General features: G+C 32.8%; 5 protein-coding genes across 8 annotated transcripts in view; 3 read left to right on the top strand and 2 right to left on the bottom strand.

Moving 5' to 3' along the window:
• Nucleotides 1-13,091: 13,091 nt before the first annotated feature.
• On the top strand, nucleotides 13,092-14,788 carry LOC105764638 (transcription factor TCP14). The gene is made up of 2 exons (XM_052624783.1): nucleotides 13,092-14,593; nucleotides 14,698-14,788. The coding sequence occupies exon 1, from the start codon at nucleotides 13,312-13,314 to the stop codon at nucleotides 14,515-14,517; it is 1,206 nt and encodes a 401-aa protein (XP_052480743.1). The 5' UTR covers nucleotides 13,092-13,311; the 3' UTR covers nucleotides 14,518-14,593; nucleotides 14,698-14,788.
• Nucleotides 14,789-29,118: 14,330 nt separating this feature from the next.
• LOC105764637 (hypothetical protein) lies at nucleotides 29,119-34,602 on the top strand. 4 transcript variants are annotated; one of them, XR_008191934.1, is made up of 11 exons: nucleotides 29,120-29,352; nucleotides 29,894-30,134; nucleotides 30,211-30,275; nucleotides 30,602-30,642; nucleotides 30,841-30,929; nucleotides 31,020-31,133; nucleotides 31,241-31,318; nucleotides 31,599-31,664; nucleotides 32,233-32,313; nucleotides 32,817-32,912; nucleotides 34,273-34,602. XR_008191934.1 is itself a non-coding variant. In XM_012583295.2 (10 exons), the coding sequence occupies exons 1-10, from the start codon at nucleotides 29,211-29,213 to the stop codon at nucleotides 34,378-34,380; spliced, it is 951 nt and encodes a 316-aa protein (XP_012438749.1). In that variant the 5' UTR covers nucleotides 29,119-29,210; the 3' UTR covers nucleotides 34,381-34,602. The 4 variants fall into 4 exon arrangements, 3 of the variants coding, with proteins under 3 accessions (XP_012438749.1, XP_012438748.1, XP_052481306.1); XM_012583295.2 differs by lacking the exon at nucleotides 32,817-32,912 and having other exon boundaries at nucleotides 29,119-29,352; nucleotides 29,968-30,134; XM_012583294.2 differs by lacking the exon at nucleotides 32,817-32,912 and having other exon boundaries at nucleotides 29,122-29,352.
• Nucleotides 34,603-36,750: 2,148 nt separating this feature from the next.
• Nucleotides 36,751-38,819, top strand: LOC105764636 (HVA22-like protein a). The gene is made up of 5 exons (XM_012583289.2): nucleotides 36,751-37,016; nucleotides 37,243-37,269; nucleotides 37,400-37,522; nucleotides 38,128-38,374; nucleotides 38,571-38,819. The coding sequence occupies exons 1-5, from the start codon at nucleotides 36,955-36,957 to the stop codon at nucleotides 38,625-38,627; spliced, it is 516 nt and encodes a 171-aa protein (XP_012438743.1). The 5' UTR covers nucleotides 36,751-36,954; the 3' UTR covers nucleotides 38,628-38,819.
• Nucleotides 38,820-40,629: 1,810 nt separating this feature from the next.
• On the bottom strand, nucleotides 40,630-41,400 carry LOC105762505 (transcription factor ILI3). Its single transcript, XM_012580278.2, has 2 exons — nucleotides 41,242-41,400; nucleotides 40,630-40,977 (listed from the first exon to the last, which is right to left on the bottom strand). The coding sequence occupies exons 1-2, from the start codon at nucleotides 41,341-41,343 to the stop codon at nucleotides 40,816-40,818; spliced, it is 264 nt and encodes an 87-aa protein (XP_012435732.1). The 5' UTR covers nucleotides 41,344-41,400; the 3' UTR covers nucleotides 40,630-40,815.
• Nucleotides 41,401-67,714: 26,314 nt separating this feature from the next.
• LOC105764630 (RINT1-like protein MAG2) overlaps nucleotides 67,715-72,089 on the bottom strand; it is a 4,378-nt gene continuing 3 nt past the window's right edge. The window contains exons 1-4 of the mRNA XM_012583280.2: nucleotides 71,590-72,089; nucleotides 71,371-71,448; nucleotides 69,889-69,992; nucleotides 67,715-69,802 (exon numbers count right to left, since the gene is read on the bottom strand). The exon at nucleotides 71,590-72,089 is cut by the window's right edge and continues 3 nt beyond it. Of these exons, the coding sequence (XP_012438734.1) occupies nucleotides 67,889-69,802; nucleotides 69,889-69,992; nucleotides 71,371-71,448; nucleotides 71,590-71,884 (2,391 nt within the window). The 5' untranslated portion in view covers nucleotides 71,885-72,089 and the 3' untranslated portion in view covers nucleotides 67,715-67,888. The remainder of the gene's footprint in view (nucleotides 69,803-69,888; nucleotides 69,993-71,370; nucleotides 71,449-71,589) is intronic.

Below are 72,089 nucleotides of genomic sequence, written 5' to 3'. Positions count from 1 at the left end.
ATATCCTGACCATAATAGAGATTGCAGGAGTAAAGCGGGCGCAATGCAGGATCTACGTTTTTGGACCTTCAATCTGCTCACAAAAGTACAAGACCTTGCATTTTAGCTCGTTTATTAAAAAAAATAATTATATTAATTTCAGTACAACGGACGAATAAGTAAAATAATTTTTTGTTAAATTTATACCGTTAAATATTTATTTTAGTCTATAACTTTTACACATTTATTTAATATGATCGGATGTAAATTAAAAATTTTTGAAACTAATAAGGCTAAAGGGTTAAAAAGTCCTAAAATCAATTAAATCATTTTAAAATTATTTTTAAAAATCATAAATAAAATTTATTAAAAATAACCAACCCGTTAAAATTAAATTTTTTGTGTTGTCGAAATGTAACTTGATAACAATTTTAAACTAAAATTGTAAAAAAAATTATAATTTATTCATTGTGTTATAAAATAAAGAGAGATAGAGAGAATAAAGAGCAAAGAAAATATGAAAACAATAGAGAATGTACTTTATTGTTAAAAAGAGATAATTAAAATGTTTAATCAGAATATCTATTTATAGATTTAATTCTAATAACTAAATAAAAAAAAAATCATACAATTAAAGCATTTAGTAAAACCAGCCGACAGAGTTGGAAGGTAAAGCGTGTTGTTGTTTTTCAGAAAAAGGCGTGGTGTTGAGAAGCAAAGGCATGTGGGTAACATCGGTCTCACTCCCTTATCCAAAACACTCACACCACCACTGCTCACTGCACACAACCATCTTCATTTTATTTTAGATACCGGTTAGTAACCAAATATTATACTAGTTATTTTATGATATATTTGATGACCTACACTACACATTTGAAACCTCGAAATTTCCCTCAAATTCAGCACTAGATTACAAAGAGACAGCTATTTACTATTTTCCTTTTATCTTTTTTGTGGTTGTCATGTCTTATGGGCCAGCATTTTCTTTTACTACTGTTTTTATTTCTTTTCCTTTATTGTTTCTTTATTTTCTTTTCCTCTCTAATTCCCCTCTTACGAAAAGCATAGAAATTAATCAAATCACATGTTGATGTTGGGTATCTATAAGAGTAGACATGAAGGAGGATGTGGTCGTATTGATGAAGGTCGATTTACCCGTATAGAGTGGAGATCCAGGGGATGTTGAGGGCAATAAGGTGGTTATGTATGCTTGAGAGTCGATCTCTTATTCATCGTGCGAAGGGGTATATACCAAAGAAATTCCGTGTTTGGTGGTACTAACGTGGTGAACTTGCTATCATGCCATCATTGTGAAATGCATGGGAAGGATATCTATGATGGGATCAAATAAGTTAAAAATAAGTTAAAAATAGAAAAATGGGCCTAAATTTTTTCTCAATCCCAACTCGGATAAAAATGTTAAAACTTGGACCCAGTCCGCTTGTATTGAAATTTTTATTTTTTATTTTTATATAAAAATTAAAAAAATAAAAAAACACTAAAAATATTAAAATAAATATTTTCTAACAAATTGAAAATAAATTAAAAAAATTATACTGAAATAATACTAAGATATGTGCAACTTAACAAGCAAATGTCTTTAAAATAGTAGCAAAATTAACAATAAAATAAGAGTTATATAATATTCAAATAATAACAACAAAATATATTTTTGTAGGAAAACGACAGCAAAACAATAGCTTTTTTTTTTTTTGCAAATTCAGGTCGAGCTTGGGCAAAAAAAAAACCTTACTTGAGGCCCAACCCATTTTTCTAACTGGGCCTTATTTTTTGCCCAAACCCTCTCATTTTTCGAACTAGCCAGATGGCTCAGTCCATGGACAAGTCTAAGAGCGAGTGGCCAACTTGCAAGGATGGTTGATCCTCCCATCTTCTCTAGGAGATTGACTGGAATTACACCTTTCGAGTTATTGGTCATTTGGTGACTGGCCAATTAGTAGTGCGCAAGATGTCTAGTAAAGAGGTGTTTGCGGGTGCTCCTCAAATGACTTGCTATGTTGCCACGTGTCCAAAGCTAGACGAGGTATAACACCATGCTTCGCCATACGTTAATTATTTGTTTAGATCAAATTATATAAAAATAAATAAATTGAAAGTTAAAATAGGTTTTGAATTCCTATACATTTTTGTAAATTTAAAATTCCATCTCTCTACTTTTATTTTCAAGAAGTTTGTCTATTTACTTTTCGGATTTAAAACTTAGGTTTAGCTGTTATTTACCGTCGTAAAATTCTTTCATTAATTCATTTGTGTGACATTTTAATTTTTTTCTTTTTGAAAATTGGTGTCAACATTTTAACCAACTATTTAGATTTATAGACACAAAATTGTGTTAAAAATAAAAATTTTAAGCATTACGGTAAAAAAGGTTTTATTTATTGTTTGGCCCTAAATTATACATCTAAAAATTTGGACGCATTTTTAGTATCATTGTTCCGTTAACACTTTTAACTCCTACCGATAATAGTGTTAAAAGAAAACCAATCAAACCACTTTTAATCTACACATTTCAATAGAAAATTTAACATCTCTGACCCAACTTTTTCTCACAAATCGGGTAATATTTGAAATTATATAATTGCTTAATAATACCATCTATTATCTATGTGAATTTATCAATTTCATTTATTTCAAGCTTAGTTCCTAAAAGATAATTCAATCCAGTCTTTAAATCGTCAAATTTCGTGTATGTTTACGTGGTAAATGATGTGGCAAATTGCTAGCATGATTGATGACGTGGGAAAAATGCTAACCTGACCAACTTTTTTGATTTTTAATTATTTAACTCTAAAAATATTATATAATAAAAGAATTCATTATTTTGAAAGTTTGAAGTTTTTGTTTAAATAATATTTTATATACTTTTATATATTTTTAAGCTCAAAACATTAAAAAAATTAATTAAACCATTCATTTCAGTATTTTTCCACATCACTAAAAGTTGTCAGAGGCTTACACAAAACTTAGTAATTTGAGGGTTAGATTAATCGCTTATATTTAATTAGATATTCAAGTGGATGTGATATTTGATTGAAAGCTTAATTGATTCTTGGATTAGTTTCTGTTAAATTAAACTTTTAATTTACTAATTTGTACATGCAAGTGAATAATGAGACATTTTAATCCACTAGATTCAGTCTTTTGTTTATACAAATAATTATTTAATTATTAAAAGTTTTATTATAGCTACTCAAATAAATACAAAATTTACAATTTAAATATTTATATTACATTTATTAAAATTACAAATGGTAAATTGACCTTAAAGAATTGGTATAACAATAAACCTAGTCATCAATTTTTGCATGTTATATCAATTTATTTATAATTTTAAAAAATTAATCCTCAATATTGTAAATAGTCTCAATTTGATTCTAATTTTAAAAATTTCAAAAATATATATAAAAATGCATGAATATATTAAAAATTTAAAATTTATATTAATATTAATATTAAATAAATATAACTATAATAATAATGTTAAATGCTGCTGCTGAAAATATGACGAAAATTACTAGTGACGGCAGAGCCGCTTGATATCGAATAGCATAAGACGAAAATTAGGCAGCCAGGACACATGCGACTTAACTCTTTGGCTTTTGCATTTGCAACAGCAGTAGTAGGGGATGGCATCAATGGAGAAGAACCCTAGTGAACAAGCGAAAAGTGGTGATGAAGAGAAGCATGTGACCAGGGAATTGTGTGGTCTTAACACCGTGCCTTTTGTTATATGTAAGGCTTGAATTGATTTTTTTTTCTTGGGTTTTTTAATATATGAAGAAATTTGTGTATTGTATGATGATTCAATTGTTTTTGTTTTGCGCTGCAAATGAGACGTTTGAGAAAGTTGCTGAAAATTCAACAGCAAACAGGGAGAATTAGGATCAAATTGAGATTATTTGTAAATTTTGAGGGTTAATTTTTATAACTAAATTGATATAATATATAAAACTTAAGGGCTAAGTTTGTTATTATACCAATTTTATCTGTCACTTCAACTTATGTGGGTGATTAAATTAATAAACTTTTATTTTGAGTACTTAAAATAAATTTTTATATAATTGAGTGAATATTTATATAATTTATCTTAATATAAATTAAAAAATTGATATATGAAAATCAATATTTATATTCACTCGAAATTTAATAAGCAAATAAACGTGGAATCTTCCATTATCAATTGTTAATTTGGAGAAAATTACCAATAAAAGCCTATTTATTTTTAAAATTATCGAAATGGGCCAGGTCCTAAATTAATTATCGGAATGGGCCAATTTCCCCCAAAATGCGTCCACATCAGCGTGTTGTTAGGGGATAAAGCAGGAAAACGCTTCTTCAAGGCGCTTTGTCCACGATGAATGACGCATCCTTGAGGGCGCGTTTTGTGTCCACGTGGACAAAGCGCTTCCTTGAGGAAGCGTTTTCCCCGTGTCTGCTACAGTACCAACGACTATTTTTTTTACCGTTGGTAACCCCCCAACGGTCAAAAAAAAAAACTATAAAACCCCCCCTTTCATTTTTTTCACACTTAAATCCTTTCCATCTTCAATCTTTCAATATCCTCTCAAATTTCTCTCAAATTTCTCTCAGAGCTCTCTTTAATTTTTTTTGAAAAATCTCTAGTTTTATTTTTTTGAATTTATTTTTTTAAATCAAAAAAATTTGATCGTGTTAGCAATGGCTGGAGAATTAATTCGTCTCAATGATAAACACATATCCGTCGAACAAATAAAAATGGTAAGTGTTAAATTTAATTTTTAAATATTATTTAAGATTTTTTTATTTATGCAATTTTAAATAAATTTTATTTTATTATTTCTTATAAAAGTCTGTAGATCGGATATTGCAATGCTATATCCGTAATATGTCTGGTCCTCCATCACCTTTGATAGAGAATTACTTGTGGGAAGCAGGTTTTTGACACGTGGCGACGATAGGCCGGGGGTGTAAATTGGACCCGAAACTTATTAGTGCGTTGATAGAGAGGTGGAGACCCAAGACACACACATTCCATCTTCCATGTGGAGAGTGTACTATTACTTTGGAAGATGTGAATTTGCAATTGGGATTGCCGGTGGACGGGTACGCAGTCACCGGGTCCGTTCAATCTGGTGATTGGGGAGCGGTATGCTACGAGCTTTTGGGTGCTATTCCAGATAATATTAACAATGGTTGGATTGAGATGGGCTGGTTACGAGACATTCCCGGAGCTGAATGATGATTCTACCGAACACGACAGACCCCCAACTAAATTCACCAGCTGCTCTAAAATCAACAAGTTTCAGCAACCATCTCAGATGTACAAGGTTTTGTGACAAGTCCGGTATCAGATAACCTCCAAAAACCCGCTTCTCGTAGGTAATTCTCTATCAACAGTGATGGAGGACCAGGCATATTACGGATATAGCATTGCAATATCCGATCTACAGAATTTTATAAGAAATAATAAAATAAAAATTATTTAAAATTGCATAAATGAAAAAAAATCTTAAATAATATTTAAAAATTAAATTTAACACTTACCATTTTTATTTGTTCGACGGATATGTATTTATCATCGAGACGAATTAATTCTCCGGCCATTGCTAACACGATCAATTTTTTTATTTAAAAAAATAAATTCAAAAAGAATAAAATTAGAGTTTTTTCGAAAAAAAATTAAAGAGAGCTTTGAGAGGAATTTAAGAGAAATTTGAGAGAAATTTGAAAGGATATTGAAAGATTGAAGATGGAAAGGATTTAAGTGTGAAAAAAATGAAAGGGGGGTTTTATAGTTTTTTTTTTTTTTGACCGTTGGGGGGTTACCAACGGTAAAAACAATAGTCGTTGGTATTGTAGCAGACATGGGGAAAACGCTTCCTCAAGGAAGCGCTTTGTCCACGTGGACACAAAGCGCGCCCTCAAGGACGCATTTTCTATCTACGTGGACAAAATGCTTCCTTGAGGAAGCGTTTTCCTGCTTTATCCCTTGACAACGCGCTGACGTAGACGCGTTTTGGGGGAAATTGGCCCATTCCAGTAATTAATTTAAGACCTAGCCCATTTCGATAATTTTAAAAATAAAAGAGCTTTTATTGGTAATTTACCCTTTAATTTGTTATCCCTATGATTTATGAGAGAGCCTTCAAAAGATTTAGAAGATCCAACTAATTAAAAATGATTCAGCCCAGAAAGGCCACAGACTAGGATCATCTTTGCAAATTTTAATTTAGACATAGGTTTTCAGGTAAATAAAAACATCGGAATTAATATCAATTAGATAATTCTATCACACATTAATGTATAAATTACGTATTTAAAATATATGTAAAATTATAGACAATAAACAATAAAGCGTAATATTTAAAATTAATAATAACAACAATAATAATATATATAATATGTACACAATTAAATAAAATATATAATTTAAATTGTGAGTAAAAAGAAATTTAAATAGGTAAATATACCATATTAAGAATATTAAATGCAGTCTAATTGTTTATTATGGTATTGTCATTTTTCTTAAGTTGGTATTAAGTTGATTGGTACACCAATTCAGTCAACAACATTATCAATACTAAGAATTTTATCATTCACATATTCGAGGAAATTATGCACTTTATGTACTTAGAACACATAGGGTATTTAAAATAACATATGATATAATAAAACGTATGGTTTGAAATTAATTAATAATAACATATGAAGTATGTATGATATTAAAATGAAAAATAAATAAATTGTGAGTAAAACAAAATTTAAATACGTAAATACTTCAAATTAAGAATCTTGAATGTACAAAATTGTTTATCATGAATCTTGAGTTAATATTGACTTAGTTTGTGACACCAACTCAATCAACCACATTATCAATGCTAAAATTCTATCATTCGTGTATGCACGTGGAAACTACGTATTTAGAACACATAGGGTATTTAAAAATAACATATGATATAATGAAACTTATGGTTTGAAATTGATTAATAATAACACATTAAATATATATGATATTAAAATGAAAAAGTAGATTAAATTGTGAGCAAAATAAAATTTAAATACATCAAATTAAGAATATTAAATGAACAAAATTGTTTATCATGAATCTTGAGTTCTTGTTGAGTTAGCTTATGACACCAACTCAACCAACAATATTATCAATATACTAGATTATGACACCCACAATGTGGGTGAAATAATTTACGTAACTAATTTATAAAAATCAATATAGCAACCAAATGTGAATTTGGGTGGAATGGTAAAATTAAGATGATAATAATTATAATATTTTGGGTTCGAATCTCATTATATGCATTTTCTAGATTTTATATGAATATTTTGTAGCTTTGTAAAATAATGAGTTTTTGGTAACTTCATAACTAAGTTGGAACTCAGCAGATGGGTGACACCAACTTAGTCAAACACATTATTAATTGCATAGGTTGTATAAATATACAATTAATGAGGTAATAAAAATGCATAATACAAATAAAATGTAAATATTATATTAAATTATCTTTTTGGTTTAATGGTAAAGTTAATATTTTATTTATGTAAACAACATGAGTTCAAATTGGGGTTTTTCAAAATAAAAAGACTAAAATATCCTAAAATAATATAATTTATTTTAATTAATACAAAAAAGCATTTTTGTAATTTTCTTAATCGAGTTGGTGCTCGATTGACTTGTGACACCATCTGAATCAGTAGTGAAAGGTGTTCAAGGAACCATTGCAATCGCCTTGGTATTCTTTGTGGCTGATAATAAACAGAAGCAACCAGTTTCTAATGATAAGTCTAGATACCCATTTCCAGAGATTGCTTCTTTAGGTCGCTTAGAGGTATATAAATCATGTTAATAGTTTTAACCTTTTTTGAACTTTTGACATTTTAGCCTGCATTTTCCCTGAAATTATAGGATGGGATATACTAGTACTAGCTAGTTTTGTTGGTTTCAAACTATCAGTGCTCATTTGATTTGAAGTTTATTATGTTTAATTGATTTATTCTCAAATGCTACCATCCAAATGCAGAGAGCGGAGCTAATATAAGAACACAGCGACTTAACCACCAAAAAAATGTAAATTATTTTTCACCAACTGCAAATACACCAGACCAAATGAGTACCCACCACAGCAGCCCATTTAAGGAATGATTGCTACCAAGTATACTCGTTTCTCTTTCATATTTTTTAACATCATTATTTTAGGTAATTTAGACAAGAAACACACGCTACATATCATTCTTTTAGCACATCTATATATCAAATTTCTTTTATAAAATATATATATTTCTAAATTATCAAAAATCAATTTTAAAACATTATAAAAATAAATAAATATAAATAATTAAGATACATTTTAAAAGTTTATAAAATAGGAATAAATATATAAAATCTATAAAATATATGTAAAATATCTAAAACTAATTATCAAATATGCATAAATTTTTTAAAAATTTAAAAATAGAAAAATATATAAAATCTTTAAAAATGTATATAAATCCATAAAATATATAAATTCCTAAATTATATAAATTTAAATTTAAATAAAAACAGAATGAAATATATAGTGATATAGAAAAAAATATATAATCTAAAAACATTCATAATTTTTTTAAATATATATATATATATATATATATATATATATTTGATAAGAGAAATAAGGGGTGTTGCAACCACGAGGCAAAGCAAACCAATGACGTTTAGATGACGGCTTGAGATTAGGGAGTCGTGCGAATGATTGAATAGGTGGGACAAATTATGTGGCTTTCGGCGATTCATTTGCTTCTAATTCACCTAAGTTAGTTTATTTCTCGAAAATGCGAGAATTTTTTAGGAAAGTAATTCTCTAAGGCACCAAAATGAAGCAAAAACAAACTCTCAAACGAAGAAGCAAACAGAAAAGTCATGAGAAAACTAAGCACACAAGTGTTTGAGTAAATGCTCTCAAAGTATTCTATAGCTTTGAAGAATTAAAACCGAGTGATTATAAATGAGGAGGAATACCTCCATTTACAGTTAAGCTCCCCCAAATTTGATGGTACAATTTAAATTACATCAACGACCGAGATCAAAGTCTATCTACAATATGAGAGTCCTAAGAGATTTAAACTCTATATAATCTTATTTATTAAGATTTACAATATTCACCATAGTAACTCTAGTTTTACCTGAGTGTTTCACTAGGCCACCAAGGCTTCAAGTAGATGGGTTTCTCCATATGTTCAATGAACCGGGCCAATTCAAGTGGGTCAAATGAGCCCCATTTAATCAGTTGACCTCCATGAGGCGTTTTATGTGCATTTATCACGGGCTTTGATACGCGGCCCATGACATTTTCCCCCACCCATTCTCGCGACGCCTTCGTGGCATCCTTAGAATGACACTAGTCTAACTCATCTTAAAACTGCCTCAATGGCTCGATTGTTTCCCAACTAGTCTCTCTATTGGGTAGTTTCACCCCTTAAAACATTTACCTTAGCTTATGTCTCTAGCGTCGTCCAACGAAAATTGTTTCTCTCTTCTGGACATCTCGATTATAAGAGCTCACCAGTCTTACTTGCCCCCATTGTGACTTGCCTTGATCTGAATTCCCTTAACCTGCACAAATAGACTTAGGCGTGCCCACATTGAACATTAGGTTAACCTTGAGCATTGCCGCCAACTCTGGTTTGTAAGCCTTTTGACTTACCCGTTTTAGAACTCTAAAAAAGCCCTTGTGCCTTTACCAAGCCAATGGTAAGTCATAATGAAAAACACTAGGAATGTGTTTTTGATGTACCTCGATCATAGCATTTACTCTATTTAACTATCCAGTTTGCATCACCACTTTTCCCACAATTTGATACACAACCCACTTCTCTCACAAGTGGTAGCCCCACTAATAACTCAACAGGCTTCATATTAGTTTGTCGCACCTCTAGCATTTTCAAGGGGGTTTCCTTAACACTCCTTAACACTCTGATCTACCAAGTCAATGTTCTTATGACAATGAACATTCTCGACTAGTTGGACTACCAACAATACTTTGGTTCTACCTTTCTCATCACAACTCATCGACACAACGTATTGTCATTGACGAGTACCCAAGATATATATGCAATCGAAAAAAGGAACCAATAGAATATTAATCTTGTCAAGAAAATTCAAGCCGAGAAAAAAATCATAATTATCTAAATGAATTACCTCAAAGTCTTCATTGCCTTTCCAATCCCCACTATGTAGCTCAACTCTTTGTTTTACTCCTACAATTGGGACCTTTTTAAAAATTAACAGTCTTAATCTTCTCAGTCAATTTGCCAATTGAGAGACCAAGTTTACCTGCGACTTTTTCCGGAATGAATAAGTCTATTGCCCTCATATCAACAAAAGCACTCATCATTTGACCTACGATGTTGATGTCTACAAACATGAACCATCTCTACTTGTGATCCCTCTTCTCTTTAGCAAATTTGAGTATTATTGACCTAAGCTTTAACAGTCTACCTTCTTCAGGCTCCTCTTCTTTTTATATATTGATCGCGACAAACTTGAACCGCTATGGGTAGTCCTGCATCATATGCAGTCTACAACAGAAGAAGTACTGTATTAGCTTCTTTTTGTTTTCTTTACCCTTTTGATGGTTGTTGGGTTTCGTCTTCTCATTTTGTGGTTTCCCATTACTACCATTACTACCATTCTTACCATTGTCATTATTTCCATTTTTATGTTGTTATTCCTTATAGTCTCCTCCACTATTGCCTTTCTTTTTGGGCTTAGAAGACTTGAACTTGTCTTTGCTCGAAATAAGTCCGATTAAGAACTTTTCATGATCATAGCTTTGGTCAATTATTGGATCCATCGACATTTCAATTCCTATTTGGCTCATGGTTTCAAACCACAATGAAAAAGAAGAATGTCTCTTTCTCACTCAGATCCTTAATTTGGAGCATTAGTTCACTAAACTCTTTTACATATTCTTAATTGTGCCTTGTTGCTATAACCAACACAACTTAGCTCAAGCCTTCTTCTTGGCATATTCTGGATAAAATTGCTCTTTAAACTTCTTTTAGAACTCCTCCAAAGTCCCAATTATGGCTTGACCAAGTTTTTCATTTGTGGACCTACGACGCCACCATATAAGAGCGAAATTAGTAAAATATCTATACTATTATTTAAGTTCTTAACTGAGTTAATCTCACGAGTCAATTAGGCACCAATTTAGTTAGTGCAATTACAAAAATATTCTTTCGTAATTAAATTAAGTTATTTTATTCAAAGGTATTTTAGTCTTTTACTTTAAAAACAAACAAAAAAATATTGACATGTGGATGGATTTGTTCTCATGCTATTAGCATCAATAAAAATATTAATTTTACCGCTAAATCAAAACTTTATTTTAATATAATATTTACATTAATACATGTATTATGCAAACTTTATCACCTCCATCAATTATATATTGATAATGTTGTTAATTGAGATGATGTCACAAGCCAACTCGACATTAACTCACGAATAATGACAACACTATGATAAACAAATGTAATGCATTTAGTATTCTTAATATGATGTATTTATGTATTTAAATTTTGTTTAACTCAAAATTTAATCTAATTTTTAATTTTAATGTCGTAAATATTTCATTTGTTATTATAATTAATTAGTTTCAAACTATACATTTCATTATTTATTGTATGTTATTTTTAAACTAATATTTGTGTTCTAAGTACTTAGTTTTCACTTGCACAAGCGTGTGATAGGATTTTTAATATTGATAATATTGTTGTTGATTGAGTTAGTGCCACAAGTGAGCTAGACACTAACTCAAGATAAAGGGAGAAGCTAAAAAATTGCTTTAGGAGGGGCGAGAGATGAATCATTATTTCTTGAGCCAAAGTACAAATTTACCATTATACTAATAACTTTTAAAATTTTGAAGGGGCTATAAGGCAATTTTACCATTTTGAGGGTGGGGGCAATTTTACCATTTATTGTAAATTATTTCTAAACTAACATTGGTGTTCTAACTGCGTAATTTATGTATGTATACGCATGTGATAAAAATTGCTTGTGTATATATATTTTTTGAGAAGAATAAAGCTTGTATTAGTTTTTTTTAATTGCTTTTAAATCTCATAAAGTTGGACAGAGAGGAGGAGTAATAAGGAAAAACTGGTTAGTATAAAAAGGAACAAGAGTTTTTTCACCATCAAAAACAGCTGATCAGGTAAGTCCAAGGCAAAAGGATTTGGGAATAATATAATTATATTGATTCTGATCAAATTAATTATGAAGTTATCCCCAAAAAAACCTAATTTGCTCAGACGTATCATATAATCCAAGGGTATAAAGTATGGAAACAAAGTCTTAATCCGAAGTGATTGCTTTTGAATTGTCCTTAATGAGGAAAAGGGGGCCAAAGAATTGATCAAAGATATGATGTGTTTTGGAAACCCTAAAACACACACACAATGGAGAAGGCAAAGTAAAGAAACAAGAGGAATCCCAAAGTGCTCCCCCTCCAAAACAAAGGCAAAATGAAATGATTACTTGAATGGAGAGTAGGGGTCCCATTTCAGAAATCTTTTCCTTTTTAAAAAAATCTTTCAAACAAATTTTTTTGACTTGGGATGGTGTCCTACACTCCCCACCATTGTCTTTATGGATTCAATCATAAAAAAGGCCACCTCACGTGGAATCTGAACAATAGGCCTCTGTCACTCCAACCACAATATCATTTCTCACCTCATTCCCAGTTATTTATTTTCTAATTTAATTATAAGGACAAAATTCTATTTTTTCACTGTTTTTTCTTTTTTACACTTTTGGTTTTCAAAGGTTCCTGTTTTTGAGTATAAAAAATAAACATTATGCGTTCAAAATTTATATTATACATGATTGGTAGGCTATTAAAATACCCTTATAATTAATATGATTTATTTCAAATAAAATAATTAAAAGACGTCAACATAAGATTAGAAATTTTAAATTATTTTATCACTCTATCCATAATTATTTTTATAAATATATAAATATTTTCATTCGGAATATAATGTTATGGCTTAGGTTTCGATAATATGGATTAATCAAATATTAAAAGCTCGGGCGTAAGTGCATAAAGCTTGCCCTCACTTCCCTCTCCTGGAGCACATGAATTCTGAAAGGGAATTACAAACCCTTGAAAAGAGATATTTTGATGAAAGAACCGCAAATTAAATTAATCAAAAACATAGACTCATCTCCCCCCATTAATCTATCTGTCATCGCCATCACAAGCTGTCTCTCATAAAGAAAAAGAAAGGCATTACATTAGCGAAACAACCTGTACTACTTTTAATGGTATCATGGAAGGAGGAGGTAGTGATGATCATCAACTCCACCACCACCGCCACAACCACCACCATCGCCCTACTTTTCCATTCCAATTGCTAGAGAAGAAAGAAGAAGACAACCAGCCTTGTTCGTCCTCTTCCTCCCCCACTTTCCCTTCTATGGCCCTCTCCTCTTCCTCTGCCGATCAAACTAACACCCCCACTTCCATTTCTGCCCTCCAAATCTCCCCCGACCCTTCCAAAAAACCTCCCCCTAAACGTACTTCTACCAAGGACCGACACACCAAGGTCGACGGACGTGGTCGTAGGATCCGCATGCCAGCTCTTTGTGCAGCTAGGGTTTTTCAACTCACCCGTGAGCTCGGCCACAAATCCGATGGTGAAACAATCGAGTGGCTGCTCCAACAAGCTGAACCAGCAGTGATCGCCGCCACGGGCACCGGCACAATCCCTGCAAACTTCACTTCCCTCAACATCTCCCTCCGTAGCTCCGGCCCAAGCATGTCAGTTCCTTCTCAGCTACGCTCCTCGGGTTTCAACTCCAACTTCTCTATGCAACAACGTCGGAGTTTGTTCCCCGGAATCGGACTCGAAACAACCCCGACATTCCTTAATTTCCAATCGAATACTAGTAGTAACTTGAACTTCATGTTCCAAACTAAGCAAGAGTTGCGTGACAATGATGGTACGTCGTTGGAAATATCAGAAACTGAAGAAGGTGTTCTAGGAAGGAAAAGAAGACCCGACCAAGATTTATCTTCACAACATCAAATGGGGAGCTACTTGTTGCAGTCAAGCACTGGGGAAATCCCGGCGGCAAGTCACGGTCAGATTCCGGCGAATTTTTGGATGGTTACTAATTCTAATAATCAAGTTATGAGCGCCGATCGTGATCCTGTATGGACGTTTCCATCGGTTACTAACAGTGCTTTGTATAAGGGTCCTATGTCTAGTGGATTGCATTTCATGAATTTTCCAACGCCGATGGCCTTATTGTCAGGTCAACAATTGGGCTCAAGCAGCGTTTCCAGTGGTGGCGTTGGTGATGGAAGTAGTGGCTTAAGTGAAGGGCATTTCAATATGTTAGCGGGATTGGATCCTTATCGTCAAGTGTCGGGCACTGTCGTATCGGGGTCACAAGTGAGCAGGTCACATTCGCACCACGACGGAGCTGGTGGCGGCGATGATCGACATGATACAACTAGTCATCACTCATAGAAATGATCATCATCACCAAGCATCCTCCTTTACTTCTTTTGATTGGTTGTGTAATTTGATGTGTAACACACGTGAGGTCTGATTTCTCTTTGAAAAAAAAAGTTTTATTTTATTTATTATTCACAAAAAAAAAAGAAATTATCTTTTCGGTGTGATTAAAATGGGTTATTTTGCTTTTAGGGTTTGATGGAGAGTAAGAGACTGACAGACAGAGGTGAAGACACTATTTTATATTATTTATTACACTCAATTTTATTTTATCTTTATTTCATCTTTAGTTTCTTTTTGGATAATGAAAGGACAAATTTTTTCTTGAATTCATTAAATTTATTGTGTTAAATATATTTAAAAGAAATAAAATTTACCATTCTCCTACCTAACCAATAATTGAATATTTATATTATTTTAGTTTCATTTATTCATATTTTGTGGTAAAGGCCGCAAAGTTTGTGCAATAATAGTAGAATAGAGACACTGAAAGATACGACAAAAGTAAAGGTAGTTTGAATCCCGAATCGGATATTTATTATTTGAAGTTCAAATCGGATTAATTGTATTATTAATAGGATTATGTTAATCTCTTGTAATTTAAAAAAAAAAAAAACCTAGCCTTCGATGGGAAGAATAAGGGTGAGTTTGGATGGGCGATTAGGTGTGGTGCGGTGCGTTTAGTTTACTTTTTGTCTCACGCTACAGTATCGCTACAGTGTCTAATCTCACCGCCACCGCTGTTTTTACACTAACCGCAGGTAAACGCACTGCCCATCCAAACTCACCCTAAGTTTTGGATTGGTTAATTTGACTAAATTTATTGATCAATTTAATTTAATATAAAATTTTCTCTTGGAAAAAAAATATTTGAGTTGAGAATTAATAAATTAAATTAAATTAAATTAAAAGAATTATAAAATTTTTCATGATTTGAAAGTTTATTTTAAAAAAATATTGATGGAATCATAGTTTGGTTGGCATCGGTAATATTACAATATAGGTGGGTGTAGATTCAAATGTATTGAAGTGTATTTATCTTCCTTAACAAAACTAATGTTTTTTTTTAAATACAAATGCCTAAAACTACTCATAATCCTTCCCAACTTTTAGGAAGATAAATACATTTCAACGACTCAAATCCGGTAAATAAAATTCGTGTTTGTTGGGCTCTTATGGTAGTAAAATTTACCAACTTTCTTTCTCTTCACTGCAGCAAAACAGGCTTTTAGCAGCCTTTTTTTAGGCCTATAGCGGCGCTTTTTATACTTTTAGTGAAAGCGCCGCAAAAAATGCCACTATAGACCATGTCGCTAATTTTGGTGGCTTTTTTTCACATAAACGCCGCTAAAGATCATGACCTTTAGCGGCATTTAAAAAGAAGCACCGCTAAAGGCCATGTTCTTTACCGGCGCTTTTATCACAAATGCCGCTAAAAAGCATGACTTTTATCGACGCTTTTACCACAAACGCCGCTAAAGAACATGACCTTTAGCAGCGCTTCTATCACAATCACTATTAAAGAAGATGACCTTTAACGGCGCTTTTATCACAAACGCCGCTAAAGAACATGACGTTTCTCTCCGAGGATAATCATAGATAAAATAAAGGAAGATTGCTTCATGCAAATCCATGGAGGCAAATTATATAGAACAAGCACTACAGGTCAAGTACTGTATGAAGTGCTCATGATTTTATAAGAATTAAATCCATCAGATGCTAGCCCAAGCCTCACACTCCGAGGATCGCTTGCAAAGTTTGGAAATTGACTGTAAAATGATTTCCAAGCTAAAGAATCCACAGGATATCTTAATAATCCATCATCGGTTCATCCATCATGGTGCTATGTCATAGACTCGGCTGTCTTCGACGACATGAAAAGCCTTTGAAGCCTTGGTATTAGCGGAAAATATCGCAAAATCTTAATTGGCTTCTCCCTTGACTGTGCATCATTTTCATCATCATTCCTATCTGCTGTATTTCTATTCATCCAACGAGATTGACCGCATACATGACAATACTGTTGGTTTTTCCGGTCGCCCTAATACAACATGCAGTCATTTGGGCAACTATGAATTTTGTTGTACCAAAGGCCTATATCTTTTATCAATTTCTTCATATCTTTGCATGAATGAGGGATTTTTGCAAACGGAAACATATCTCTCAAAAACTCTAACAGCATTGTCAAAGAGTTTCCGGTCCACCCTCCCAAACACTTTAACTGAAAAAGACGAGTACAGAAAGACATTTTTGAAAATTTTGATCCGTTATAAAGTTCGTCATTCATTTCATTAAGTAACGTGTAGACCTTCGCCGCTTCTTTATTCGGCCCTTCATCCAGTACACTTCTTCCTGTTTCGGTAAAAGCATTTTCACTAAGATTACAATCATCTGATGCAACAAAGTCGGGTGGAAATGATTGCAAACCATAACTGCGCATGTTAAATGCATCCCGCAACATACCTTCCATGTCATCTTCTCTAACAGACTGATGGTAAGCACTATGAGGATAAGCTAGATTAATCGTTGAAGAGGTTCTACTAGATGTTCACTCTCTATTGAAAATCCATTTTTTATACCCTCAAATAAACCTATCAACAATTAGATATTCGTAGACAACTTCACGAAAATGCCAACTGATGTTGCCACACTTTTTACACAGGCAAAGATTCATATTCTCTTGGCTTGCATTTTGAAATGCAAAATTTAGAAAAGTTTGTATTCCATTTCGATAGTCGTTGCTTACCCTTGACAAATTCATCCAAGACCGGTCCATTTCTTAATTCTTGAAGTCTAAAGTTGACAATAAATTACACGGGCAAGTTGTTTATTTATAAGTATAAATAAGTTATGTAAGTTATGATATGATATATATTTATGTATTATGTAAGTTATGTAAGTTATGTGAGTTATGTAAATTATGTAAGTTTTGATATGATATATATTTATGTAACTTATGTAAGTTATATTTATGTATTATATAAGTTATGTAAGTTATGTAGATTATGTAAGTTACGTATTATGTAAGTATAAATAAGTTATGTAAGTTATGATATGATATATATATTTATGTATTATGTAAGTTATGTAAATTATGTAAGTTATGTAAGTTTTTTATTTCTTTAAAGTTATGTAAATTATGTAAGTTATGTAAGTTTTGATATGATATATATTTATGTAAATTATGTAAGTTTGAAATGTAATAATTATAATTATTTTTAAAATTTAAAAATTATTAGTAATGAATTTGAAATGTAGGTTATATATCCATACTAATATAGGTTATATATTAAAATATAGGTTTTAAGTTATTTAAAATATAATAATTATAATTATTTTTAAATTTTAAAACTTATTAGTGATGAATTTGAAATATATGTTACTTATCCTTACTAATATAGGTTACATATTAATTCTTCAAAGCATGAGTAAAAAGGAAGAAAGCATTGAACTTGAATTGTTAAGTGTTACACTACTTTTGATTAAATAAAACAAAAAGAAAAATTGCATTTACTTAACACCAATAATATTGGTAAAAGAATTATATAAAATATACTAAAAAGTGAATGAATATTTAGTTAAATTAATGATAAAATTAAATATTTAAAATTTTAGTATTTTGAATTTAAATCTCATTATCGTAGAATTTTTTATTTTACATAAAAATATCAAAAGATAAAAACACTCTTATAATAATATAATTTACTTTGTAATAAAAATTCCTTTTAGTTATTTTCTAATTGAGGCTACATAATTTACTTTGTTATAAGACTGTCATTTTAGTGCATGTCTTAATAAACTACCTATGTTTTTTTTCCCTTCTTTTTCTAGAACATTTTCAGATATTTTTTTCTTCCACCAACATAACACAAGCAAACAGTTCATAACTGCAGAAATTTGTTAGATATGATATAAGTGCAGAAAGATGTTTCATCCTGCAATTTAAATGGAAGAAAATAGTTCATAAGTGCAGAAATTTCGCTTTGCTCAATTTTTTTGTGACGTTTTCCAAAAGGCGCCGCTAATGCTTGATCTATAGCTGCGTTTTTTAGAAAGCGTCGCTAATTCTCGATCTATTGCGGCGTTTGTTAAAAAGCGCCGCTAATACTACTAAAGCTCAAAATAGAGAGCGATGTCATTTTCTCAACTTTTTTGCGGCGTTTTCTGTAATGCGCCGCTAATGTTTGACCTTTAGCGGCGTTTTACAAGAGGCGCCGCTAATGCTCGATCTTTAGCGGCATTTTAAAAAAGCACCGCTAATTCTAATTTTTTTGTGGCGTTTGTTAAAAAGTGCCGCTAATGGCACCAAAGCTCAAAAAAGAAAATGGCGTCGTTTTGCCCAACTTTTTTGCGGCGTTTTTCTATAAGCGCCCCTAATGCTTGATCTTTTGCGGCGTTTGTTAAAATGAGCCGCTAATGCTCAATTTCTAAAAACCTGTAGTGCCTCCTCCTTTCTTTTAGCTTTTCTTTTGTTTGATACAATATGATTCTATAATTTGTGGCATTGGATAGTGAAGTCGAAAAGTGGATTAGATTAGAAATGAAATATGAATTTTAAATATATCTGTATTCGGAGCTCGTTTAGTACATAAAAAAAAAATGAAAATAATATATATTATAAAATTGAAAAACCAAAGTTGAACCGACCAATAACTTTTTCCAACTCATTCTTTTAAGTCTATACTAAATCCTTTAAAATGTCAAATATATCAACTGAAACTTTACTCAGGAAAAATGGAGAATCGAATTACTATAAATAATTTTAAAAATCCAAAAATCCTGATTCATCCAATTTAAACTGATTTGGTTTTGGATAATTATTCAATATTATTTTATTTTAATTATAATATCTTAATAATTTCATTCTCTCTTTAAATAATGAAATTGCTTATTGCATTGGATCACTAGTTAACTAAGAAACGTCAATCTCTGAACATTTTTCTTTTTAATGAATTATACAGAAGTAAATCAGTACCACACACAGTAGTTTTAAAACACCATTTACATAACCTATGTGTTTCACGTCCCAAATGTAAACATTGTTATGAAAGTTTTACTTTCCAAAAAGAAAAGCACCATTTACAAATCATATTAATGTGGTGGAGCGTTGATTAATTGGGGGCATTTCCTTTTAGACCAGCAAACCCTTTCAAATAACTACCACTCTCTCACGCTTGATTCTTCCATTATGCTCGTATTTAATTTTTTTTTTTTTGAAATCAAGATGTAGATCGTTGGTAGTGGTGATTAATATTTTTGTTGTGGGTACTTTTCAAAGAGGTAAACGGTTGACCATGAATTGTGCTTCATTTTCATGGGCGAGAATCAAACTCTTAACCTCATGGTTAAGGGATGAGGCGAGCAATCATCAAACCACACCTCATCTTTAAAAATTTAACCTTTTGTGTGTCAAATTATTTCTGGTAAACTACATTAGTAGTGATCCAACTATTGGTATTTTTTTTGCCACTCAATTATGAAAAATTACAAAAAAGAAAGAGAAATCAAATTATACAATGTGTTACGTTGAAGGTTAAGTTTTTTTTAGAAGTAAGACTAAATTGACATAATTTATAAATGTTGATGGTTAAAGTTGATATAAGCCAATTCTAAAAGTTGTCATTGTTAACTCGTTGGTGACCAAAACAGATAAAATTGAATAGTTGGACAACTATTTTGTAACTTTTCATAGTTGAGTGACCAAAAAGAAATTTACTACTAATTAAGTGACTATTTTGTAACTTTTCATAATTGGATGACCAATTTTTTTAATAATAATGGGGTGACTAGTTAAATTTTTTGAGAGATGTATATCATATTTATCATAAAATTTAGGAATAATATGTTTATGATTATTTCTAAAAGAAAATTGACTAAGGAAAAAAAAGGGTTTCTTTCACTATTTATTTTGTGATTTGATTCTTTTATTTGTTATTTTTAAAATTTTTCAATTAATTTTACAATTTTAAAAAGCATTATTGATTTTCTGGATTATTTGAAGTTAGTATCTGTTATCTTTTGTACAAAAATAAAAGGATGGCAATTTCTACTCGGATCATTCCACCATGTGAATTGAAGTTAGTATTTACCATCCCTCTTTACCATGTGGTGGAATGAATATAGGTGGTGAATAGCATAAACAATTTTAATTTAGAAATAAATATTTAACAAAGCTTTAAAATAACAAATAATATTTGATACATTTTAGATTCTACAAGTAACGTCGGAGTTGATAAGTGCCTTATAGGGATATGATAAAATATTTTAAAAATAAATATTTAAAAAAGAAACACCTAACAATTTTTAATGTTACTTGTGGAATAAAAAACCCATTGTCAACAAATCAAATACTAACCGTTAAAATAATGTCAACTACTCATCCAATAACTACAAGTGTACAATATTATTATTAAAGAATAATTACAACGAAATAAATATGTTAAGAAGTATTTTGATGATCGAGTCCATACGAAAGTCTACAGCTAACTTCAACTAATTAACTTGACGCACTAACTATTTTACTAAGAAAATGATTTGATACACCGACAGTGGAATTTGTTAGACTCCATAAGTGGATTAAGGGTTTGACAAGTGTATTATAAGGTATAGTAAAAAAAATTTTAAAAACTAATTACATAAATATATATGACATTTGTCACACCCTCAAACCGTATGTGAAGTCTAAGAAACTCCATTGGCAGTGTATCAAATAATTACTCTTTTACTAATATAAGTTAAAGGACAATACGGTAAGTAAATATGAAGACTGCAGAAAATAAATGCAATTAAAATAGGAAAGAGATTTGGTATGTTGCCTGTGAAAATTTTAGACTCTATAAGTAGGGTTAGGGGTCGAGAAGTATCCTATAGGAGTATAGTAAAATATTAAAAAAATAAATATTTTAAAAAAGAGACACATGACAATTTTTAAGGGTTGCTAATGGAATAAAAAAGTACGCTGCTAGTGGACTGAATACTAATCCATTAAAATAAATAAAACAATAAAAGACTACTTTGATTATTCAATCTCAATTCATGAATTTAGTGGTAAGGATCATCTTCAATTAATGATAATTAGGCTCCGTTTGTTTCACTGAAAATGGCTTCCGGAAAATGATTTCTAGAAAATGATTTATTTTTCTGAAAAAGCTAATATTTTCTGGTGTTTGGATGAATCTGTGTAAAATATTTTCTTTTGTTTGGCAGGTTCTTTAAAAATATTTCATAAAAGTAATTTTCAATTAAACAAACATACATTTGAGATTTTTTTTCATTGTTTATTTGAGTTTATTTTATATCTATAATTTTATATTTTACATTGTTTTTACATATATTAAAAATATTTTGTTAAATTTAGGTTCATTGCAACGATTATTTTTAGTTAAATGACTACCAACTGAGTATTTTTTGATTTATAAATGTGACATTAACAAATTTGACAAAAAAATTAACAATGTCGTGACTAGACTTGATTTTCAAATCTGGAAAGTAGAGGGCTAAATTCTTGAAAATAAAAGTACGAAACTAAATTGCAAATTTGTGAAGAATATATAGACTTATGACATATTTTAACATTTATACTACAAAACATTTATTACTAATATATTTATAATTGTAATAAATATTTAGTATTAAAATATTAATATTGATATTTTCAATAATATGTGAATAATATTATTTAAAATTATTATTTTAAAATTTACTATTAAAATAAAATTTAAATATTAAATAATTTATTAAAAATAATTAATTATATTAATTATATTAATAATTTTTTATATGACTAAATATAAATAATTAAAAAGGCTTATTTTCTGTTGACCTGTAAGTCATTTTCCGTTGACCAAGCTGTTTTCTGTGAAACAAACACAGAAAAATGCAGAAAATATTTTCCGTAAAACCTTTTACATGTAAACAAACGGACCCTTAATAACACATATCAAATTATTCCTAATCTAGAATTAATGGCACAAATATGTCTCCAAATTAAGGCCAAATGCTTAAAAAGCATACTTGTCAGTGTCGCATATTTCCTAATGCCTTTGAGCAGTTTATTATAGTTACTAGCTTTGCACTTGGTTATTGTGGTTGTCAACTAGAGGTTGTTACCTAGAACTAATCTTGGGTAGATGCTTGTGTAGTGGGTGGTTGGCTCTCAACCTACTTTCCTCTAGAATTATCGTTAGCTTTTCTATCACCTAGAATTAATGACATAATTAGGAGTGAGATTTGGTTCAATTCAGTTTATTTTTTCGATTTTTTAACCGAACATGGGTCTTCGATTTTTCCATTTTTCAAACCAGTGGACATAAGAAATCTGTTATTACCCAACCATACTAAATCAGTTAGGTTCAAGTTTCAGATTTCCATAATTATTTTTTAGCCTTGAGCTTTTGGACTTTATTTAAACAAAATTGTCTTTGGATTTGGACTATTCAACTTTAATTTGATAAAATTATCTTTGTTTCATATTTCTTACACTATTTGAGAATTTTAATTTTTTAATTATACATAAATCTCAATTAATATATTTATCTAAAAATAATTTATAAAAACTATAATTATAAATATTTATTAACAATCTAACTAAACATTTATTTAATCACTCTCAATCTTTGCTACACATAATCAAAATGTTAAATTATTTGTATTTTCTAACTTTTAATGATACGAGCCAAGGAGGTGACACTCAAGGGGTTGTTTTTCCTAGTGGGCACGACAATTAAAATCAAAGATGAATGCTTTTGTCCAAGACTTTATTGCTACAAATTTAATTCATCATGTTCGTGACATTGACAAATACGGGAAGTGAAAGCCCATAAATTGGTGGATTAATCTTTTATGTATATTATTATTATTATTATTATTATTTACTTAATTCTCATTGGTTGAGACACATCATTTATGAGTTAAGTAATTTTATTGGTTAGGTTATTATTTATTTATTTTATTAGATAATTTTAAAGAGTTTTATTAGGATTCAATTACTCTTTAAAGAGTTTTTATTAGGATTCAATTACTCTTGTAATTTGCCTATAAATAGGCTTGTTTTCTACACATTGGACAAGATATACATAAAAAAGAGAGTATTTGTTTTCTTCCAAATATGTGTGAAGCAAATTTTTGAGAGTAGAGTGATTCTTCTCTTGCTATTTAGTTTGGAGTTTGTTACTTTCGAGGTATTTCGGAGTTACAAATATTCAAATTTCTTCCCGTTCATCGGTGTTTCTAGAGGTTCTTCTTCTAGGGGTTTCGTAGGGAGCCGCTCAATCATTGGCGTTTTTGGTTGCAAGTTAACCAAGGGTTTCATAGGGCAAATCTATCCTTTTATTATTATTATTATTATTTAACTAATTTTATTTATTATCGTTTTTATTTCTAATTTGTGTTTCTCTTGTGTCTAGATCCGGGGGTTCCGCATCAGTTGGTATCAGTTTCAGGCCATTCCGTGTTATTTTTGAAGCTAAAATCAAATCCGAAACGAGTCAAAATACCAAAAACACTTTTCATCGGTTTCGTCGATTCTTTTTTTTTAAGTTTGTGTTTATTCTCCTCTTGTTCTTTAAAAAAAACAGCAAAAAGAAAAAGAAAAAGAAAAAAGAAGAAGCAAAAACCGCAAAAAAACCGCAAAAAAAAAGTTGCCTACATTTCATACGTAGGTTTCTTCTTTTCCTATTATTGTTATTATTTTTTATTTTTCCCAAAATTAAATTTCTTTTCCTTCATCTTTTCTTGACTCAAGTATAATTAAAGCTTCAATTTTTTTTTTTGAAAATCTTAAGACACCGAACGTTTCTGATTTTTGTTTTTTGTTTTTAAATTGGGTAGAGTTTTCTTAAGTTTTCTTCTTATTAAAGCTTTTCTTTGACTCTAGAGTTAGGGATCGTTGCAGGTCTACGTTTTTTTGTTTCTCTTACGCTTTCTAACACTTTGTTTCTTCTTGTAATGACAAAAAAAAAGCACCCCAACTTGGAAATGTTAAATGATAACCAAAATTTTAGAAAATTTAACAACAATATAATAGAAAAAAGAACAAGGTACATAATAAGCCAAAAAAGAAAGAAAGAAAGAAAGAGATGATCACTTGAATTCTTGGAAGTTTTAATAACAATAATAAATAAGTAATGAATTCGTGAGAGACTAATATTGAAATTGTCACAACCTGGTTTGGCGAACCGGTTCAGTTTGGGAGACTACGCCAGCAGAGACCACCTAAGTTGCAAGACTTAGATCGGATAAGGTTGGTAATTTCGTGGCAGAGCGCTACGAAGAACTTCACCAACGTTGCGGAATGCCAGTTTGAGCGATAGCGAGGCTGTAATTAGGACGAGGACCTTATTAGGCGGATTTTCTCGCTAATAATATCGCCACTCGTGTTTTAGTATCGTTCCTTAAGTAAGTACAATAACTTGTAGGACACGTTTAAGTCACCTGACATCTAAGTGGAGGTAACGTGCCAATAATTAGGACACTTGTAGAGCCTCGTCGGATGTGATTAATTAGTGAAAGTGTGTAAGAATAAGTAATGATTAGAGATAATTCTGATTGGTTAGACGTGGGTTATCTATAAATAGGATAACATGATAGTAGAGAGAAATTTCTAATTCACCCTCTCCACCAAACTTTGTTATCATCAAAGAAACTAGGAACTAACTTAAGAAAAGATTGGTAGGATTTCTTTGAATACGGGGTAGGAAGGAAACTCCTATCCAGAAATCATTTGCATGTTTATAGATTCTTGTTGTATCCTAAGTTTTTGATTATTTTTGATGATTAAAGAAGTTGTTTTATTATTTAGCTAAAGAATCAGGAGAAGGTATCAGTGCTAAAGAAAAAGAACCGGTAGAGTAGATAAAGCTCTGACTAAAGTATTTTGGTGAGTTCCTCTATACTTTGTGTCTGGTATCTGTGTTAGTTTGCTTACCTCTAAACTTCGTATAGCTAGGTATGTGGCTTAGTTATTTGGTTAAACACGGTTAAATAGGCCTAGAAAACCTGGTATATATATATATATATATAGTATGAGTACTCTTTCCTTGGTGCACAAGCTCCGTATCCAATTGGGTGTGAGGAGGTACAGGAGGGGTGTCGTATATAATGATAAAGAAGATACAAGAAAATATGTTTTGCCTCTGATATGACACTTAGATGCAAGCTGTGATTTGTAAAAACCTGACCTTGTAGGAGAACACTTATGTGTTTATACAAGGAAGGGACTTAGGAGGATACAGAAGTGATGTTATTATATGGCTCAGACGAGCGAAATTGAAGATACAAGAAAATTTTTGTTCTTCGAGAATTGAGATCAGAAGTTAGCATAAGGAAGGGGTGCATAGAAAAAGGGTGCATGTGGTATTGCATGTTGCATACAAGCATGGTCAGTCAGTCTATCTGTCATAAATGGTAGTCCACACAAGTGGCGTGTTCGCGGAGCAGATGTGCCCGTGATTGTCATATATGAGTATAGAAACCGGTGTTGTTTGCTACTAGGTTGAGTTGGTTTGCGGTATCATTCGTCAATTGATCTGTAGGCCAGGGTAATGTATCCGCCAAATAGGGAGAACTAGTCAAGTCCTTTTTTTCTTAATGTCTGATAGTAATTAATGTGAGATTGTTCTTCCTAGGAACTCACTAAGTTCTTACAAACTTACTCAGTTTCTTCTTCTTTTTAGGTTCTTAGGTTAAACGAGGTGATCGAATGGATACAACTAGATTTGTGACGATTTTCGAGCCTTCTTAATTTCAGGAGTAACATGTATTTGTTGGGGGTGTTAAGCCAATTGTTAGAAACCGCCAATATGAAATTTTAATCTGTATTGAACGATATTTTAAAACGTTGAATATTGAATGGAAGCTTTGATGAATGTTAATTAAGTGGCCACCAAAGGGATATTCTGTGCATCCTTAATGCAACGGGTTTTTATTTAAATGACACTTCCAATAAAAATGGTCTTGAACTAAGGGAATACCATTTTGATTAAAGGGGTACCCACCATAAAGAAAGTATGTGTTTTTCTAATCGGGTCAACTGTTATTCTGTTAGTCTGTTGCAAAGAAAGTATAGGTTCTTGCTAATGCTAATTAGTATTTGCAACTACTAACTTTGTTGTATAAATACATAGCTCGTCTCATCTTCAGATATTAAAGCTAATTCAATAAAACAAGCAGACTACTTTTTGCATTCTGATTTTAGTTCATTCTTTAGTTTAGTTTTTGTATTCTGGTTTTAGTTCCTTCTTCTCTAGTTTAGTTTTCTTTCTGCAAGTTTGGTAAATTGTTTGATGATATATTGGGCTTTTTTTGGAATTTTTACTTAGTTTTTTTGGATTTTTTAGTGTTCAATGGAATAAACTAAAATCGAACTGAATTGATGTGGTTCGATGGCATCATCTAATTGAAACTAAACAAACTAACAAAAAAAACCTAAATCGAGTCGAACCGAATTTTCGATTCAACTTAGGGCTAGTTTGGATGAGCGGTGTGTTTACCTCCGGTGAGGTTAAAAACAGCGGTGGCGGTGAGATTAGTTACTGTAGCAGTGAGATTGGGTACTGTAGCGGTGAGATTAGAAACAATGATGGAGTGTGTGTTTGGATTCAAACGCAGTTGTAACGGTGAGGTGAGAATGAAAAATGACTATTAAGGACATCAAATTAAAATTGATATATAATAGAAGTTATTTAAATTATTTTACTTTTTTAAAATTATTAAAATATACAAATTCATTTAATAAAATATTAAAATGTATCTTCCAATATTTTAATGAATTATATAATTAATTTAAATTATTTATTAGATAAAATAATAATTATTTTTAACTTTTTTATAGTTATAATTAAATATTTTTTTATAACAATGATAAATATTTTTTTATTTTTAAAATACACTACATATTTTTTTTATTTTTAAAATACACTACATATATTTCTTTATTTTTAAAATACATTACATATATTTTTTTATTTTTAAAATACACAAATACAATGCAATTTCCCCATTCCCATCTTCCCTTTTCCATCAATTCCCCTCTTCCACCGTGCCCTCCTCCCATTTCCCATTCCCATTTCCCCTCTTCCATCGATTCCCCTCCTCCCATTTCCCATTCCCATTTACGGTTGCTTCTTCAAATTGAGGCAGTAGGATTGTTTCTGGTTTTGCTTTGGATCAGGTGTCTTAGCAAGCACCATGTTGTGGAGTGGGAATCGGGTAAAGAAGGTTGCACAATGCATGTGTCTCCTGATCAACTTTGGCCTCATACCAAGGTTCGTTTTTTTTTCTTGTTTTGTTTCTGAAGGTGGCAGCAAACTCAAAATGCTCATCAGCTATGTTGACGATTTACCTACTGGGTTTTTCAATTTCTTTCCTTTGTTTATAAACATCAATGGTTATGTATTTACTGCTGTTGATTGGATTAAAATATAGGGTGTTTTCTTACTAGTTTTGATTGGATCAAAAGGGGTTGTTTAACAAATTATGGGTATTATTGTCTTCCCAAATGTTCATCGCCTCACTGGAGCTTTTACCACCAGTCGACTTAAAGGTCGTCCCAAAGTCGATAGAAGCTCCTCACCGTCTTGAAGCAAAATATTCCAAAAGGTCATCCATCCAATCCCAATCTTGATCCGATTGAAAATAAAGGGGAAATTTATCAACGCACTGTAGTGCGTTAGAATTCAAAGGGGGCCTTAGTTTCCCTGTTTGATTGGGTTTTTGGCTCAACTCTAGCATGTGCTCAAATTAAGAGCACTAAACCACAAGCATCTTTTGTAAATCAAGTTTTAACCCTCTTTCAATTACTAATTCATTAACTTTCGGATCTTCCAATCGCATAAATAATTTAACTCATTATAGATTGCAAGTAACATAAAAATATATTTTAAATAATTTAAAAATAAAAATTAAAATTTAAAACTTAAAATAAAAAAATATAATTTTTAGAAAATTCCTAATAACTTTTAAAATTATGAAAATTTAAAATATAAAAATTTGAAATGAAAGTTAGTCAACATTGGTCAACACCTAGTCAACACAAGTAAAAGTAAAATGTATATTTTTAAATTATTTAAATATTCTTTTCCTATTTCTTATTTTTGATTTAAAAATATTTTTTTAATTTTAATAAACATGAACGCCGTGAGACACATTTTGATTGATTGAGGTGTCACGTGATATGTTTTGATTGACGCCATATGTCAAACGGTTTTGGTAAACTGCTGTAAAGTTCATCCATTTATGTTTTTTTAGTCACTCAACTATAAAAAATTATAAAATGATTACCTAATTATTAATAATTTTCTTTTTTGGTCACTCACCATGAAAAGTTACAAAATAGTCATCTAACTATTCCATTTTTCCTTTTTGGTCTCCGGCTTGCTAACATAAAAATGGAAACACTCAAACATCCAACATAGTTGGGTGACTAAAAAGATAAAATTGAATATTTAAGTGGCAATTTTGTAACTAGGAGCAATTTACCAATCAGTTTTTAACACAGTTACAAAATGATTGAACTGAATAAGCAGAAAAGTTAGAAAAAAAAAAGTTTTAGGTAGGAAAATGAGAAAACATGTATAGTTTGGGGGGCCAAAGGCATTAAAATGTTTTAACGTCTGGTGGAAGTCGGGGCAGGAAAAAATTGGCCCCGTACCAAACGTCGGCATTCGTAGCTTCTATTTTAAGGAAGACCTCGAAACAGAAGCAAAAGAATGGTGATGGGTAGAGTTAGAAATTGGTGGAGCCATTCCAAAACTGTTGCTGTAATATGGTTCTCTTCTCTTGCTTTGTTCTTCTTTCTCTTCCAATTGGCTCTCCGAAATTCCACCTCTCTTTCTTCCCTTCCTTCTTCAGGTACTCTTTCTTCTTCTATCAAGTTTTCTTGGTAATTAAAGTTGAAAATATGACGACTTTTAAGATCTAATCGCATTTTAGCTTTAAAATAACTAACGAGAAGCTTAGTTGTTCATCATGATGTCCTAATTTTTCATATGAACTTTAAAATTGTCCTGGGTTTATGTGTTTTTGTTGCTGGGATTTGATGAAACTTCGCGTTTTCTTGCTAGGATTCGGGATTTTGAGTGTAAATGTTGTGTGTGTGTGTGTGTGTGTTTATTGATTCACAGTCTTCCCTTTTACTTAATATTGCTTTTATGATATGCATTAAAAGGTTGAACTCTTTTGGATGACTGTTTGAGCTACCTGACACCACTTAATTTTGATGGTTTTATGTTTGAGATCCGTAGAACATAATGTTGCCAGTGAATTCGTGGTGTTAGTTCATCATGCTTGCCTTATTATTAAAATTCTCATTTTGTAATATTCTTTTATCAAATTATTGATAAAAAATTAAATTGATAGCCTTTTTTTTTTCTTTTTTCTTTTTAAATCGGAGCTTCGCACAAATTCAGGCAAGCTTTGCACACTTGGACTTTAGTGTGTTAACTTTGTTAGGGATATTTTTATCAGATTCTGCTATGGCAAATAGCAATCGAAGATCAACATTGTATGATAAAATGGAAAGGGATTTGGACCAGCATGGAGCAGCTTTTCTTAAACATGGTGAAACTTCTCAATCGCTGTCACTTTCAGATCTCTTTACTTTGAAAAATGGATTTGTAACACCTGTACTTAAGGTAATATATGAGTCAACCGAGCTATAATCAATCCTTCCGTACAAGCGGTTAATAATGGCTTTCCTTCTCATTTCAGGCAGCACATCCTCCTGTACGGGCCAACGTTTTGTATATGAGCACAGAATACTCTGTGCCCATCTCGTAAAATTTTGTTTCATTGGAATGTTTTTTTCCATTTGTTGTTTTTATTAAATTTTTGACCTACTTGTTTCTTATCAGAATATTGACCCCAGAAGTAAAATGCCTGCACTAATAACTTTGATCTGATCTTAGTTAAGTGTGATTTCCCATCATGCCGTTTTAGCAAAAGTTTTAAGAGTTGAAGCTGGCTTTATAATTTACAGGACTTAGAGATAATTAAAGGGGACTTCTATTTAATATTTCCATTTTATGCTTAGCCGTTTTTGTGGGTTGAGGGAGGGGTTAGCCCTTACATTATACTCTGATGCATGCTTTGTTTGTCACAGGAAGGCTGTAAAGCAAGTATTTGATCCATACTTTGACAAAGGTAATCTGTGGTAAAGAAGTATATTTTTGTGTTGCTGTTTCTTCCACATTTTTCTGTTATCTATTTAACTGATTTGATATTTCTTTTAATAACGAGAGTAGTTTAGATAAGTTATCATTTATTCCTTTATTTAATTGATAACTTTTGCTTTTTCTGCATTTATTCTCATGTGTTCGCTTGCTTATATATTTTGGTTAGCGATCTGGTTTCAGAACTCAAGCTTGTACCATTTCAGTATGTTCCACGCATCACATCATATTGCACCTGTTTCCGCCTCTGAAATTGAGGTAACTTGCCTGTTATAGCTATTTTGTTACCTCTTTTTTCTGCTTGTTAGATGTTGGGTTCGATTTTTGAAGCCTCTTTTCTTTTGTCAGATTGAAGATGAAGCAGCTGCTGCTAAAGCTGTTGCAGAAGGGCTATGCCCTTTAGAAATTGTCTTAGACAGGGTAGTTTTAACTTCGACTGGTGTGCTTCTTGGCTGCTGGCAGGTTAGTCCTTCACTTATAGTCTCCTGTTTCCTAAATGAGCTGTTGAAAAAGGAAAGAAAGGATTTTTATACTTTTTAGTGCCAGATAACATTTTTATTTTTCTCTAGGTAATTTCTGGAACGGATCCCGTAAGCATTCGTGCTAAATTGAGAACAGCACTTCCACGAGCACCAGAGAAGCAACTTGTAAGATCCTTATGAAAATCTTAATTTTGACTAAACTAGTAATATTCAAATGGCAACATTGTGTCTTTCAAAAATAAAGAAGAAGAAAGAAAGAAATGGCAACATTGCTAATATAAGGGCTATACTTTTTTATGGTAATATCTTGGCCTGTTAATTCTTATTTGATGGTTTTGGCATCATTTTTAGGATCTCTGTCTTGTTTGACAATCATAAGTATTTATGTGACTGTAAAGGAAATGTTTTTTATTTTAAAATAGAACTTTTTTGCTTACTTTTGCAGTATGATGAGGCTATTCTTCACACATCTTTTGCAAGGCTTCTGAGTCACCCTAAAGCTTCACTCATGGTATTATTTTTAAGTTCTATCCAGTTACAGTAGTTTCCTTTTTATTCTTAATTTTTATGAAGTTACACGTATAGAAGTACATTAAGAGTAGTTACAATTAATGCCAATTTTTACATCCATATAAGAAATTAACCAATGGACCAGAAAATAACTGGATAAATCCAACATAATGTTGGACTAAACCCACACATTGTGAGACTGAATTTTCAATCACAAATTCATCTTCTTTGTTTCATCCCTTTCAATGTTCTTTTGAGTTCCCTAGGTCAACATGTATATTTTCATTCCTTTTTATATTGCCATGATATTTGAACCATGAAATACTACATAGTTATTGCTGTTGTAATTTGAGAGAAGCCCATTTGCTGACTCAAGCATTGTAAAGTTTCCCTTGACTCTTGTATGAGTAAACTGCGACTTTTTGCCACTATGGCAAAAGTATGGCTGGCAAAGCTTGTTATATTAGTTTCCTTGTTTAGATCTAATGGTGAATTGAAGTTACAAGAATTATGTGATTGGTTCAAGCTCATATTCTTACATATATGTATACAATGCATGTCTTATGCAGGACACTGATAGTACTTCAAATCCAATCAAACTTTTCCATAAGCTAGTCTCTCAACTAAACAATGAAATCCGTGGATTTAAGGCAAGTTGTTATACTTTGTATCATTACTTGGCATGCATTTTCATTGTCTGAATAGCTTCCTATGCGTGATCCTCATGTTTTGATTGATCACTTTATTTTTAATCCGCCCATGCATGAAATCTCACATGTGCATGATCCCCACTTTTTGATTATTTACTTTATTTTTAATCGGCCACCCCCTTCTCCTCTCTTTTAAATTTCTTGAAAATCATAATTTAACTCCGAGTCTTTTATTTTTATTTATTTCTATTCTTGGCCCCCGTAACTTTTTTATAACTTCTAAGTTGAAGCTTTTCAAACTTTCCACTTAATTCTTGTGTGTTTTGTTTTCCGTAAAGAAGAAAAAAGAGAGTATTATCAATATTTCCTTGTATAAATGTTTTTTTTCACTTTTCATAGAATTGTTTTTTCCTAAAATATCATACTTGATGTCTCTCATAACTTTTACAAAATTCGTTTTTTTTTCATGGTTTGCTTATTACTTTTGAATATTTTCTTATTAGTTATAACTTTCACAATGAGGAAATAGAAGCCAGGTTCCTCTGTTGACAAAATCATATGCTAGCAATGGTGTCAAGCACTCCAATGCACTGATATATGTACTTTTTTTTATTGAACCTTAACTTTTATTTTTTCCTTTTTTTTGACTTTCCTGCAAGACTGTTTCTTTTATTTTGCATATTATTTCAACTAATATAAATAACTAAAATCTGAACTACAAAAAGGAAAAGAAAGAACTCAACTTCAAATCTTGTCTTTGGCCCTATTGACAATTCATGCAACAATAGCATGATATTCTCACCTGAAAGTGATAAGATACAGTTTTGTTTTAGAAAAGACATTTGCTGGTTGGGTGTGGTATTCTGGAACTGAAATTGAATCAAATACAGTTGATAACTAATCTACCCGAGTCAAAATCGGTTGGATTGTTTCATTTTTTTTAAATTAAAAAAAGTTATGTTTTTTATATAATGCTTTTAAGTTTTTTTTTTCTTCAGTAACTTAGATGTAAATTATTGATTTTCATATCATAAAAATTTAAATGTATTGAAATTTAATAAATATAAAATTCTGTTTGGTTTGAACATGAATAGAAAATTGAACTGAACCAAATACTTCCAATCGTAACCCAAATCAATTTCCATAAAAACTGTACTGAATACCATGGTTACTGTAGGTTTTCTGTTTTCTTGGTTTCTCTTGCTCATAATTGAGTTTTTACCTTAGTACCTGCTTGAAACATATACGTCTTTTAATCTAATCGGATATCCTTTGTGATATTTAGAACTTTTGGTAGGAAAGTCATCTAATGATAACTAAAGATTGTTTAAAAGTCTTGGTAACAACTATACATGATAGAAACACGGCATGATTTGGTTGTTCTTCCGCAATATGATGTAAATTTGTTTGCAAAAACTAGAATGACAATGATAATTGGATCAGAGATGCATGCAAATGACTATAAACAAAGGCACATTTGTTATGATGAAAATATTAGTATTCGGGATGGGAGTTTCTTGGTCCCTACTTTGCTGCTACCATTTTAACTGTCGTGAACTGAGGTAATCCCTGTTTTTTAAAGGACATTGTATCATGTTCCATATCTAAGTTCTTTGATGTTGAACTGTGGAACTTGTAGAAAGCATGGCTCTGGGAAACTTTTGAGCTCATTTTGTGGAAGAACAACAAGAGAATGGCATCAAATTTGTCAATTCTTCCCCATCTTTTCTTAGTTAGCATGCAATTCTCGCATCATAGGAAGTACTCGAGCACTAGAACTTTTTGTTACATTGTCAAAGAACGTGAACATCAAATATGTGAATCCTCTTGTACTAGGCATAGGATTAGTCCTACCGGCAAGGACATGGTTGAATGTGAATGCCTTGTTATCTATGTCAACTGTGTTTTCGTGCTCAATATATATAAAATATGATTGGTTGGTTTTGTGTTTGATGACAGGCAAAGGTGAAGGAGCTGTGGTATGTGGAGGAATATGATGTGTTGGCCCTTGCCTTAAATGGAAAAATGAAGGTGCGCAGGTTCCAAATGGGTTGCTCAAGTACCTGAAGTTCCAAATTCAGATGCAATTTTAAGCATATTTCAACTTCCATTTCTCCTACAGAGTTGTTACGATAGAGTACAATTCATAGTTTTATTTTGGCCGGGATTAAATATGTTAAGATACCTTTCTACTACTCCAAACATGAATTTGGGATGTTATCAACGAGTTTGATTTGATGTATTAATGGCCTTCTTTTTATTTATTTAAAATATCACAAAGTTATTTTATGATGTTGTCCCTTGATGGTGAATGAAACGATATATTGTTTTTCGTTTTACATAATTAAGAATATTTATTCAAAATGCTTTTCTTTCTCCTTTTACCAATTTATGCTTTTATGATGTGAAATCTCATGAAAATTATGAGGTTTATATAATTCAAACTAAATAAAATGTCAATTATCAAAAGAATTAAAATTTTGTGTTGATATGAAAATAATAAAATGTATTTACTTGAAAAGTCACCAGCTTTCGAATGTGAAAGTATTTTTTTTAATCTTTAAAATTTGACTTATCAAATCTTAATGTGTTTGCAATTTTCATGAATTCCACCTTGCGATTTATTCTGGATTTAAAATTCTAACGTTATTTAGGTTTATCTAAAAATAGTTATTCTTTTTGGTACATTTAAAATAGATATTTAAATATTATTCACATGTGTTATTATAAAAATTCTCTTTTTTTCCTTCGAACTATTTGTTTCTTTATATTTTGTTTTGCTCAGTGGTGGTGCCAGCCACCGAAGCCAAGTGTGGAGCGGATAACTGCTGAAAGCATCTATGTAGTAAGCCCACCCCAAGATGAGTGCTCTCCTATTTTGACTTTCCTAAAGCCTCCGATAACACAGCTGAGATGACAAGGGGTTCTCTGTCCCTGCGGGGATCGAGTGACAGAAGTTTGGAGAATTCAAGAGAAGGTCATGGTGAGACGAGCCGTTTATCATTATGATAGGTGTCAAGTGTCAAGTGGAAGTGCAGTGATACATGCAGTTGAGGCATCCTAATGGACTAGTAGACTTGAACCTTGTTCCTCCATGACCCGATCAATTCGATCAGGCACTCGCCATCTATTTTCATTGTTCAACTCTTTGACAACATGAAAAATCCATTGTTCAAATGGATTCAAAAGGAGGGCCTTAAATTTTGTGAACAATGCGGAGTTGAATTTGTTGGTTCTTGGATACAAAGATATCAAATGGGATACATAAGGCTAGCATGTCCAATAACTCATGTATGGTATTTGAAACGTCTTCCTAGTTATATCACCAATCTTTTGACAAACCTCTTAAAGAATTAGAGGGTCTAGTATACTGCGACGTGTGATTTGATCGAAATTATTATTTTACAGATTAGGAATAAGAAACTGTCATCCCCTTCAATTGAATTGGGATGCCCTGGATCTGACATGTCTCTTGGGAAGAGTAACATGAAGCTTAGAATTATGGGCGTATTCAATACTCCCAAATAAAAAGGGCATTGGTTTATGGTCGAGTTGGCTATCTCTTGCCTTTTTCCTCTCCAATCAACCCTTTTTTTTGTTGTCTTCACAAGTTGTGATGGATAAATGACAGTGTTTGTCGTTTGTTAAAACTCCATCGGTAACCAGTAATTTTTCTTGGAAAGTGGGTGACTCTTCGGTTGTCTTAAGTTTATTTCAGAATATTTCAGAGTAATAAATTATTTCACTTGTTGTCTTAAGTTTTATATATATATATATATATATATATTGTTTGTTTTTCCATTGTTTAATAAGTCTTCGGTTTTAAAAGTTTTTATCTACTCTTATGACATACTTTTTAGTTTTGCTTATGCATGTAATATTAGTTTTATGAGTGATTTTAGGGATGATTTTATTGTTGTCCTCTCTAGTTTGGTAAATACTGGATTCTTTTGTCAATTTTTGCTCTCCGCTTTGAAATATCCAGGGTTGATTTCCTTATCATATAAGTGATTACAATCACTTTAGATATATTGTGCTTGAGTTGTGATAAAGTCAATTGTCAACTTACTAATTCAAATTCAAAATTTTAATTAATAATAAAATCATATTATGTTATTTAAATTTATTAATAAAAATATTAATTTGAAAATTTTATTAATAAAAAAAACCGAGTTAACAGCGGAACCAAGTTTAGACAAAATGCTAAGAAGTTTGAAATGGTAATTCGGCCCGACTCGGTTCATATGAGAGCTACGTAGACAAAGGAAATGGCAATCATGTAATTCCAGTGGAAGAAAGTCCCTTTCATGGTATTTCTCCTACGAGAGTGATTGGTTCCACCAAACGAATAAGCAAAAGAAGCCCCTAAATTTCTTTCTGTTGAAAGTTAAGGAACATCCATAGCCGTCCATTTTAGTCACTCTTAAACTATCCACCGTTAGATTCCAACCGCCAAACAACCCCAACCTTCCTTACAAACCAGCTTTTAGCATCTTAAGCAGCTCAGCTTTCTTACGCATACAAAACACACTTGTCACTCAAGCAACTGCCCCAATAAGAACAAAACCAAAGCTTTGGGTTAGTTTCCTTTTTTAATTATATCAGAGGTTTCAGAAAGAAAAAGAGCCTTGGAAAGTGAAGATGGGATCTGGGGCTGGAAGTTTTCTTAAGGTTTTTTTTAAGAACTTTGATGTTCTTGCTGGGTAATTTCCTCTTGCCCCATTTATCTTGTTTCTACTTTGGGTCATGTATTTTATATATGTATGCTATTGCTACTTTAAAAAATGTAAATTTTAAAACATCAACTAAGAGAACAGAAATAGAGTTTTAGGCTTATTGTATACTTTTAACTTCAAGCTGTTTGTGTGTATGTTCCTGAATATCTTTAATATTTTATTTTCTAATTTGGTTTTTGGGTTAATTTTGCAGGCCAGTTATTAGTCTTCTGTATCCTCTGTGAGTGTGTTTTTCAATCTTTTTGGGGTTTCATTTACTTTTTTTCTCTTACCCTTTTAATTGGTGTAATTTACAAGTTGTCTGAACTTGAATTGGTTTAATTGTTCCATGGCATTGAATTCTTAAACAGTTATGCCTCAGTTAGGGCAATTGAATCCGAGTCTCGTGCCGATGACCGACAATGGCTTACATATTGGGTTCTCTATTCCATGATTACATTGCTGGAACTCACCTTTGCCAAAGTCATTGAATGGTAAATTTTTATGCTCTTGAATGATCAAGTTTGTGTTGCTCCTAGATAGCACATTTCTTGCTCTAACACTATCCCTATATATACATTTCCCGTTTCCGGGAATCCGAGTTAACTTTTTCTCTTTTGCTTTGGGGGTGTCTGAGAGAGGGAAAGCTCAGATTTTTCATTTGATTAAACAATTATGATTCTAGTTGACCAACTCAAGAAAAAAAATGGTTATTGTGCTTATAAAATTGACAATTTAGGTGACCAAACCTGCTGTATTCTTTAATTAGCTTCTCATCCACTAGAAGAGGAACCCATTTCTTTACCAAGGGTTTCAACTCACTTTATTTCAACAAATCGATTCCATCGAAAAAGTGGAAAGCATTGCCAAGATAAATCTAACTTGGTTATATTGAAGTTTCACCAATGTGTTAATTACTTATCTTTATATTTCTTTGCCCTGGTTTAGTTTCTCGGATAGTTGTGCGAAAAACTTCATGATACTTATGCTGGTTTTAAAGAAGGGAAGTTGTATGCTAAAGGCTTCTTATCATAATTATGCACATTCAGAAATTGCATTTGCCTATACCTTGCTGAAACATTTGAGAACATGAATACAGGATCCCAATCTGGTCTCACGCGAAGTTGATTTTCACCTGCTGGCTGGTCATCCCGTACTTCAGTGGTGCTGCTTATGTTTACGAGCATTATTTGAGACCTTTCTTTATGAACCCACAACAGACAATTAACATCTGGTATGTCCCGAGGAAGAAGGACTTCTTCAGTAAACCAGATGATATTTTAACTGCTGCCGAGAGATACATTGAAGAGAACGGGACTGATGCATTTGAGAAGCTCATTCATAGGGTATGCCATCAATGATCGGATTCTCTTTCAGTTACATGTTTTTGCGAGCTGTAATTCATACAAGGAAGTTTGATTTTACAGCATCTTTTTATTTTCATCCATTCATGTTGGTTCGCTATTAACTGATAGAAGCTCTTGAAAAATTTGACTACTGTTGGTTTTTGTAATAATCCATTGTTCTTCCATGGGTTTGCAGGCTGACAAGTCGAGGAGCAGTGGTTACATATATGATGACGATGGCTACAGATATTGAACCTTGTAGCTCTATGTGTAGCAAGTAACAACCCATAATATATACATATATGCTGTCAAGATGAAGTGTCTGGGAAAGAGACATTTTTGTGAGTGTGAAGAAGTATGAATGGTTGTGTAATGTTATGTAATTATGATAGGTTGCTTGAAACTTTGATATGGTAGATAGTGCAAGTTCCGAATTACTTTTTCATATTACGCTTACTTTCTGTCACTTGTAATTTTCATGCTTGTTTTTGTTTTGTTTCACTGCTTCACAAAGGTTATTTTATCTCATTGCTAATAGATCAATGGTGAAGGAAATTAAAGACGAAATTAAGTTTAATCCCCACCATCTTTAATCATGATTTAATTGCCATAGCTAGTTTTTGTTAAATCACCAATCAAGCCCCTTTTCTTTTCTCACATTAGACTTACTACACTTCTTTCTCCTTTGCAAATTAGTCCCTAGCTCAACTTTTGACTATTTGCAATTTTATTCAATTTCGATATTTTCCAGTGTCACACCAGTTTATACAACTATTGTCTAGTAGTGGTCACTTTTATATGATTCTGATGACAAAAAAGACTAATGTCAGGCTGTCTATGAACGATATTGTTATCACTGAATACCCAGACATTTCTCTCACTCCAAAATATCCCTCTTTTAAGAATCCTTTCTAAATCCAGGAGTTAGCCCCCTAAGTCTCAACAACGATTGATTTATTTGTGGGAATTGAAAAGGAAAATTATCTTTATACTTTGATATTTGGATCCAAAAAGATTCAGCCTTAATGGAATGAAAAATGTCCTGATAGAATATATATTTTTATATATTCTTAAAAAAATTAATTAATTAAAAACAATATTGCTATTCTTCAATTAACTCATGCCTGTGACATGGGGTTATCATTTTAGCACTTGATATGTTTATCAAATATGCCAGGGTTTTGTCCAGACATGGAAATTCCTATTTAGTTTCACTTGACTGTGTGGAGTTGATCTTTGTCAATCATCAATATTAATCAGAGCATTGAATTTAAGCTGCTGATAAGGTCTTAAACTCAAAAAACCTGACAACAGCAGACTCAGAAAAGGTAAACTAATCCCACATAGGTATTTTAGGAAAAGTGTTCATGTTATTTATATAGGATGGAAGCAGTGCTGTTATTCGCCGAGCTTGGTAACGCAAGCTTGTGACCCAGGTGGGGTATTTGGGGTTATAGAACATCTGGTCTGGCTTAAGCGGTCGGATTCGTTGTGGCAAATCACCGGCCTGCCCTTTCCAAGCAAGGAGTGATCCACGGGATTTGAGCGAAAGCTGTGAGTCTCGTGGGATCCTAGGGAGAATGGTAATGCGTGAGGCTGGTTTCACAGAGCAGCGATAACTACCCGTTCTTTGCAGTGCTAGGATAGCAAGCTGGTGGCTCCCTGGGTTGACCATAATTGAACTATCCAACACCTATTTTACAGATTGTCTACTATTTGGATTACTGATGGAGTTTGACATTTCATGTAATGTTTGTTGTTGGCAATCCATTACTTTGTTCACCTCTCCTTCCTTAAAAAATGGACTACTCTTTCTTTTAACCACCCACCCACTTGCATAATCCAATCTAATTAAGTTAAACTCAAAAATAGTAACTACAAACTTAAGTTCACGTACGATAGACATAAAATATATTACAAATTTCTATAAAAAGAAGAAGTCAAATTAAAAGTACTTTGAAAAACTAAATATGAAAGTTTTGGAGTGGCCAAACATCAATTATTATATTTTTAAATGCTGATTTATTTTTTCAAAATTTATAGGGTTAAAAGTATAATTAATGAAGAAATATGATCAAAATTGAGTGGTAAAAATATGTAAAATCTTGGATTCAGAAAAAAAATAATGGCATAGACATAGGAAAACTGAGGGAAAATAAAAGATATTAATTGTCGTAATTCGATGGGCCCAACACCAAAATATTTTAGTGTAATGGAGACAAAGAAGGAAGAACAAGATGAGACAGATACAATCATACAATGAAAGTTGGAAAAGTACTTTCAATTTTTATATACATTATTTATACTCTAATTACTCTCCCAGGCCCAATCAAATTGGGATATTAATTAAGAAACAGTTTCACATAACCAAAAAAAAAAGACACGAGCATTTGTCTGTCGTTGAAACTTGAGACAATTTGAGAAAGGAAAGGGGACAAGCTTCACTGTTGAAGCAAATTTGTAAGAAATTCAGCATCAGAGCTAGATATATCCATGGAATCTAGACATTGCGATAGCCTCTCACTCAAATCATCTACTTCTTTCTGTAATCTTCTGACATAACTACATGTTTCTTTCAAAATTTTCGTTGTCGATGATGATGCCTACAAACATAAAATCATATACCAAAAAAAGGGTTATTACATAAAATAATACAGTTTATCCTGATCATGATTGTCAGTCCAAAATGTCTGCATAGGATCATAGGGTTCCCTGTTGTTTATTGTTCAGTTATTACCAGAACATTGTCATCGTAAAGACTAAAGAGCTTGCCTAACCATGCATGGTTTTCAGTTACTTCAGCCTTGTCAATGACATGGAAACAATAGAGGAGGATAGGATAAAGAAAAGAGAGAGGAAAACACTACCCTGCCATGGCGGCCATGATTGAGCTGAGGAAGCAATGTTCCAAGTCTTAAGATGAGAGCATTGAGCTCATCATCTGTGATTTTGTTTGAAGCTCCAGACATGAAGAACCCTAGCTACCTTTTTTGCTCTTTTCCTTCCAACACTATATATAAATTACTGATAATGGTGTGGTGGAGTTTGACATAGGAGGAAGTAGGCTGCTTATAAAGAGAGTTCGAGGGTTAGATTGCAAAATGTGGTAGTTGATAAAAACATATTTAAAAAATAAAATTTTGTTGTTGGTTTTCTGATTTACCTAAAATAATCAAACAGGAGACCCCATTTGTCACATATTTCTCCATTACTTTGGCCCACAACTGTGCTGGCCATGCTTAACTCAGTTTGAAATGAAATACTTTTTGTTTAATTATATGAAAATATATTAGACTTTTTTGTTAATGCAAAGTTCGCACACTTGTCAAAATTTAGTTGGTAACTAAGGCATACATATATTTTTATATAAGTAAAGAGAACTTTAGCATCACTTTTAATAATTTTTAAATATAAATATATAATATGGTAAAATTTAATTAAGAGGGTTTACATACATGAGAAAATATTGTATGAATCTATGATTCTACGTTATTCTTATCCCTTTCCATTAGGAGAATGATAAATTAAATTTTCCTCCTCATTTTATCTTTTTCCTCCTAAAAGAATTCAAATCCAACTAAAAAATTCAAAATAAGGAGAAAATATGATTGATCATCCTCCCATCGGAAAATGATAAGGATGGAGTGGAATCACAATTTCATATAATCCATTCTCTCTCTCTATATATATTGTTTTGATTTGTATTTTTATTTTAATTTGTATGAAGCAGTCTAAATTTTTGTCAAATATTTTTAATCTTTAAATTAGTGTTTATGAACTATCTAATTGAATTTTTAAATAAAGATTATATATATCTACGAAAAATGTACAAAATACAGATGTTTACATCTTACCAAATTGGTTCCTCTTGTCTCTTGCAATACACATATATATTATATACAAAGATTTTGATTGAATTGTTGTCATCCAAAATTAGGTCTCAATTTAATTATTAAATTACTAAAAGAATTTATTTTAATAAAATAATAATTATTAATTTAATGGTATTTTTATATAAAACCTAAAAAAATTCATGCTTATGGAATATAAACTCAAAACACTAAATATATTGTTTACCAATTTTGTCATTTTAACTAAAGTAACATTTGATTTTTATAGGAATTTTTAGTGTCATAAGTTAAGTCAATAGCAACTCAAGAAAAATGAAAACACTATGATGTACAATTTCAATGTATTTAATATTCTTAATACGATGTATTTATCTATTTAAATTTCTTTTTATTCACAATTTAAATTAATTTCTATTTTAATTTTATTTATTGATTTTTATAGGTTTTTCAACTAAACTTCAGGCTCTATTTATTACATTATCCATTTAGATAACACAATGAAATGCAAATGGAATAAATCTCAAATTTATTAATAAATTTTAATTTAATATTTAATTCGACATAATTATTTATATGAAATTTTGATTTTAATTAAATAGTATATATTTTACAAATAAATAATCTAATTATTTGTACATATAATATATATTAAAATGCCGATAAAAATATTAAATTCATATATAATTTTAGACAATATCAAATTTTCATATAAAGATATTATTGGTTTTGAAAATCTATACTACTAATGGACTCCTACCTCTGTTTTTCCTTTCTTTTCTTTAACATTAAAATAGTTAGTCTAAATACTTTATTCTAATTATAATTATGATATGAATTTTAAGAATTGTTAGCAAAGTTAAAATTCTTTACTAAATTCAGGCACATTACAATGTTATTTTTTTGTTATATAGATACCAAGTGAATTTTTTTATTTCAAAATGTCACACCAAGAATTTAACTAAAGAATTTTAAAAATGTTAACAAATAAGCCTAAAATTTTAAATTTAAAAAATAAAGGAATTAAATTCTTCAAAATAAAAATATAAAATTAAATTCCAAATATATAAAAATACTTTAAATATATTGTAACATTTAAATTTTTACTCTATAATTTAATAAAAATAATTAAACCAATTTAAACTTACTATTAATATCAAAGATTTAATCTTCGTTTTCCTTTTGTTGAAAAGTTAAAATCTCGGCAGCTTGGCCCATGAAAATCTAATATAGATATGGTAGGATCTAGACAACTGTTTAGAGATTGAAACACTTGCTTTTTTCTCTTAGTCTAAAGTAGCAAAAAATATCCATCCGCGTCAACCCTCGGCTCAACCAATAAATCATCAATATGCATTCAACCAAACATAAGAATACTATTACAACTATATTCTATTCCATTGAACCAAACAATTGAATTGCTGATTATATCTCTATTCCATTACAGCCCTATTCCATTCACTCCAACCAAATACGGTATTAATTTCTAAACACTACCATAAGTTTAAGCTAAACCTTTTGAATACAACAAGTAATCCAACTCTTAAAAATAAAGTATAATTTACACTGTAGGCCAGTTGCTGAAAATGACCACTACACTAGTTTGTAAAATGCATCCTTTCTTAATTTGAAGTATGGTCAATCTTATACAAGTATTCTAACTCTTAAAAACATTTAAATTATACATTAAAAGTGTAATATACAATATCGACAGCTGTTGAGTTGCTAGTTAAGTTGTAACATGAATTGCAACTATTGAAAACAATTTAAAATTTAAAAAGTAAGATAAAGAACACGATCAGTTGATTACGTAGTTCGTATCCAATCTTATGTTTGCGAAGTATTACTTAGTGAATAATCCTCTATAATTTCAACAGTACAAGATGATTTAATCTCACTCTCACTCTTGCTCTTTGTAGTCTCACTGTCATACAATTATAATGATTGAGCTCTCCCACGAAAACTTTTCCAGATCATGTGTGATGAGGGTTGAAACAATTCAGGTTTTATAATGGACTGGGAGCTTAATAAAGCGATTTTGAAGTTTGAAGTGGAGGGCCTTGATGCAGCGAACCGAGATGAAATCCCTTTAGTTGGTAATATGGTTGGGCAATCTGAAGTTGTGGTATGCGTGATGAAAGGTTAGATCCAAGAGAAAAGGTTAGATAGTAGTGATGAAGATTGGTTCAAGTAACTTAGGGATTTTGCTAGAAAAGAAGAAGAAAATAGGAAAAAAGAAATCTATTTCAGTAGGTGACATTAAAGTAATAGAAAATATTGAGGGGATGCTACCACTGTGTGCTGGAAGAGAGACATGGTTAAGGAGTAGAAGAAATGTGGGCTCTTAGGGAGTAAGAAGAAGAGGTAGTTGTGGAATTGGCAAATATTGAATTCATTAGGAGGGCTACATATACTTGAAGTGGATTTTCTGTGATTAGCTGTTTTGTAAAAGAACTTTTGGTGCTTTTATGATGTAGTTTGGTGCTTTATGAAGTTCTTTGTACTGAGGTGCTTTTTGGTTTCATTTAGACGTGGGTCAAGTGTGTTATTTTGGTGTCATTAAGATGTGCTTATTACAGTGTTTTTTTTACCCTTTGGTTAGTTCCACTCTTTTGGGTTGTAATAAAATTTTATTATGAACGATACTTTATATATTTATATGAAGCAAACATAGATATGATATTTCAAAACATCTAACAAAAAGTAATCATGATTAAATAAGTATAATTCAATATTAAATAATCGTAAAAGTATCAAATACATTTAAATTAATAATGAAAAATCAAAACGTCATTAAATAGATAGAAACACTGTCATCTTATCCTTCCATATTTTGTTGACAGGATTTAATGCTTGATTAAATTAGGTTGGACCAGTCAATCAGATCAATGGGATTGAAGGTGTTCATTTAGATTGAGAATCGCTACGGACTGATTGAATTAGACTAAAAACCAATCGAACGGGATGGTTGAACCAGATTTTTTAAATTTTATAATTTTTTAGTGATTTATTTAATCGAATTAGGCTGACCAATTAGAGCAATAAACTGATCAATTCAACCACCTATTCGATTCTAAAACCCTAAAGGATTTGCTTAATACATTGTTAGGGAACTTGAATTTGAAATTTAGGATGTGTGTTTCAATTATTATATAAATGGTAAGTATGATAGTTAAGATTCAAACAATATTGATTTATCAAATCTAAAAATATTTTAAAAATTTTAAATTCATTATACACTATTCCCAAACCCCTCGCATTCGAATTAACCCAACTTTACTTAAATATGAGACTAGGGAGGAAGAAAGCAATAAAGACAAAGGTTAAAAAGGAAAACAAAAGACAAAAGAAAACTAGGACCGACTGATCACATGTCAGGGCTTGTATTTTCTAGATCCCTCCCCTCCAGGAACTACTGTTTCTTTGTCTTGATTTACCGACTTCATAATTTCGCCCTAAATTTCCGGTTGCTGACCGTACTGTTTCACTTAAATACCCATCATCTGATGTGAGAATGGAGAAGAGGAATACATTTAATCATTCTTATACTCATCTTATATTGCGTTAAATGGATGTAGATTAATAATTTGTATATTCATATTGTTTCATCATTTGTGTTATATTTTTTCAACATATATAAAATGTTGATACAGTGTTTTTAGTTTTGTTCTCTCTAGAAAGTGGTTGTCTTAAATCGGGACCATGAGTCGGTCCTAAAAGTTGCAGCAAAGACTAAGACAGTTCGGTTAACTATTCTAACGGTTTAACTGTAAGACTAATCTGCTGTTAGAAACTAGAATTTGTGATTTAAAATATACATATTTTCTAAGATTATTGACAAAATCAATTTTTATTAATATTTTTTAATCTTAATTATTTTATATTTTTTGTGTTAATTAATCAAATCAAAATTAACTAACTAATTTATATATTAATTTCTTTAATTAGGAACTAATTTTAATGTTTAGAGTAGGACTTAGATTTGGGTCTTTATTTTTACAAAGATTTTCACATGATTTTTATACACTATCAAATAATCACAACCTGACACTTTATTAAAGTGAATTTCAACTTTAAAACTTTCATTTTAGCCCTAAATAAAATTATTTATATTCAGTTTTAGCTACTTTAAATGTTGTATTTACCTATTAAATATGAAATTATTTATTGGATAATTATTTTATATTCTGGATGTAGAATTTTAAATTCCACAAACAATATTGGAAAGGTGACATGTATCTTTTTTTTATATATTTAATTTTTTCATCTTTTTACTATACCTTTCACACCATTTGCTTTTTAAAAAATGTTTATTATTGTTTATTATATCCAAAAAATAAATAATATTTTTTAAAAAGCAATATTTTTATTAACATTTAAAAGTAATTATCTATAACTCATTCGCAACCCTTGAACCCACGTCCTCCTACACTAACAACAATGCCGATGCCAATCGAGTTAAGACTCATTCAGCATTTCATCCAATAAGTAGTAGAGTTCTTAATTGAACTCTAAATAGTAAGCTTATTTAAGTTGAAATTATGAAAAATTAAGCATGTGGTGTCATTAATTTCAAACTATGCTTTTATTTAACCACGAGTTGAACGAGAGATTTTAGCAAAATTGTTGGTTGGTACCATTTGATACCTACTAATCTATGTTAACTTCGTTAAAAATAGGTGCTTCGATCTGTTTCAGCTACTACAAGTCTATATTAGTAAATCCCAATTGTTAATATTTTTATCTTCATCAAAATTATATTTACAGATAAAAGTAATTATACATATGAAATTGAAGTATGTTATATATATGTGAAAAATGTTTTAAAAATATGGACAAAAACACATCAATAACAATACGAAAAAATAAGGTGGATGAATATAATAGAGATAAGGTTAAATTATAGGGTCAATGTTCAAAGTCTGAGTGCATGCGCCATGCATGCCATGGCAGTGCCATGTTTTTCAATGGTCAAGCATTAAGGTTGGGGAAATTATTGGACCACACCAACTACCTTTTTTTCTATCTTTGGATATAATATCTTTTTACCGATTTGGTTGGACTTTTATTTAACACTTTACTACAACATAAATATTTGTACCACTAGCAGGGGAAATTTTTTATTTATACCCTTTAAATTTTAAAAATTTAAATTAGTAAAAATAAAAGTGTACTTTAAACCCTAAAATGATAAAATTTGATTTAATCCTTTAAAAATGATAAAGATATAGATTATTCAAATGGTGAAATTATATTTTTACTATTATAAAATTACAATTTAATTTCGAATTTTTAAAAAATGTTTTTAGCTTCGCCCCAGACTATACCAACTACTCACATCGAAAACAACTTACCTAATTCCAATCTTTGAACTCTGAGCCTCAGGCAAAGTAAATTTTAATTCAGGCCAATTACGATTCTAGTAATAATTATAAAAATATAATATATTTCAAATATAATTTAATGGTAAATGTGCTGTTTAGACCGATCACCAAGGAGAAAGCCAGAAAATCTGTTTAGGGGTTGAAATTAAATTGTAATTTTTATGATAGTAAAAATGCGATTTCATCATTTTAATAACATCTATCTTTATAATTTTTAAAGAATTAAATCAAATTTTATCATTTTAAAGTGAATTAAAGTATAATTTTATCTTTACTAATTTAAAATTTTAAAATGCGCATCACCTAGCTCGACTGAATTCAGATGATTTATGAACAGTTCTACTATAAAGATGTTAGATGTGGAGATGATTTTATTTTTGAAACTTTTCTAAATCAGGTAATATCCTATTTCTATGATACACCTATTGAAAGCTAAAATCCAAAAACTTTATATATCTAATCCCCAAAATATCGCATTTATATAAAACAAAAGATTTGTTTTCAAAATAATGTTTGTTATTGGGGTTTGAAAGAAATGCTATTATTTTATATATGCGTTGCTTTTAAATTTTCACAATCATAAATTTATCTTTAAATATTTATTTTTATTATTTTAGATTTAATTTTTTATCATTTTGGTATTTAACTTTCAATTTTAATTAATTAATTAATATTTTTATTAATGGAAAAGTTGATTGAATGGTTAAAATTTTAACAATATTGATTTAGAAACTCACGTGATAATCTACGATACTTCATAAAATTTCAAAAAAAAAAATAGAACATTCAACAAATTTCAAAATTTTTTACAAAATTTTTTAAAAGAATTGTTCACGTTAATAATGAAGTATACATAGACAGTCATACAAGTTGTCATGTTAATACCATTAAAGTTTTAACAATTCAGCCAGCTATTTCTTAAAAAAAGGTAAATCGTTTATGTAACACCCCTATCTCGTATCTGTCACCGGAACAGGGTTTAGGAGCATTACTAGAGTTTTCATATCAAACTCGGATATTTTATATTACTTAACATTCATATCATAAATTAATTATATTGTTCCTTATATAAGCTCGATGCCCAAAACATATATTAGAAACAAGTCGGGGCTACATCGGTAACTAAGAGAATTTTTCGCGAAACTTTAAAAATTTTCCTAATCTCAGGGGCACACGCTCGTGTGGCTCACACGGCCAAGTGACACACCCGTGCCTTAGGCCGTGTGGCATTTGAAATAGGGCACACGGCCGTGTCCCCAGCCCATGTAACTCTTTGACTTACAATACATTTAAGTGCAAGGGTCACATGGCCAAGCCATACGTCCGTGTGCCAAGCCCTGTGAAAATTCCTGAGCATTCTGTTTTGAATTTTTAAGATGCAGGGGACACACGGCCAGAACACACTCCCATGTGCTAGTGTCACGGGCCGCAGTTCAAAGCCCGTGACCATCGCACCAAATGCATCCAATGGAGATCTATTGCTTAGATGGGGATCATTTGGCCTACGAGAACTGGCCCAATTCAAAGAGCTATTGGACAAGCCTGTCAAATTGAAGCCCAGTTGGCCCGATAATGAAGAGATGGCAACTTAGGCTAATATATCTTGTAAAGATTAGATTAGATAAGGCTTATCTTGTAAATCCCTAAAATTAAGGGATATGGTTAAATCTCATCCGTCGATGTAAATGTATCTTGACCTTCGATTTTAGGGGAGCTCAACTATAAATAGAGAGCTTCCCCCTCAGTTGTACTGACTCCATTCATTGTTTCATTATTCTTTGTGAATAAGAAATGTAGAGAGCATTTACTCAAACTTTTCTCCCAAGCATTCTTGCTTTTGTTCATATTTTAAAGTTCGTTCTTACTTTGTTCTTCTGCTGTTCTTCGTGGGTGCCTTGAGGGAATTCTGTTGAATCCTTTATCATAGCGAGATTAAGCTAACTTAAGTGTTTTTACTATTGAATCCGTTATCATTGTGAGTTAGGCTGACTTAGGCATTTTTAAGCAAAGAAACTGCCTAAGGCTGCACGGATCGCGTGGAAAAATTCTAAGTCCGTGACAAGTGGTATCCAAGCCATGTTTTGAACCAAGTGATATTCGAGTTGGTTCGAAGGCACCGTTGGGATGTCGAAAGAAGAGTTCGAACAAAGGTGGGCGATGAAGTCTTTGAGTGAGATGTTGTCGGCTGTTGAGGAATGCGTGGGTAAACTTGAGGAGTCCATGGAGGATGCAAAAGAGTCAAACAATGAGCTTGGGGAAAGCATTGATGACTTGAGGGAGCAGTCCAGGGAATTTGTTACCACGTGTCTCACTTCCCAAAGGGATAACGTGCGAGAGTTGCTAGATTCCCAAAGGAAGAAGCTGACGGAGAGAAACGATGCTCTCGAGGCCATGATGATGGCTTTGAAGGAGAAAACAATGGCCACGACGAGGGCTTTGAGTACAATAATAGAGGAGCTCGAGGGAGAGCTGGCTTTGTGCCGAGCAGCCGTGGGGAAGGGAGTGGCAAGTGCAGCACTCAGTAACGAAGATGTCCCGAAGCCGAAAGAGTTTGTGGGGACAAGGTTTGCATGCGATGTGGATAATTTCTTATGAAGGATGGAACACTACTTCCGTACCAAAGGCATCATGGATGATGCGGCTAAGGTAAACACTGCTTCAATGTTTCTTACCGACATTGCACTTTTATGGTGGCGAGGCAGGACCACAGATAAAAGACCAGGTGAGATTGGGACGTGGCAAGAGTTCCAATGCGAGTTGAAGGGACAATTTTACCCAGAGTTTACCGGGGAAAAAGCTCGGGCAAAGTTGCAAGGTATATTGCAACGGGGCACAGTGGGGGAGTATGTTCAAGAGTTCAAGGAACTCATGCTCCAAGTTTCAGATGTGATCGAGGAAGAAGCATTGCTTGCTTTTCAGAATGGATTTAAGTCGTGGGTCAGACAGGAGGTGGAACAAAGAGGTGTCCAAAAGCTGTCGGAAGCCATGACGATAGTTGAGTCAGTGGTCAAGCTTGGTCTAGGGAAAGACAAGCTTGGGTCTTCCAAGTCCGAGGAAAGGGGCGTATGTGAAATGGATCACAAGGAAGATATTGTTGATGGCAATGGCAACGGCGACAATGGTGGTAATGGGAAACCACGAGTTGGGAAGAAGAAACCCAAGAGGAAAAGGGACAAGCTGAAATGCTTTCTTTGCGATGGTCCACACATGTTAAAGAAATGTCCGAAGAAATTCGCGCTTAAGGAGAAGCCGATGGGTAAAGCCTTGGTACTTGGTTCGAGCGCAAGGGGTGTCGAAGCCAAGGAGGCCGAAAGCGTGAAGAAGCTAGTGGAGTGCTTCTTGTGTCATGGTCCGCATAGGTTGCAGAAGTGTCCGAGGAAATCTGTCATCGAAGGGAACGATGGAGCAGATAAGGAGCCCAAGAAGCTTGGTTCGAGAAAGGGAAAAGCAGAAGCCAAGAGGGCAAAGAGGAGCAAAAAGAAGTGAGTAAAGTGCTTCTTGTGCCGTGGTCCGCATGAGTTGTGGAACTGTCCAAAGCAAGCCGGAGTCAAAAGAAAGGCAACGTCTGAGCTTGGTGAGTCATCGGAGGGGCTTTCACCCAAGGAAGAGGTAAGTTTGTTATTGGACTTAGAGGAAAGAGTTGCGATGAAAACAGTGAAGCTGGAACCAATGAGGCTCAAGTTGAGTGAAGTGTCGGAGTTGGCTGAGTCATCGACAAGGCTTCTACCTATGGGAGAGGTGGGTGGTGCATCGGACTTCAAGGAAAAAGAACTGATGCATGTGAGACAATTGACCAGAGTAAATGCAAAGGTACAAATGAGTAGGACGGTTTGAGTGAAGAAGCGACGTAGGCCGAAACAAAAATCCCGAAGAAAGAGAAAGGCTAAGGCGCTGAGACGAGACCAAGGCGAATCATGTCAGTGCAATTCGGAAGTCGCAATGAGGACGTTGCGAGAATGGGTGGGGGAGAATATCACGGGCCGCAGTTCAAAGCCCGTGACCATTGCACCAAATGCATCCAATAGAGGTCTATTGCTTAGATGAGGATCATTTGGCCTACGAGAACTGGCCCGATTCAAAGAGCTATTAGACAAGCCTGTCAGATTGAAGCCCAGTTGGCCCGATAATGAAGAGATGGCAACTTAGGCTAATATATCTTGTAAAGATTAGATTAGATAAGGCTTATCTTGTAAATCCCTAAAATTAAGGGATATGGTTAAATCTCATCCGTCGATGTAAATATATCTTGACCTTCGGTTTTGGGGGAGCTCAACTATAAATAGAGAGCTTCCCCCTCAGTTGTACTGACTCCATTCATTGTTTCATTATTCTTTGTGAATAAGAGATGTAGAGAGCATTTACTCAAACTTTTCTCCCAAGCATTCTTGCTTTTGTTCATATTTTAAAGTTCGTTCTTACTTTGTTCTTCTGCTGTTCTTCGTGTGTGCCTTGAGGGGATTCTGTTGAATCCTTTATCATTGCGAGATTAAGCTAACTTAGGTGTTTTTACTGTTGAATCCGTTATCATTGTGAGTTAGGCTGACTTAGGCGTTTTTAAGCAAAGAAACTGCCTAAGGCCGCACGGATCGTGTGGAAAAATTCTAAGTCCGTGACACTAGGCCGTGTGTCATACACGGCTGAGACACATATCCGTGTCTCTGCCCGTGTAGACAAAATAATGTCATTTCTAAGCCTTATTCCTCACCCAATTTCACCTTCCACCAACATAAACACTTAAACATATTCACCAATTCAAGACATTTAAACCAAGCCAAAACCAAGTCTTATGCATGATACTTCATCACATGTATTCCTATACTCAATCTTACCTAATTGATCAAATTTACATATATGCATACCTTGTCAATTATGCTATCTCCATCCATTCATCCATATGCTTACCATCATTAAACCATTTCAATTTCACACATCAAACATGTTAAGGCCATAAATAATTATCAAAATATACCAAACACAAGCCATGCCAATGGCTAGTTACAACCAAAATATTTAAAATGCCAACCATGACCAAGTTAACCTATGCATGCCATTATAACCAAAATTAGTTTCATAATGGTACTGAAATGGGCCGGTGGATAGTGTGAGTGATCTCCGCCAAGCTTCCAAACCAACGAGCTTTCGAGTACTATAAAACAGAGGAAATACAACTGAGTAAGCACTTAATGCTTAGTAAGTTCGTATAACGGGAAAATTAACTTACTATTCATTTACTTATATAATAAACATGCATAATACATCCAAAGCAGTTTGGCAATTAGCCTAACACATATAAGCTCAACAAACATGTTAGTCATGTATTTCATGTGAATAACAAGAAAAAGGATGAACTCATTAGGTATCAAGTTTCCAAGTATTCCATGCATATATAGATAATAGTTTTCATTTTGATTTTTCATATTCTCATGTCAGAATTTCACCCGTTGAATCATTTGAAATCTCGATGGATACTTGGGTAGTACACCTGAAGTGTACAATACTATAAATCCGTCAATTCATATCTAGGAGTGCTTTTATGAGCACTTAAACATAAATCTCTCTCTCAAGCACTACAACGGGAAGCTTATTGAGCCTTGTACAGGAAGCTTATCCGGGAAATATAACAGGAAGTTCACAAAGAGCCCATAACGAGTAGCTCCGAAGAGCAATTAACGGGTAGCTCTGAAGAGCACTTAACAGGAAGCACCGGATATCCATATAACAGGAAGTTCAAGCGAGCATTAAAGGGAAGCTCACAAAGAGCCTTTAATCGGGAAGCTCATGAAGAGTCATATTACAGGACACTCATAAGAGCTGCGGTGTGCCCACAACATATGTAGGGTCACAATCGATCGGGATGTTCCGAAGAGCATTTGACGGGAAGCTCGCAAGAACACTATATAACGAGAAGCTTAAGAGGGCTTATAACAGGACGCTCTTTAGAGCTACGGTATGTCCGCAACATACGCAGAAACACTACCATTTTGGGAAAAAGAACGCTGTATCCATCGAATCTCATTATCCAAACGGGACTTATTTATTTATCAGGGATTTTCAATTATGAGATTAATTACATACACATATATGACATTTACACAATTTACTTATTCAATACTCAATATAAGAATATAAATATACACAATTAGGTTACACAAACTTACCTCAACAAATGTTCGTGACTTGTAAACTACTAATCCGATACTTTTTCTTTTCCACGATCTAACTTCATTTTTGATCTATCTAGATCTATACGAGTAAATTTAACATCAATTTAATACAATTTACGTTCAATTCAGTCCAAGTCACATCTTAGGAAAAATTACCATTTTGCCTTTTACTTTTAATTAATGACAATTTCGTCCCTAGACTCGGAAAATAAAATTCATGCAATTTAATCCTTATTTCAAGCCCAGCCGAATTTTACATGTATCAATAGCAGCCCGTGTGTTTCACAAAAATCAAAATTTTTCCATTAATTTTTCCATTTTTACAATTTAGTCCCTAAATCAAATTTTCATCAAAATTCCTTTAACAAAAGTTGTTTATCTATCAACAACCTTTCATTTTCTACCATAAAACTTCATAATTAAACCATATTCATCCATATAAAAATCCTAAAACTTTGATAGCTTTGCAAATTAATCCCCAAAATAGTTTAATTATGCTATTACAATCTCGGAAACTTAAAAATTACTAAAAACGGGACAAGAATTCATACCTAACTAAGCCAAGAAAGCTTGTTTGAGCTCTTTTCTCTTGGCTAGGGTTTCTATAAAAAAAATTTGGGAAAGATGATGATAAATGATGATATTTTTGGTTATTTAATTATTTATCATCTTTTCACCTTTTTCTTTCCAATTTCATCCTTTTCTTTAATTAAATTTCCATGGATGAATCATCATCCTTATCTACTAACTTCTCTTAATGGTCTATCTGCCACATAAGGATCCTGAACCTTGAATTCCATAGCTATTTGATACATATAGCTACTAGAACTCAACTTTTACATTTCATGCAATTTGGTCCTTTTCATCTAATTAAGCATCAAATCGGTAAAATTTTCTTAACAAAAATTTCATAAGATTTTCCTATCATAATTTAAACCATGAAATAATATTAAAATAAATTTTTTTGGACTCGAATTTGTGGTCTCGAAACTACTGTTTCGATTTCACTGAAAATGAGCTGTTACAACTCTCCCACTCTTAAAGAATTTTCGTCCTCGAAAATCTTACCAGTAAAAAGGTTTAGATATTGCTTCATCATTGTTTCCTCCGGTTTCCAGGTAGCTTCTCCTATTCTGTGTCGTTGCCAGAGGACTTTTACTAACTTTACCTTTTTATTTCTTAATTCTTTTGTCTCACGTGCAGAAATTTTGATCGGTTCCTCACTGTACGTCATATTAGGTTGAATATCCACATTTGTCGAAGAGATAACATGTGAAGGGTTTGACCGATACCGTCGTAACATAGACACGTGAAAAAAATTATGAATTCTCTCGAGTTCTAATGGTAGTGCCAATCTGTACGCAACAGGTCCGATTCTTTCAGTGATCTCATACGGCCCAATAAACTGTGAACTCAATTTGCCTTTACGGCCGAACCGAAAAACTTTCTTCCAAGGTGAAACTTTCAAGCATACCTTGTCGCTAACTTGAAATTCTATTTCTTTTCTTTTAAGATCTGCATAGGATTTCTGATGATCAGAAGCTGCTTTTAAGCTATCTCAAATCACTTTCACATTTTCTTCAGTTTCTCGAATCAAATCAACTCCATGTATCTTTCTCTCACTGAGCTCAGTCCAATACAATGGAGATCTACATTTGCATCCATACAAAGCTTTATATGATGCCATCTTTATACTTGACTGATAACTATTATTATATGCAAATTCGACTAGAGGCAAATACTTTTCCCAATTGCCTTTGAATTCCAATATACAGCACTGAAACATACCTTTGAGAATCTGAATCACATGTTCTGACTGACCATCTGTCTGAAGATGAAATGCAGTACTAAAATGTAATTTCGTACCCAAAGCTTTTTGCAACTTGTTCCAGAATCGGGACGTGAACCGTGGATCTTTATCTGAAATAGTGGAGACTGGCACTTCATGCAGTCTAACAATCTCAGAAACATATAACTCTACTAATCTATTTAGGGAAAAATCCATACGTACTGGAATAAAGTGTGCAGACTTTGTCAAACGGTCAACAATTACCCAAATGACATCTTTCTTTTTCAGAGATAGGGAAACCCTGATACAAAGCCCATAATAACTCTTTCCCATTTCCATTCCGATATCGTCACTGGCTGTAGCAAACCCGAAGGTACTTGATGTTTAGCCTTAACTTGCTGACATATTAAACATCTAGATACGAATTCAGAAATATCACGCTTCATTTCTGACCACCGGTACATCTTTTTCAAGTCATTATATATTTTATTACTTTCCAGATGTACAGACATAGTACCATTATGGGCTTCGTACAAAATCTTCTGTATAAGTTCCGAATTCTTTGGTACACATACTCTGCTTTTGAATAACAGACAGTCATCAGGTCTAATCTAAAATTCTGAATTAGAAATCGATTCACACTATACTCGTTTAGCTTGTCACTCATTATCACTTTTTTGAGCTTCATAAATTTAATGTAGAAACGTCGATTTAGCTTTTAGTTCAGCTAAAATTGAACCATCATGAGACAATGACAATCGGGTATTCAAGGCTCCCAAGGTAAATAGAGACTTTCTGCTCAGAGCATCAGCAACCACATTTGCTTTCCCCAAATGATAATCAATAACCAGATCATAATCTTTCAATAATTGAAGCCACCTCCGTTCCCTCAGATTTAAATCTTTCTATGACCTCAAATACTTTAAGCTTTTGTGATCAGTGAATATGTGGCACTTTTCACCGAACAAGTAATGCCGCTAAATTTTTAATGCAAACACAATAGCTGCTAACTCAAGATCATGTATCGAGTAGTTATTTTCATGTGGCTTAAGCTGTCTAGAAGCATAGGCTATTACTTTTCCTTCTTGCATTAAAACACAACCTAAGTCATTCAATGATGCATCACTGTAAATTACAAATTTCTTAATTGATTCAGGCTGAACCAGAACTAATGATTCAGTTAACAGGGCTTTCAACCGATCAAAGCTTTGCTGGCACTTATCAGACCATTCAAATTTCACATCTTTTTGCAATAACTGTGTCATCGGAGAAGCTATCATCAAAAATCCTTGTACAAATCTCCGATAATACCTAGTTAATCCCAGAAAACTTCTGACTTCAGACATATTTTTCAGAGGTTTCTAATTAACAATAGCTAAAATTTTATTTGGATCCACTCTAATGCCTTCTGCCGACACTATATGTCTCAGAAAACAAACTTCCCGAAGCCAGAATTCACATTTACTGAATTTAGCATATATTTGTTTTTCACGTAGGGTTTGCAGTACAATTCTCAAATGATCAGCATGTTCATTTTCATCTCAAGAATATACCAAAATATCATCAATGAATACCGCTACAAATCTATCCAGATACAGTCTAAAAATTCTATTCATCAAATCCATAAATACCGTAGGTGCATTTGTCAAGCCAAATGGTATTACAAGAAATTCATAATGTCCGTACCTGGTTCTGAAGTCTATTTTCGGTACATTTGACTCTTTCACCCGTAGCTGATAGTAGCCAGAATGTAGGTCTATCTTCGAAAATATTGTAGCACCTTTCAGCTGGTTAAATAAATCATCAATGCGAGGCAGTGGATACTTGTTCTTAATCGTGACTTTAGTGACCTACTGGTAATCAATACACAACCTCAACGATCTATCCTTCTTCTTAACAAACAGAACCAGTGCACCCTAAGGTAAAGAACTAGGTCGAGCAAAACCTCTGTCAGTTTATTCTTGTAACTGTGCTTTTAGCTCTTTTAGTTCTATAGGAGTCATTCTGTAAGGTGCTATAGATATCGGTGTTGACCCCAGAACAAGATCTATAGAAAATTCTACCTCTCAACTGGCGGTAATCTAGGTAATTCTTCTGGAAATACATTAGTAAACTCACAAACAACTGGCACTGACTTAATCTTCTATTCAGACAATTTAGTATCCAATACATAAGTAAGATAAGCATCACACCTTTTTCTGATATATTTCTGTGCTGATATAGCTAAGATCACATTAGACAACCCATCAAGTTTATCAAATTCAACATGGAGCAATTCACCATTCTCACATTTTAACATAATGTACTTTTGTTTACAATTTACCACTACATCATGTTGAGTTAACTAGTCCATACCCAGAATTACATCAAATTCATCAAATGGCAGTAATATCAAATCAGTCGAGAAACAATAACCACATACCATTAACGGACAATTTTTACAAACTTTATCCACCATTACTTACTGGCCTAGGGGGTTTGAAACTTTAACCACGAATTTAGTGGACTCATCAGGTAAATTTTTAACAGACACTAAATTCGTGCATATGAATAAATGTGTTGAACCATGATCAATCAAAGCAGTAATATTAGTACCAAGAAGAGAAAAAAGTATCAATTGATAACATCGGGTGCAGAAACATCCTCATATGTACGAATAACATATGTCCTGGCTGGTGCTCGTGCTTCAGGTTTGACAGTTGAATCTTTTGTTGTACCTCGACTACTACTCACATTACCAGGGTAACAAGGTGGTCTACCTCTCAAGGCGGGGTTGTTCAGCCTTGAAGTCTGTATAGTATCGTTCTTAGGCTTTTTCGGGCAGTCTCTGAGATAGTGGTAAAAAGAACCACATCTAAAACATGCTCCGCTTTTCATGCGGGACTCACAAAAATAGAATTTATTACAGTGTTTGCACCAGGGTTTGGGATTTCTAACATTACCAGCACTTGCTACAAATGTAGCCCGAGATCTTGAACTAGAACGTTGAATACCTCTATCTCTCCGAGAGTACACTGCAGAGGTAGTAAAACGATCAAAGTTTTTGCTTTATTTCTTTGAGGCTGACGGGTATGACTTTTCCGTAAGTCTTTTACTTGAAATTCTAGTTTTATGAGTTGTCTCTTTTCTTTACTCAACTCTTCAGCTTTATCAGCTTGACCAACTTGTACGATAAATTCTTTTAATTCTAGAATCCCAACTAACGACTTGATGTCTTCATTTAAACCCTCTTCAAACTGCTTACACATGGCGATTTCAATTGGGATACATTCTTTGGCATATTTGCTTAACCGGAAAAATTTCTGTTCATATTGAGATACATTCATGTGGCCTTGTTTAAGTTCCAAGAATTTTTTCTATTTCTAATTAAGAAACCTCTAGCTGATATATTTCTTTCGAAATTTTGTTTGGAAAAATTCCCATATGATCCTCTCATTCGGTATAACAGAAATCAATGTATTCCACCATTGGTAAGTCAAATCTTTTAACAAGGATACAACACATTTCAGACATTCAGCCGGTGTGCAAGATAATTCTTCCAAAACCCTGATAGTATTTTCTAACCAAAATTCAGCCCTTCCAGGATCATCTTTGGCTGTTGCTCTAAATTCTTTTGCCCCATATTTACGGATTTTATCAACAAGAGGTTTCCCAATTCTAACAAGTTTTGTACCTTGTGGCATGTCGAGAACCGGTTGAAAAATAGGAAGGGGAGGTTGTTGTACAAACGAATTTGTTCTTACTAATTCTGTAAACCACTCATTCATCATTTGAAAGAAGACTTCTTTAGCCTCTCCTCCTCGGCCCTCAGATACGGGCCTTCTACTACTCGAGGCTGCTCTTTGTACTGAAGCTTGAGCATTACCCTCAGCTTCCTAAGATTCAGCTCGGTTGGATGACATTACTATATGAAAAATATGTTTAAAATGGTTAGGAAATATCACATTATCATAGGTTATATAATGGCATGTATAACTAGACTCGTATTTCGCTACGTTAGTACGAGAATTGACTAAACTATAGCTCTGATACCAATAACAGTAACACTCCCATCCCATATCCGTCATCGAAACAGGGTTTAAGAGCATTACCGAAGTTTTCAGATCAAACTCGAATATTTTATATTACTTAACATTCATATAAGAAATTAATTATATTGTCCCTTATATGAGCCCTCAAGGCCTAAAACATACATTAGAAACAAGTCGATACTAAATTCGTAACTCAGAGAATTTTTTGCAAAAATTTAAAATTTTCCTAAGTGCAGGGGACACACGCCCGTGTGGTCAGGCCGTGTGAGCAACACGGCCAAGTGACACACCCGTGTCTTAAGCCATGTGGTATTTGAAGTAGGGCACACGATCGTGTCCCCAGCCCATGTAACTCTTTGACTTGCAATACATTTAAGTTGTAACACCCCTTACCCGAGACCATTTCCGGAGTCGAGCATGAGGCATTACTTGACTTAACTTAAAAGTTCGGGGCATAAAAATTTACTTTTAAAAGTTATTTCACTGTTCATAATAAGGTTGTCTACCTGCACAGTAGTCACTAAATTAATTATAAATCAAGCTAAGAAACTCAAAATTTAGATCCATAAATGTTTCCTGAAAGTAGACTCATATATTTTTTTACCATAAAATTTTCAGAATTTTTGGTTCAGCCAATTAGTACAATTTATTAGTTAAAGTCTTCCCTATTTAACTAATCGACTATCCTGACCCTCATCACTAAAATTCAATTATCTCATTTTACAGACTTCATATGATGCTTCCACTTATTTCTACTTAAAATATACTCATTAAATAATCTAGAAATATAAATTATAACTTATAATTCCTTCTGTACAATTTTAATGAATTTCTAAAGTCGAACAGGGGACTTCAAAACCATTCTTACCCTGTCTCACTAAAATTAAAATATCTAAAATATATAACTCTTTTTCTTACTATATTTATTTCATGTGAAAGTAGACTCATTCATCTTTAATTTCATATCTCACTCAGCTTCTAATTCAATTTACACTATTTTTGGTGATTTTTCAAAGTTACATTAATGTTGCTGTCCAAAAACTGCTCCATTGCAATTTTATTTTATTTTATTTTATTTTTAAAAAAATTCAATATGACCCTTTATAATTATCTAACCTTCCCTGCAAATTTCAATTCACAACCAATTTCGGTATTTCAACTACTTCATTTAAATACTAATAAATTTCAACCAATCAACCATTTTAAGCTAAAAACATGTATATTTCAATGTTTAACACATTCAGATTTACCTTGCCTACTTAGTCATTCATTCTATTACTTTTTACTTCAATTCCCTATACATGCGATATAAATCAAAAAGTTGTTTAATAAAATCTACCGGAGTAAATCTGGATAGTGTGATTGTTGATGTAGATCCGATCATCCGAACTTATATATATCAATCTACAAGAAATAATAAACACACACAAGTAAGCTTGCAGAAAGCTTAGTAAGTTCATAGGCTCTTAATAAAATCTTACCAAAATTTCACTAACAACATTAATAAACAAATAAAAATTTAACATTTCCTGCCAACCACAATCTCAAACAATGAATCTATCCAATCGAGCTCAATATCAGATGTCAACTTTAATTCCGACATTTAGCTTCGATTGCACTTACAAATACCTGTCAAATTAAGGATCGTCTTACGGATTTGAGTACATCGTTTGCCTAGTGCCACGATTGGCTTGAATATTTCACACTGCTATAACTCAGTATGGTTTTCTTCACGGAAATACCATACCTACTTTGCATAACTCAGTATGGTTTTCTTCACTGAAACACCATACCTACTTTTCACAACTCAGTATGGTTTTCTTCACTGAAATACGATACCTACGTTTCACACTTTGCCATGGATTCACCATGAACTTATCCGTCAATTCATCACTGGTTACCGAACGTATGTACTCAATCCTGCGTATCCCTTAATTTGAACTAACAACCTCATCTTATTCTCATTTTTACCATAATCATAATTTAACAACAATATATGAATTGATACATTTTATCATTCTCACATTAACAATTAATCATAAAATTTCAGGCATATGAACTTACCTGGGCCAGTTCGTAGAAGTTGTAAAAGTTCAGAAACTAGTTCGATACTTTCTATTTTCCGCGTTTATCTTCAAATTCCCGATCTATAATATAAAATTTTCCATTTATTAGCCTATAATTCAATACTAATTTACGTCACAATTTATGCCTTTCAATTTTCAAAATTACACTTTTACCCCTAAAATTAACAATTTTTACAATTTGGTCCCTACTCAATTAACCCTTCAATTGATCTAATATTTCTCAATTAACACCTTATCCAACCATTTTATACTAATAAACAGCCTTTTATATTCATAATTTCAGTAAAAACCCCAATTCCTAACTTTTTCACAATTAGGTCCTAAAATCATTTTCTACTAAAATCACTTAATAAGATCATAATATAATGAAATTAAAACTTCAAATCTATAATAATTCATCATAAAATTCTAGAACTTATTCATGGTAACTTACAAAATCACCCATGGAATAAAAACTAATGAATTCAATAGTTGGACCTAGTTGTAAAAGTCACAAAACATAAAAATTTCAAGGAAAAGCAAGAATTGAACTCACATAGTATAAAAATATGAGAAAGACCTCCTATGGCATTTTTTCTGATAAATTATGAAGAGATCTCTAGATTTTTCACTTTTATCTTTGTTTTATATATTTAATTTGTAAAATTTCTAATTTTGCCCTTGTTTCTCCTTACTTTCTTGCTGATTTTTCTTGCCCAACCGTCCAGCCCATATAATTTGGGCCTAATTACCTTTTAAATCCCTCCTTATTAGTCACTTAAGCTATTTAATCATAATTTAATAAATTTTGCACTATTTTCAATTTAGTTCTTTTTAATTAATTGACTATCCAAACGTTAAAATTTTCTAACGCAAAATTTTATACTAACTCAATGACATTCCATAAATATTTATAAAAATATTTATGGCTTGGTTTATGAACTCAAGGTCTCGATAGCTCATTTTAGACCCAATTTACCTATTAAATTCTTTTTAAATCACAAAATTCAATAAATCACAAAAGTCACTAATTCAAAAATTCTTCTAAATTCACACTTGACCCATAATTATTAGTTTTTTAAATTTTAACTCATTGGTCGGATTTAGTGATCTCGAATCACTGTTTCTGATACCACTGAAAATTAGGCTGTTACATAAGTACAGGGGTCACACGGCCATGCCACACGCCCGTGTGCCAGGCATTGTGAAAATTCCTAAGCATTCTGTTTTGAATTTTTAAGATGCAGGGGACACACGGCCAGAACACACACCCATGTACTAGGCCATGTGTCACACACGACTGAGACACACGCCCGTGTGGACAAAATAAGGTCATTTTCAAGCCTTAATCCTCACCCAATTTCACCTTCCACCTACATAAACACTTGAACACATTCACCAACCAATTTAAGACATTTAAACCAAGCCAAAACCAAGTCTTATGCATGGTACTTCATTACATATATCCTATACTCAATCTTACCTAATTGATCAAATTTACATATATGCATAACTTATCAATTATGCTATCTCTATCCATCATCCATATGCTTGCCATTATTAAACCATTTCAATTTCACACATCAAACATGTAAAGGCCATAAGCACTTTTCAAAATATACCAAACACAAGCCATACCAATGGCTAGTTACAACAAAAATATTTAAAATGCCAACAATGACAAAGTTAACCTATACATGCCATTATAACCAAAATTAGTTTCATAATTGTACCGAAATGGGCTGGTGGATAGTGTGAGTGATCTCTGCCAAGCTTCCAGACCAGCGAGCTTCCGAGTACTATAAAACAGAGGAAATACAACTGAGTAAGCACTTAATGCTTAGTAAGTTCGTATAATGGGAAAATTAACTTGCCATTCATTTACTTATATAATAAACATGCATAATACATCCAAAGCAATCTGGCAATTAGCCTAACATATATAACCTCAACAAACATGTTAGTCATGTGTTTCATGCGAATAACAAGAATAAGGATGAGTTCATCATGTATCAAGTTTCCAAGTATGTTATGCATATACAGATAATAATTTCATTTTGATTTCTTATGTTCTCATGTCAGAATTTCACCCGTTGAATCATTTGAAATCTCGATAGATACTTTGGTAGTACACCTAAAGTGTACATTATTATAAATCCGTCAATTCATATCCGAGAGTGCTTTTATAAGAACTTAAACAGAAATCTCTATCTCAAGTACTATAACAGAAAGTTCATTTAGCCTTTTACAGGAAGTTTATCCGGGCAATATAACAGGAAGCTCACAAAGAGCCTATAATTGGTATCTCCGAAGAGCAATTAACGGGTAGCTCCGAAGAGCACTTAACGGGAAGCACCGAATAGCCATATAACAGGAAGTTCAAGCGAGCACTAACGGGAAGCTCACGAAGAGCCTTTAATTAGGAAGCTCACGAAGAGCCATATAACAGGGCGCTCATAAGAGCTGCGGTGTGCCCACAACACATGTAGGGTCACAACCGATCGGGATGCTCCGTAGAGCATTTAACGAGAAGCTCACAAGAACACTATATAGGAAGCTTGAGAGGGCTTATAACGGGACGCTCTTTAGAGCTACGGTATGTCCGCAACATGTGCAAGAACACTACCATTTCATACACATATATGACATTTACAAAATTTACATATTCAACACTCAATATAAGCATATAAATATACACAATTAACTTACACGAACTTACCTCGACAATTTTCGTGACTTGTAAACTACTAATCCGATACTTTTTCTTTTCCATGATCTAACTTCGTTTTTGATTTATCTGGATCTATACGAGTAAATTTAACATCAATTTAATACAATTTACATTCAATTCAATCCAAGTTACATCTTAGGGAAAATTACCGTTTTGCCCCCTATACTTTTAATTAATGACAATTTCGTTCCTAGGCTCGGAAAATGAAATTCATGCAATTTAATCCTTATTTCAAGCCTAGCCGAATTTTACATGTATCAATAGCACATGCGTTTCACAAAAATCAGAATTTTTCCATAAATTTTTACATTTTACAATTTAGTCCCTAAATCACATTTTCATCAAAATTCATTTAACAAAAGTTGTTTATCTATCAACAACCTTTCATTTTCTACCATAAAATTTCATAATTCAACTATATTCATCCATGACAAAGTCTTAGAACTTTGATAGCTTTGCAAATTAATCCCTAAAATAGCTTAATTATGCTATTACAATCTTGGAAACATAAAATGACTAAAAACGGGATAAGAATTCATACCTAATTAAGCCAAGAAAGCTTGATTGAGTTCTTTTCTCTTAGCTAGGGTTTCCATAAAAAAATTGGGAAAGACGATGATAAATCTTGATTTTTTGTTATTTAATTATTTATCATCTTTTATCTTTTTCTTTCCAATTTCATCCTTTTCTTTAATTAAATTTCCATGGATGAATCATCATCCTTATCTACTAACTTCTCTTAATGGTCTATTTGCCATATAAGGACCCCAAACTTTGAATTCTATAGCTATTTAATACATATAGCTACTAGAACTCAACTTTTACATTTCATGCAATTTGGTCCTTTTCATCTAATTAAGCATCAAATTGGTAAAAAAATTTTAACGAAATTTTCATAAGATTTTCCTATCATAATTCAGACCATGAAATAATATTAAAATAATTTTCTTTTTAAACTCGGATTTGTGGTCTCAAAACTACTGTTCCGATTTCACTGAAAACGGGCTATTACAGATTAAATTTTAAAAATTGAACGTGCCAAAGTGAGAAAAAAAATTAAAGTCAAAGTGTCAAAATAGATAAACATTAGCAACTAAATCTATCATTATATCTTTTAAGTTTTCAAGGCAAGAGGGAAAAATGCTAATCTATAAAATACTTTCTTTTCGATTTTAATTATAATAGAGTAATGAAGAATTTACACTCTTGTTCTATTTTTTAAGTTTATTTTATTAGAACAATTCATATAATGTTAAGGTATGCTTGGTAAAGTGATAAAAGATTTAAATGCATGGAAAATAATTTTAGTATTTAATTTTTTAATGTATTTAATTATAAATATTTGTTTACATGAGAAATCAACAAAGATGAGTAAATAAGGATAATTTTGGCGATTCACCTTAGTAGGGTGGATAGTCGCCGTAACAAGTGGATAAAGGGGCGGAGAGAGTGGCTGACAACACGAGAGAAAGAGTAAGCATTCTGTTGTTGTCATCTGTCTCCTTAGTGCAATGGGAAGGCTTATATACATGAGACAAGAGGTGTGCCATGTGTAAGGGTCTCACTAGCAGCACAGTCACATCTTGTCTTGTCTTGTAGGGATGGTGATGTTACCTCATAAGTTAGTAATTTGATGTTATAAGACAACAAAACAATCAAAAAATGCAATGTTTGTCTGGTGTGATGTTTGCATGAAACGTGTGAGGCTTGTAGAGGTGGTATAACAATTGCCCTCCCAAGATTAAGTCTGTTAAACATAGCTAGAAGGTCCGCCAAAACCCATCAAAGTTGATTGGAGTACTTTGTAATTTCGCAAATTTACAATTCCGTAATTTTAAAATTTCAAATTTAAAGTCAACATAAGGTTGGCTTTTAAAATTAAACACTATGAAAATTTTGCAAATGTGTGTTAAATAGAGGTGATCATGGGCTCGGGCCAGACCCACACAAAATTTTAGGCCCGTTTCTTAGGCCCGGGCCCGACTCAGCCCGAAATATGGGCTTAAAAATTTATCCAAGTCCGGCCTGAAAGAAAATTATTAAGCCCGAGCCCGTTCTGGCCCGGCCCATATTTGATTAAAAATAAAAAAATATATATTTAATATATAATTCGAATTAAAAATCTAAAAAATATATATATTTAATAAAAAAGTATATTTGATTAAAAATAAAATATATATTTAATAAATAATTCAGGCCAGGCCGAGCTGAGCCTGGGCCAAAAAAGTCTTACTCGAGGCCTGGCCTATTTTCTAAACGGGTCTTATTTTTTGCCTAAATCCATATTCGAACTTATATTTTTATCCGAACCGTCTTATTTTTTGAACGAGCCATCGGACCAGGCCGGGTAGCCCAACTCATGATCACCTCTGGAGTTAAACGGTTACACGCCTCTTTGGTAACCTTGGTGATTTGGTAAGGATTGGGAATGATGTAACGCTGCTACATGTCCTTCTATGAGAGGTTTCTTTCTTCAAATTGTTGAGAAACGTACGCAAGTGTCAAGCGTGTTTGCTTAATTGTCACGCAATGGGTGTAAACCAAGATCCATGGCTGCGTTATAAATAGTGGGAGTCAGGGATTTATCTTTTCACTTGTTTAACTCTATTTTTTTTTTCTTTTTTGCTACGTCCAAATTTCTTTGAAGTTTTGTCCAGCCTTCTACAGATTTACCTTTAGTGTTTTATTAGGATTGTGTTTTGTGGCAGTGAGAATTTCTTCATTTAAAATTTGGTAGGCTCCGTTTCTTTTTCCTTTGTTGTTCGGATATAATGGCTGGGGATAACACATCAATTTGTACTGGGACAGTCAAGAGATCACCCCATGATGTTTCGATTGAGAGTGACAAACTTGAATGTACTACAACAATGGAGGAAATGAGACATCTGTTGGAATTCTAACTTCAAATATGAGTTTTCGATTCTCAAAGGGAAGCATCAACTAAGCAAAGCAAGTTTGGAGAGGGAAGGCTCAACATACTTTTTGGTGACCCCATATTTGTTCGAAGCTGGCAATTAAAAGGAACGTCCTGGTGAACTCTAGTGGCATACTTCATAATCATTAGAAAGGGGAAGAGCCATTAGAAGGGATTGAGCAACCCAACCCATAATGATTGGTATAAATATGAATCTAGGATGAAGATGAGAGTCAATAATAAGACTCCAAATCTTTTTTTCTTTTTTTCTCGGTTAAAAATAATATTAAAATAATCCAATATAGGATATTGCTAACAAATGCTCAGAGATATAGTAATATCTTTGTCGAATAGGAATTTATTTGTCTACGTATTTGAAAGGTTGGGTAATGAAGCCTGAATAGGAATGATGGTGAAAAAAGAACAAAACAATCTTCATTGTTTATTGGTCTACTGTATTTCTGAAACGAATGGGTTAATAATCGAAGAGCCAAATACAAACAGAGACAACTTTAACTCCCTTGTCCAAGTCTACTGTGTAATTCAGCCACAATGACCGAAGGGAACCAAAATTAAAAGCCTTTTTTTTACTTGGTATATACTCTGTTTTTCCCAATCTTTTCTACCTCAGCTACACTCAAATGCCTAATTCCATTCTCCTTCATCCGTTTCTGCCCCCCTTTCAGGCTGTCTTCAAGTTGGTCCTTTTCCATCTTCAACAACTTCAAGCTCTCGCTCACCTTCGGAAAGAATCCTTCTGGCCTCAAACACCATGCCCTAAATACCCCCCATACCACCTCTACATCATACCCAAATCTCTCCACCCCCTCCTCATGGAACTTCACATTGCTCATAAGAATGCCGTTAAATATCAATTTATCCACCCCCGCTGCCAGGCTCCTCCAGATTCCCGCAAAGTCTACCCTGTTTAAATTTTCTTCTATTACTGCCATTTTCGCCTGCAAATAATCCAGGGCCCCTATCAATGTTTGTGATACAGTCCAACCTTCTTCACTCTTTTCCTGCCATTGTCTTCTGTTCTTTATGTAATCTCGGCAGCGGGCATCAAATCCTCTTAAAATAACCATAGTTATCTTCTCAACCCACTGTGTTCTGAAATCTTCAAACTTCACAATCTCCTCATGGAAAATACCATTTCCATACTCTTCAATTGGAACCTCGCTACCACTATTTTCAGCAACAGACTCTCCAGGATGCTCACCTTGATCCAATCCCATCTCAAGGAAAAAGACATCCTCACACCATTCTTTTAAAATAGATTCGGAATAGTGAGCTGCATTGACAGAGTTTGAAACTTTGATTAGAGCATCATCATCAGTTAAGGCAGTCAATCCTTCAGCTTCTTGGCATCTGAGAAGTAAGCAATCCAAAAAAAAAATTATGACCGGTGTACTAGTTAATCTCAGAAACCTTGACCTCAGAGAAACTGTAGGCAACAATCGACACCGCTCAATCAAAGATGATAAACACGTAAAAGTAATGCTGGAAACTGCAGGGGATTTATAGTCATCAGAATTAGAGAGATCTGCCCCCTGAACCTTCTTAGTCCAGTTTCTTTCTTCATCTATCTCTGGTTTTAGTTTTTCCATTGCATCATCTAGCTCTATTTCTGCCCACATATCAAGCCAGTCAGGTCGATCACAGAACACAGACAGAGATGAAATCTTACGCGGAGTCCCATCTTCCAGGAGGGAAAGCAAGATCCCAGATTGTTCTACAAGAGGCTTTATCCGGTTGTCAAAAGAGACCATCAAGTCAATAAGATGGAGCCAAGATGTCCTAGCCTGTGATCTAATACCAGTCACACTCTCTTCCTCCAGTTGACCAATATAAATAGGGAATATCTCTTTCGCCAAGTATGTTGATAAGGATGTTACCATTGCAGAAATCCATTCTTCTTTGCAACTGTAACCAGTTAGCATTGCCTCGTCAACCAATGGCTGCAATAACTCATCCATTGAATCAACATAATCCCGTGTAATTTTATATACCAGAGCAAAAATGAATTCTGGTTTATCAATCCACTTTGAAAAGTGGCGTTGGCACGCAACAGATACAGGAATGACAAGCTCTTCAATTGCCCAAAGTGGTTGGTGAAGAGCGACCTCCCGATTATGGCCCTCAAGTTGCCGTGATTTTCTTTGTCTCTGCAACTCCTGCAGGCGGCACAGGGCAAAAAAGTTTTCACAATACCGACGTTTGAGATCACCATGCATTGTGAAAAGAGGATTTGGGACTTCACTTGATTTCCTTGCATCCAGACTTGAGGAAGTCAAGTTTGAAAGTGATGGTGGCCATCCAAAGGATGTGAGAAGGGCTCGGTGATCAGCAATTGCCTGGGGTCTTAATATTGCTAGAGCTCGATCTACTCTGTGATCAACAGCCGAGACTAGACGTGCCCATTGAGGCCGTGCCTTCGTGACTGAAGTTAACAAGTCTTCGGTCACTTTGAGTGTTTTAATAGCAACCATGCGGGTCTCCTGCAACATCAAGAAAGAAACAGGTTTAGGGAAAAAGAATAGTTTCCATTAGATGGTGTGAATGACTGTATTTTTCTAGTGCTTACTTCTGAATTTTGCGCGGAAGAATCCTTTCTTAAATTTTTGTTCATAGTAGAAGAGACAGCATCTTCAATATCACCGATTAAATTATCCAGCTTTGATGCTACCTCTGGTAGAAAAGATAGTTTTCAAGGAAAAAGGCATCGGTGAGAGCATTAGATCACAATTGCGTAGAGGCAACAAAAAGGAAGTTACAAAAGAGAAAAACTAACTAAAATTAAAAATACAAGAAAAAGCTAGCTAATTTTGCTGAAGATCTTGCTGATTAGTTTCTTTTCCAATCAAAGCAATCCTCTTTGTCCATTTTCAAGAGGATATAGTCTGATCTTTAGCATAAGAATATGTCAAATTGATCTCTACAACTAAGACAAGAACCTAGACCTATAGTCAACAAAATCACCTAAATAAAGCTTAAAAAGGGATCAGCATATGCCAATAGCAGCTGCAATAGTGATATCTATAGTACTAAACCACCCTAATCATGCCAATAGCAGCGAAAGGACCTTTGTGACACAAAAGCACTAACAGCAGCCGAGTTCTCAGTCTAGTATTATATCTGATTCTAAAAGGACTGAACAAATGCGAGTACAAACTATGCTACCAAATATAAATTTTGCCTACTAAACTCAACTGCTAAATTTTCTCATTACACCCAATTGCTAAATGTTTCTGCAAGAAGGTACAAGCAAATGTGCAACTGGTGGCTAATAGACCACCATTGATAGATCCAAAAGCAACACAAATCATAACTATTGGAGATACAACAGTTAGATCAGATTAGCAAATCATTTCAGAAACAATAAGACTCATAAATCACAGCAAAGGAAAATCCGTAGTGATTTAGTCCAGATGTGGATCTAATAGCTTGAACTACTTGAGCTTTGAGGCTCGGTAAACTAAGAATTCTGACCAAGATCTTTCTATTCAGATAACATTTTGTTAATGAAGAAACATGAATGAATAGAAATTACAATTATAATCAAATAAATATTAACATGCATCTTGTAGAAGAAACCGATAACAAGCCAAAAAAATATCAATAAACCAATATAAAGTTGGGTGAGATCTACAGATGGTAGCACATCAACTTGGAGGTATTACCTCCATGTCATTGTGAAAAAGCAACAATGGGCTATCAATATCTTCTTAACAGAAGAGAATAAATCATATTAATGATTAGTAGGCTATGTTCGTTTGAAACTTCTGCTACTTTTAGCTTTCTATATATATTTTACAAGTAACAAGAAAAGAAAGAAACCAAATAGCAAAAGCAGAGTGTAAGCCCTAATATGAATCATTTTACCTCAATTTCGACCATAGAATAACAAAAAACACCTTTCTTTGCATATTGAAACACAACAACTGAAATACCAGAACACTATAAAGAATAATTCTTCTTAACTATCTAAACAAAAATTAAGTGCTTTTGCTTAAATTTAATAAGAATTTTAGAATTCCTATAATCTATGACATTTTAGAACTCTCACCTGCATATGCTCGGACCGCTTCCACTCTGGCCACCTCCTTGGCCAACGATGGCAACTCCTCTCCCAACCCTTCTCCGTCTATAACACAGAAGTTTCCGCATAGAAAAAGAATAAGATAAAACCAGTGCTCTTCATGCACAAACTCAAAAACAAAAGAAGAAGAAGAAGAAGAAGAAGAGAAAATCAATATCAAAATCGAAACTTTGCATTGATGCGAACCTGAAACGGAGGACCGAAGGCAAACGGAGGATCCTAGATCGGTCAATTTCGAATTTACAATGCCGAAGAGGTGGCCGATGCGATTAGAGAAGGAAGCGTAAGATGCGAGGTTTGACTCGAGGGTGCGGTTGAGGTGGACTAGATTTCGTTCCAGATCATCGCACTGAGTCAGAAACTCGGCGACGATACTTGGTGCTTGGGTTAGATCATGGTTGGTGCCGAGTTTAGCGTTGAGGGCGGAGGAAACTGAGGTGGACAGAGTCGATAGTGGAGGGAGACTTTGCAGAGAGTCCATTTGAGTCGGATTTCCGGGTCAAGCCATGGAAAATTCGGGCGATGGGGGAAATTTGATAGGGCGAGGAGGGTAAATAGGGAATTTCGATGTTCAGGATTGGATGGAGATGAGAGACAAAGTGGAGCAGATGGACGGATTCGATGCTTCCATGGAGGAGATACTGAGTGGATTGTTAGCAAAAGAAAGAAACGAGTCGAATTTGGAT

Source organism: Gossypium raimondii, chromosome 12, assembly GCF_025698545.1.
Source record: "Gossypium raimondii isolate GPD5lz chromosome 12, ASM2569854v1, whole genome shotgun sequence".
NCBI classification, from domain to species: domain Eukaryota; kingdom Viridiplantae; phylum Streptophyta; class Magnoliopsida; order Malvales; family Malvaceae; genus Gossypium; species Gossypium raimondii.
The sequence above is the reverse complement of the archived record's forward strand: the minus strand, read 5'-3'. Positions and strand labels throughout refer to the sequence as shown.

Coding starts and splice junctions, on each gene's coding strand:
- LOC105762505 (XM_012580278.2), bottom strand. CDS start 41,343: ATGTCTGGAGCTTCAAACAAAATCACAGATGATGAGCTCAATGCTCTC. Junction 40,978..41,241: donor ATCATGGCCGCCATGGCAGG/GTAGTGTTTTCC, acceptor TTATGTTTGTAG/GCATCATCATCGACAACGAA.
- LOC105764638 (XM_052624783.1), top strand. CDS start 13,312: ATGGAAGGAGGAGGTAGTGATGATCATCAACTCCACCACCACCGCCAC.
- LOC105764636 (XM_012583289.2), top strand. CDS start 36,955: ATGGGATCTGGGGCTGGAAGTTTTCTTAAGGTTTTTTTTAAGAACTTT. Junction 37,270..37,399: donor ATTAGTCTTCTGTATCCTCT/GTGAGTGTGTTT, acceptor ATTCTTAAACAG/TTATGCCTCAGTTAGGGCAA. Junction 37,523..38,127: donor TTTGCCAAAGTCATTGAATG/GTAAATTTTTAT, acceptor ACATGAATACAG/GATCCCAATCTGGTCTCACG.
- LOC105764637 (XM_012583294.2), top strand. CDS start 29,267: ATGGTTCTCTTCTCTTGCTTTGTTCTTCTTTCTCTTCCAATTGGCTCT. Junction 30,930..31,019: donor TTTCCGCCTCTGAAATTGAG/GTAACTTGCCTG, acceptor TTCTTTTGTCAG/ATTGAAGATGAAGCAGCTGC. Junction 32,314..34,272: donor ATGAAATCCGTGGATTTAAG/GCAAGTTGTTAT, acceptor GTTTGATGACAG/GCAAAGGTGAAGGAGCTGTG.